A 72,089-nucleotide genomic window follows, 5' to 3' on the forward strand; every position below is an offset into this window, starting at 1 on the left:
ACAAGAGATGGACTGATTATTCCTGCTCTGTCTCAACTATTGTACCAGGGCATTTCCTTGATTGCCACAAACTCATTTAAATAAATGATCTTCATTCTTAGAAGAGTTGGCCCTCAGGATTTTTAAGATGGGTATGGTAATAGTCTAAAAGGGAGGTTCAGTTTACCATGACTTTGGAGGGAAAGGGATCATCTATAAGTTGCCGACATGTTAACTTACGTCATAAGTAGTCAAAAACGCAGATCTGGCACACTGATGAGCTGCTGTTCTTGATAGTTGGCTCCAAGTGCTATTTGGTTTACTTGTTTTACATTACTAGACTAAAAACTTATATTTAAATTGTCTGTTTTCTAAAATGAATTCTTCCTTGCAAGTAGACAAGTGAACAGGAAGAATCTTAACCAGGTAACACATGGACAGAAGATAGCCTGTAACAATCCTAAATTCCTCATTTGTGACAGACACTTTCTTGTTGAATACATGCTAGTCTGACAGTCAAGGCTGGGGGTCACTGCTCTGCTTTCTTTACCTTGTAGCATAGTTTACATTAATGTGCCTTTCCTGACAACGCAAAGGTATTATTATTTCACAGGCTCAGTACTCTCTACCACAATGTCTGTTTTGCTGACAGTGTTTTCCACTCGTGTATGTCCATTGTCTCTCCACTACACTGACCATTCCACAAAGAAGGAGCCATTGTGATATAAACTGTGAAGGGAAGATCATATGACTTTTCAAATTGTGTCTGTAAGAACTGAAAAAAAAACCACCATATTTCTGCTAAGTGTTGAATATTTCAGGCCCAATATCCATGGAATTTATATAAATACTTATTTTTAAATGTCAAGTAATAGAAAGACGATAGCCTGTATTCTTCTTGTTTTAATTTTAATACCCATGCCTATTATTTAAATCCTCATAAATGCATGGTGAAGGATTTAATGTTTTATCATAAATGAATTGGTAAATAGCTGTCGACAAAGGCTTCTAATGAGTTTTTAAAAAAAAAAACATGAGCTTGGGGACTCAGGAATAATCTCAAATTGGGCCTGTGACATTTGGTAGCTGTTGCTTCTGATGGTGTACACAGGAGTTGGTTGTCCCTCTCCTTGTGCACACTCAACGCACTAGAGCAGATGGAAGGTGTGTGTGTACTTTGCTATGTACTAACAGCTCTTACTTTTCTGCACTAGTCAGACCATTACATCTCCAGCATGATTCTGCATGGGCTCACTTAGAAAGTTTAAACTTCAGCAAAAATACCGCATAGGACGGAGCCGATCGCTCTCTTTAGGCCTGTTGCCTGCTTCCCATTAGGCCTGCTGCCTCTGTCTCATTAGGCCTACTGCCTGGTTTTCATGGGTTTCACTTCCTAAGCGTCATTAGGACTGCTGCCTTGCCTTTATTAGGAACATTACCTGATTTCTTTTAGGCCAGATGCCTCATAGCTTTTGGACCCCGGCACATGCAGCCATGCTTATCATCAAGGACAGTCCATTGGTTGTTCACTGTCTTCCCTAAATACATAATAACCAGTGCTAATGAGTTCCTTAGGCCTGTCAAGGGAAGCAGGAGCAAAGATGTTCCCCATGAAAGCATGTGTGTCATAGGCTTCACCCAGGCACCCCATCTATTAGGATTCATCAGGCCTTTGGGGTTTGAAGTTGTGGTGATATTACCTTTTCAAATCAGTCATATCACACCCAACAACCTTGCAACAGAATGAATCAATAAAAATGGATGTCATTAATTTGAATTCATTTGAATTGGAACAAAAATAATTTGAATGATGCTATTAGGTTAATTAAATATTTTATTTTCTATTATGTTTATTTATTATACATTGAAAAAGCAGTGATCTTTGTCCCAATGTCTTTTTTGTAATTACAGGGGAGAATACAGTTGAATGTTCATAATTTATTCACATGAAAAGTATAATATAGATTCAAAATTACTTCTATGTATGTATATATAAACAGCAGTATTTTATACACTTTTAAACTTTCGGTTGCTTTCCATGACTTACACAAATAGCCAGCAAGAAATAGGTTTTCATTTAGCATAAGAAAAATATTTGTATATTTGTATATTGATTTAAGTACAATTTATCAGATTTAATCCTCAAAAAATGCCTCTTTGAAGATACAAAAGGCAGAAAGTAGTTTCTACAAGTACCATGCTATCTATGTACATATATTGAGAAACAGCTTTGGTACCCTATGATCAAATTACTACACATTTATATTCTAAGTATGTTTATATTAACCTATGAATATTAATAATATTATACCGTGCAAAGCAATATTGGCACACATAAAGTGACTCAAATAAAAAAAACACATTTTCAAATTGTTTAAAAATATTGACTTTGTAATAAAATTAAATAATATCCAAACTTGTTTACTCAAATATATGGAAAATATTATTTGTTATTATCAAGGAGACATTACTATTTCCTTGATAATCTGAGGTTCTATTTTGCATGAAATTTTACATGTCCCAAGAATAAACGTTTTTTACTTCCTTAGAATTGTGCAAAATGCATTGAAATTACTATGAACTGCCATCAGGACAGTTGATAGACAAAGCAGGACAAATTCACTGTCTTAACATTTGGTTCAGAATTAATAAATAGCCTCTGACTCTTGGTGAACAGACATTTAACTAATTATTTATTTTAATTCAAGAAATATGGTAAGATGCCATTTTCTATTTTCCATTCATGTTATTAGTCAATCAGCTGTCTGGGCATGTTGAGTGTGGGATATTACATTCACCTGGTCAGATCTGGAGTCCCAGTCTCTATTTGAAGACCCCCTACATCACCCACTGGTAATTCTGCCCCTAGACCTCGAAAGCTTTGATCTTCAATGTGTGACTTTATTAGTCATTTACATCTGGGAAGCTGACAGCCAAAATCATTTTTTCTTGACAGTCTTGTTTAGACAAGCTGTTCATTAAACACTTGGCCTAGGAATTATGACAGACATACTGGTTCAAAAGACATATTTTGATGAAACGTTTTGTTGGCTGACTCATGAAGCACCAGTGGCCACATGCCTTGATTTATTCCTTGTCAAAATATTTCCTTGCCAACATGTAGTCACAGACTTCTCGGATTAAGTCATATTTAAGCACTCTAGAAAAAAATGTACTCCTCCTAAAAATCTTGTTGAGAGAATAAAAGCACTAAAATGGGAGTAGTCGCCTACTGACATTGATTATGACAGTCATATCAAAGGTCATAGTGCAAGTTTCATGCATGTGTTGATTTAAAAGAAAGAGTATGGGACTGTAAGACTCTTTCATTCACCTAAAGATAGCTTGAGGATACCAAACCACATTCTAAAGTTCTTTATCCTACATGGAAGACGCAACAAGACTCACTGGCTTTTAGGAAAATATTACCTTGACACTAGTTCTGGGTTGCTTTCTTTTTCCTACTCTGTAATGTTATGGCAGATACATTTTATTTTTGTGATTTTGATTTAAAGTAACGAGAAAAATTGCGGCATTAAAGATAAGAGGGAAGACACCCTCACAGTGTTTATTTCAAATTGTAAGGTTCTTGTTAAGACAAATCCCATTGTCTAAGAAGACTCTCTGTGGTAGCCACAAATCTTTAAACACCGGTGAAGTCCTTTGCTCCATAAATGTGTGGGTTTGTGGCATCCCATTATCAAAAGCAGAGCAAATGAAGTGATAGAAATTTCAAATAGCTGATTAATTGAGGGTCCAATATGCCCATGCTAAGTGTAAAGTGAATGCTTTTCTATTTACTTCAAAATATCTGAATTCATGATAATCTTACAAGGGTTTCAATAGTATTTCTGACTGTCAAAGAGTATTTTCGAATGTGTGTGTGTGTGTGCATGTGTGTGTGAGTGTGTGTGTGCGCATGAACGTGTGTGCATGAGTGATACATATATTTTTTAGAGACAAAAACAAGAAGTAGACAGAAGAAGAAGAAGAAGAAGAAGAAGAAGAAGAAGAAGAAGAAGAAGAAGAAGAAGAAGAAGAAGAAGAAGAAGAAGAAGAAGAAGAAGCTGCAATGCCTGCTTAGGCATCCAGAGGTGGTAAATGGGTTGCAGCTGAGCAACAGCTTTTCTCTTGAATCCTCTCAGCGTGTAGAGGAGTAATGCCAAACTTCCATTGAGATTATGCTCCTCTGATTTTGAGAGTCGGATGGTTTCATAGTTGTGACTATTGGAGAGCACTGAAATAATGATGGAAGCAAATAATTCCATTCTGATTTCCCTAAATCTCACGTATCATGTAATGAATAGAATGACTGTAGAGTAACCTTCCCATCCCTTCTAGTCCTCTCCCTAAGATTAAACTTCTATTCTTGAAACATACTTATACATCAGACCTGCCCATCAGCCCCTCTTCTATTTCATGCTATGCCCCAATGACTACATTTCCAATCACATCCTAATCAGAGACATCCCCTGATGCTTCCTGGTCATTTTACCAGCCAATAATACTGTCTCTGTGTATCGTGGGTTGCCTTTATATCCTCCAATAGGTAACTGCAAAGCACTGTTCACTGCTACTTAGTAAACTCCAGTCAAACTCCTTCTGGGAAAAGTTAGTAGAAGCAAAGAAATACTCTATGGAAACAAAATCAGTCAATACCAGCACGACCCATCTCTTCTGAAGTCCCTGCAAGCCTGCTTCCCTTCTACAACAAGAGTTAAATGATAGGTACAAGAAATTCCCACTCCATCTCTAAATTAGGACGATATGTGTTCTATAACATTCGATCTTACGAGGAGGAAGAGTTGTTATCTTGGTTTAACCTGGGAGTAGCTTCTGAATCCCCGTTTCCCTATGGGGACCTCTATTCATTTCTTTTAATGGACATCTTCTCCATGACCTATTGATGGCTTCACAACACTTTGTAGGCTTATAGCAGATTCACACTCACTCTTCCTAGCTTTCTGAATACTTCCTCAAATTTCCTTCTCAATTTCATCCAGAGCTGTTTGAAAATGTTGACAGAAGTGGCATAGACACCGTAGTCATTCAATCCAACAGTTATTTATTGACCCTTCTGCCAGACTGTGGTACAGATGCTGGGAAAACAAGTAACTGGGAAGATGGCATACTCTAAGAGAGTCACAGGCAAGTCAGCAGACACTACTGAAAAGCACAAACATAATAAGAAAAGGGATGAGCATATTACGTTTATTTACTGAGAAATGCTTTCTATTGTTTGGATGGTATGAACTGAACCCAGAAGGTCTTGCATACAAAGCCTGTGCACTTCACCAATATACACCCCCAGTTCACACAAGTAGCGTTTATTGGTCATAAACAGTTCTTTAACCAGGTGAAATTACACCTAGAATGAGATACCAGCTTGCTGAAATCTGTTTTCTAAAATGATGAAGCTTTGAATCCATAGTAAGGCCCCATCTCACCATCCAGCAAAGGGCCTCCTGCAGAAGGTTTGATCCTAAGAATGTCAGTGATGACAAGAACAAAAACAAACAAAAACATTGATTTCTTAAACTTCAGAGTGCTAAATTAATATTAAGGCTGATGAATTAGACCCTTTGACCAGTTAAAACTGAGCTTACATAAAGAAAACAAGATGAAGATTTACAAATTTGAACATAGAATAATTTACAGTTTCGGGAATTAGTGAGGTCTCTAAGTATTTGTCACCAAGAGAATATAAAGTTGCTCTACCATTCCTAATTTCATATGCAATTCAAGCCATTTTGATGGCATTTCAAGGACTCAAATGCATTTATTCTAGACAAGACACTCTTGAATCAATATCTTCCGGAATGTACGGCTTAAACATGGCCCAATAATGACTTGATTCATGGTCTTCCACGTGGCCCGTCAAAGCTCTTAACTATTGTAGGCTTCAATTACAACTTTAATATTGTCTTTTGACTGTGCTGTTTTGCTATTTTATTAAAAGAAAAAAATTCAAGGAAAATATGTCATTGAGATTGATTGTAATGGCCAGCTCTTACGATCTCAATGGAAGTATTAGAGTCCCCGCCTAAGGTGCACCGAAGAGTGCCAAGCCTCATAGCACCTCAGCTCATCCTACAAAGCACCATGGCCTGGAGTGAAAGCTGCAATTTAAAAGTCTCCCAGAGACCCATTATTTGCAAATCATTGACACAACAAACTGTAACAACCCTTGTCCTCCTTGTCAATGCATGCTTGGGGAGCTTTTCATCCCCTGAACCTTGCATGCTCAATAACTTTTCATACTAAAAATCCTTAGGAAATTTTTGAAGAAAATGAACAACTGTGCATGGTCTAGAATCTACTCTCAACATTAAAAGAAAGAAAATTAAAATTGATTAGGCAGGTTAGTGGTAGCATAGATGAGAAAGAACCCTCAAAATCTAAAGTTAGCTTTTGTGTTTCTGTATTGTTTAAAATAAAGCCAACTGGTTATTCAATTTTCTAGCAATAAAAGGCTTTGGAAACATCCCTGTTGGCACTCCTTCTCCTTCCTTCCTGCTAAGATCTTAAAAACAAACTAATGGCTTTCCTTCTAAACCTGAAGAGAGAGAAATACCACTCTGGAGTGCCAGCCTTGCTGCCAAGTTTAACCACACACAGAATCTTCACTGCTGACACTCTACTGACTTTTAAAACAGAGGATTGATAGTGTCAACAAAGAAACAGGTTGTGCTGTCAGCAGTCACTGCAGGGGTGCTGCTATTCAGAAAAGAACATGTGTATGTTTGAGCCACTTCTATTTTAATACATGTTCCAGAATCCTTGTGGACTCTTATTTTATTGCTAGAGTTGACATAATCTCTAAATGCTACACCACTGGGAAGCCTGTCCAACTTATGGAAACAACCAAAGAGAAACAAAACCATAGTCTCTAGGATGATGAGAAAGTAAAGGCATCTGAGACATGGAACCAGAATATAGGGGCATAGATAGAACAAGGAGAAGTATGCTCGGGTGCTGGGAGAGGAGATACTGGAGCTGGAAAGGTCAAGAAACATAGCCAAATACTTGTGACAAAAGCCTAGATGCATAAGAAGACTATTCCAGAATAGTATATTCTGTGTATATATGTATATATATGTGATTATAATTATAATTATCTTATATGATTAGATGATGGAGATGATGTGGATAAAAGTTATCAAAAACTTCATACTTAAATCTATTATGGTTTGATATTGTTATACACTTTTTGTTTTTGTTTTTGTTTTTTCAAGACAGGGTTTCTCTGTGGCTTTGGAGGTTGTCCTGGAACTAGCTCCTATAGACCAGACTGGTTTCAAACTCACAGAGATCGGCCTGCCTCTGCCTCCTGAGTGCTGGGATTAAAGGCGAGTGCCACCACCACCCGGTGTTGCACACCTTTGGAATGGGCTTATTCCTCCAATAGCTGCCTAAGATATTAGTCATCACTCTGTGTTTAAAAGGTCTTTAAAAAGGGGACTGGAAAGATGGCTCAGAGGTTAAGAGCACTGACTGCTCTTCCAGGGGTTCTGAGTTGAATTCCCAGAAACCGCATGGTAGCTCATAACCATCTACAATTCAATCTGGTGCCCTCTTCTGTCATGTAGGCAGAACACTGTATATGCAGTAAATGAATTTTTAAAAGATTCTCTAAAAAAACTTTAAAACTATGAGAAATGGGAACACCAGGCAGCAAAACTATATTTCTGTATTCTCCTATTTTAAAATATTTAAAACATTTTAAACTTACCTATTTTGGTATACAGGTAACAATAATTCATGTTATTATTATGGTTATTTTTTCAACTAAGTCTATTCCTACTAACTTATGAGCATATTTTTACTTATAGAGTCATAGGTGAAGATTTCGTCCATGTATATTATGTATTCTGGTCACCTGTCCCCTCACCCTCTTACATTCCTGCTGCCCCCTCACTCCCTTACTTTCCCCTTTCTTATATTCATGTCCTGTTTTATTTTGTAATCTGTTTAGTTTAATGAGGATCCTCTGTGTCATCGTTGGTTTGTGACTACCCATTGGGACCTAGTAAGATCACCACTGAGTATACAACTGAAGGCAATGACTCCCATTTCCTTGAATCTATCAGTAGGTAATAGTTCAGCAATGAGGGGATGAGGAGTAGGACAACTAAACCATTTCTACCCAGGCCTGGATGGGGGCTTGGTGAGGGGCATGGGAGGATGGGAGGGCAGGGGAATGGGAAGATTGATATGTAACAGAAGAGTACTTCCAAAATTAAAAAAAAAGTAGAAGCAGGATTTTTTCTTTTAGCTTTTGCTTCATGGGTTTGCTTTTTTTCCTGCATGTTTAGCTGTGTACCACATACATTCAGTGCCTATGGGAGCCTAAAGAGAACATGATATGCGCTATAGATGTATTGCAGATGCCATGAAGTACTCTGTGTGTACTAAGAACAAAACCAGGTCCTCTGAAAAACCAGTAAACATTCATACCCACCAAGCACTTTTCCAGACCTAAATAAATTTTTAAAAGATGCATGCGGGAAGGAAGGAAGGGAGGGGGAAGGAGAGAGGGAGGGAGGAAGGGGGTTAGGAAAGAAGGAAAGAAAGAAAGAAAAAAAGAAAGAAAGAGGGATAGGTGGGCCTTCCTGTCAGCACTTCAGAGAAAGATGCCTTCAGTTCTCATTAAATATTGCATGCATACTTCAATTTTTCATTCCTGGGTTATACCACTGGGATATGAAAAGATAAATAAAATTACTTCACATCTACAAATATGTCTTATATAGGTGATATAGCACTTCAGTTCCAAGACTGTTTTGTCTTCCAGGGCACAACTGTTAGTACCTGAATATAATTTTGTCTCTACTTCCTACAGGGAGGGAGGCTGTGCATAGCAGTGAAAAGGAAGAGCCTGGAGATCCTGCTAAATCACCATAAGGCAAGGGATAGGCTCCCCCAAATGCCCTGTGTGGACAGGACTCTGTAGTACTGAGGTCAGGAAGGCTAAGAAATGATGAAGATGATGAAGATTGGTCCGCACAATATCAAATTGTCTATAGTCACAAATGTAGATGTCTGTGTGGATCTACATGAAGTCCACATCAAAGTATTTGTTTCAGTTACTCTGAAAAAAAATAAGGCCAACCTCAATCTTGGATTATTTGACTGTTCTTTACAAAGAACCTTGCTCTTTGTTCTTTTTCATTAATTTCTGCTCATAACTTCAGCATCTCTTTGCTATCCCAGTAATTACTATGCTATTCTACAGTTCCAATTCCAAATGGACACAAAAATGTTTTAGTTTGTATTTAAGAAATGAAAAGTTATAAAATCCTTGTTTTAAAATATCCATATATTTTAATACACTCTTCACTACTTTCTGTCCAATAAAACATCATTTATATTTCCCATTTAAGCTGATAAGTTATAAATGTGTACAATTTAAATTTTCCTGAAGTGTGATTTCAAAGATGCAAATTTCTTACTAATTTCTTGCTATGCTTGACTATAATAAAGTATGATATCTAGATGACTATCATTTCCTTAATGATAGCACCATTTGTTATTTTCCTTAAGTGTTCAGAAATAGCTAAGAATGGTTCTAAAATGCAATGTTTTGTGGATATACATGTAAAGACATTTTATTAAGACTGCCAACTGGTTGTGTAAAATCCTCATACCTGTTCACAATAAACTTATTTGTACATGAAATTTGTGGGTTAGTGGATATCTTTGAATTTTCTATTTTTTCTGCTATATAGAATTCAGATGATATGATTAAGGTATGTTGAAATTTTTACTATTTAGGTTTTAATGGCTGTGTAGTATATTCCTGTCATCATCCAGTTATGAGCTCTGCAAAATCCAAATAGGTAATGTGATGGTCTTTAGAGGTTTGCTCTTTAAAAGGTATTGGACCACAGAGATACTTCTTCTTTAATGAGAGTGATGATAATGCAATTTCGTTGTCAACAGTGTTTGCAAAGCAATTTTATATCCTTTATTTTTGGTTTTTGTATAGCCTTTCTCTTTTAGATAGAAATAAAACAATAGCATATAATAGTATCCTGTTTTATTTGTATGTTTAATTCACATGTTATCCCACTTCAAAAATATTAACCTGCTTCTGAACAGATTTGTTACCTTTTGTTTCTTTTCACCTGCTTGACACCAGCATTGTTTCTCTAGTTCTCTCAGTAAAATGTGTCTCCTAACAGTTCATTGTTTCTTTAGTTCCTTGTATCTCCTAGTATTACTTTGTGTCTCTTACCTGGTTTTATCTCCTAGTACTTTGCCTCTTCTGCACATCCCATCTTCCACAATAGTGGTTCTCAACCTTCCTAATACTGTGACCCTATAATACAGTTCCTCATATTGTAGTGAACCCAGTCATAAAATCATTTCAATGTCATTTCATAACTGCAATTTTGCTACAGTTATGAATCATAATGTAAATATCTGATAATCTGGATGTCTGATATGTGACTCCAAAGGGCTGGTGACCCATGGATTGAGAATCACTGCTGTAGTATATAACTTAAATTTTGCACCTCAAAGTTTTACACAGAATGTAAAACCACGTTAACATCACAGGCAGCAGTAGGCTAGCAGGAGGCCTGACTTAACTGCTTGTCCGAAAGTTTTCCTTTGATTTCAGTTCCCAGAGTACCCAGCATTCCTACAGTGCTATAATGAACAGCCATAACTTAGCCCATTGCTTCAGATTTCAATTTGTGCTTCTTAGTCAGGCATGGTGCTTTATTGAGTTCTAGCATTTACTGCAAGCCAATTCTTACATGTGATTCTGAACTTTAAAATAAGGAGACATAGAGTTTTAGCCTCCAATTCTCGGTTTCCTTTCTACTGTATTTGTGAATATGGAAGTGTGGATCAAAAGGAATGAATTCTTTGAGCCATTTTTTTGTTTGATTGTTCGATTGCTTGTTTGTTTAACCATCCTAAGTCAGCTTGATGATCTGGTAAAACCAACTCCATTTAGTTTTATACGGAGAAGGTTAAAAGACAAAGGTTGAGGCCAAGGCGCTTCATGAAATAACTGTTCAGGAGTCACGTGGGTTCTGATAGCGGCCATGGAGGAGATGGGAACACTTGGGTAGCTATTACAGCAGTAGAGTGGTGAGCAATCGCCTCTGCGAGTGGGAAAGGAGAAGAAATAATGGGGGATACAGCAACCCTCTGCTGAAGGGAGAAATAAATCAATAGATTATTTAGAATCAAGGTGAGAATACTGTCGTAGACAGCAGAAAATAATTTTCTTTCCTTTTAAAGTAATTTTGCACGTCACACTGATGCAATGGTATATCCACTTTGAGAAAATAGCCATTGTTCCCGAACTACTGGGGTCTGTGAATCACGTTGGTATGCTTTATATTTGTAAGGTTGCTTGTGCATGGAATTTTCTTTAAAATAAATACGAACAATCTTTGACTTACTAAAAGCATCACATATTCAAACACACAGCCCCAAATTTAAATAAATATACTCTTTAAAGTTCTTAGAAAGTGGGGCTAAGAACTGGGAAGAGGAAAGCTTAAGAAAACGAGATGAAGGGTACAGAGCTCATCGATTTACAGCCTAAGATGGTCTTCTCCATTTGAGGCTTTTATTTTAGTATTGAGTTGAAATAACAGTGAAAAGGTAAATCATATTACCGAACATAAGATATTTGAAAACTTTCCCATGATTAAAACCACGTTTTTCTTCCTTAAAGAAGTGCTCACAGAAGATGGCCAACTGATCGATCGCCTCAGAGAAATCTGCTTCCTATTAATGGAACGGCTTGGCTCTGACTTGTCCTCCACATCTGCTCCCTCAGATAGGAGGGTTTCCCATTTCTGGACGATAACGCATTCAGAAGGCATGTTGAGTGACAACAGAATAGGGATGATAGAAAACTGCCACCCTTCCATGGCAGGGTGGACTCGAAGTGACAGCAGCATGGCTGTTGTAGCAGGTATTACGAAGATTATTTTTCTGTAAATGTCAAAAGAGTTCTAGCTTTCCTGGTTTGATGGTCTCTATTACAACTAGCCTATGCTGTCATTTTAGCAAGAGAGCAGCCATACTCAAAACGTAAGCAGAAAGGTAAGGCTGAGTTCTACCAAAACAAAGAGAGACAGCTGCTGTGTGGGCTGTTCTTTTTGGTTCCGTGTCTTATACTGCCTATGCAGTTTAAAGTGTTAAGTTTCTCCAAAATATCAGACATCTTGTGAATAATATGATGCAACACTTGGGGAAGGCAAAGAAGAGAGGCCAATTTAGTTCATAATTCTGGAGATTCAAGCGTCTTTTATGACATTGGTCCATCCCTGGGCTGCATCCTATCACCATGGAGACAGTGGCAAACGGAGACTTTGGAAACAAGCATGTGATGACTTTTGGAAGGGAGAAGAGAACCATTGGAGGAGACTCAGACCACACTTAAACCACAGACAGCAAATCAGTTAACCGTTACACCACTATACTAGTTATGCAGTGACACTGTCAGAAGTTTATAAACCCCAATGCTGGAAGAACATGGAGAGGAAAACCCAGACTCCTGCTTTTTAAATACTAAGTACTAACACGTGACCAAGACATAATGAACAATTATTTTCAACTCGAGAACTGGAAATGAATCATCCATATGATGGCCTTGTAGACTTTAAAAATGTTCTGTTCTCCCAGTTTATAGGTCTTAAAGTAATGTGGAAACGAGGAAAAGTCCCTAGGGAACATGAAGAAATGGAGATGACATAGGTAGAAAGTGACCACGCTGAAATTTCATCCCATGGCATACCTGTCTAGATGTCCCAAACCCACGGAATGATTGCCACCTACATTTTGTCCTTTCTAACGCTTTACTGCTAGTTGCTGAATCCAAATACTCTGACCTGAAAACAGAAGTAAGTGTCAAACATGTCAACTTTGTTACCCAAGTATCAAAGCCCGGGAAAAGTTCAGGAAATCCAGCAGAAAATTATCCCTCAAGTCTGTGACATGATCCATCACAAGGTCTGGGTTGTTTTATAATACTTTCTGGTGTCTCCAAACCCAATTACATAACACTTTGTAAGACCACAAGTGGAAAAAAGTCCCAATATATGATGTGGAGATTATATTATCTCCAGAAAAAAATAAAATGACAAATCATAGTTAAAATATATTGGGGAAAATTCCAGAAAATTTACTCTAAACTCAATTCAAGAAGCTATTTTTTTTAATTTAATAACCTCATTTAGAAAATGTAAAATTTCTTTTTATATAACTCTGTCAAATGAAAATACCATATAATGATTAGGTTTCTGCCTCACTTGGTATCACATGAATTGTTCTATTGTAAAGGGAAGTAGAACATGAATGCAGTTGATTAGATAATTTAGGTCTGACTAGTTCTAAAAGCAAAGCCAAAACCATTTTCAAAGCGACTTGGTTTCCTTTAACGATTGCCACACCACCACTGGTAGATAGCATGTCACAGAAATAAGACAAGCTTTTTTTGCTTCCACACCTACATACCTATCATATAAACAACATAAAGTGAAGTTGTCTCTAGCAGTATAGATAATACAGATGCCATGAAGCCTCTCAAACATTTTACTATTATTTGGTAATATTCCAGGTAACATGTTGTGAAAGAGTTGGTGAGTGTCCCTCCTTCTTCTCAAACAACCCATTGACAATGTCAGGGTCATGCAGCTTTTATTCAGCTGCTTTGATTTCTTCAACAAGCAGGACGAAAGTATGGAGCATAACTATTTGTTTATGTTTTAATTTTATTTAAATTAATATTATTTTACATACCAATCCCAGTTCCCTCTTCCTCTCATCCTCCTCTGCCCACCACCATCTCCCCATCCCAACCCTAATCTACTCCTCAAGGAGAGTGAAGCCTCCCATGGGAGATACCAAAATCTGTTATATCATTTGGGACAAAACCAAGACCATCCCACCTGTATCTAGGCTGAGATAGTGTCTCTCCACAGGGAATGGTCTCCAAAAATTCAGTTCATGCACTAGGGATAAATACTGGTTCCACGGCCAGAGGCCCATATATTGCCCAGGCCACCCAACTGAAACTCATGTTTAGGAGGCCTGTCTTGGTCCTATGCTGGTTCCTCAGCTGTCAGACTAGGGTCCTTGAGCTCCCACTTGCTCAGATCAACTGTTTCTGTGGGTTTTGCAACATAGTTTTGACCCCTTAACTCATCACCCCTCCCTGTGTACAACTGGATTCCAGGAATTTGGCCTCAGTACTTCAGTGCATCTCTGCTTCTACTTCTGTCGGCTATTGGATGAAGGCTCTAGAATGGCATTTAAAGCAGTCATCAATCTCATTATAGAGGAAGAGCACTTAAAGTAGCCTCTCCACTATTGCTTAGATTCTTAGGTGCTGTTGTCCTTGTGTATTCCAGGGAATTTCCCTAGTACCAGGTTTCTTGCTAACCCCATAGTGGCTGCCTTTATTAAAGTATCTCTTTCCTTCTCTTACTTACCCAACTTGACCTTCTTGTTAACAAGGGAGTTTCTCTAAAGTATTAGAAAGTCTACAACTTTTTCTTCAATTCAAACTTGCAATTTACCTTTTGAAACCAACATTTATAAGTATGATTTTATGAATACATAAACATGTAAAGACAGCAAGGAAGTTTAGTGGTCCTCCAGCATCTTCAATTTAAATATTAATAATTATTGTGGTTGCTATTAAGGTGCATTAGCTTCGTTTCTTAGCCTCAAATGAAAGTTCAGTGTTGTCACAGAAGCATGCCTCAGGCAATCACTGTCTAGAGTTCCACGAGGTCAGCTGTTTAGTTTTAGTTAAGTATATCTTCACATCTCCTTCTTAGTGGTCATTGTTTCCCTCCAGCTGGGTAGTAGACATCATCTCAAGAGGAGCAGCACTTGGCTCCTCCATGGCTGTGCAGCAGAGAGCAAGTGTCCCTGGAATGTGAAGAAGTCTTAACTTGATTACATCAAGGACTACATGTAAGCAAAAATATACATCTGTCCTCCTGAAGTTAGGTCCTAGATTAGTTTACATATATGCATATGTTATCAAATAATATATATCTATGTGAAAATATGATAAAAACAGTGATGTTGTGTAATCACATGAGATTAGTTGTGAGTATTCTCTCAGCATTGTGGCCACCAGCAATATATCTAAGGAATGTTCCTGTCGGGGGTCTGCAAACTTACTTGAACCTTGATGCTACCAGGACAGAAGACGCCATATTGGTCAGTGCGCTTGAATTCTCTTAAAGACTGTCTTCTCTTAATTTAGAATCTTTTCCATCTTTTGCCATTCCATTGAAGGCTTCTTCTTGGCATAATTGCATTTTTTTAATCTGTCTCCTGTTCATTGCTTTCAAATTGCTTTTCCTCAATCCCTCCCTGAATGTAAATTAGAGGTGCCTTCTGGGTGGTCCCACAGCAGTGTGTATTACCTACAAGGTAGCAATGACTTAAAACCGTGAAGCTGCCTATTCGTGCTCATGAGAGGAAGCATCTTACAGCTACATAGTGCACCGGGTAAGTGAAAGAGGGATGATTTTGGAAAAACTAATAAATTCCTACAATCACACCAAAATATAAAAGAAAATATTCCTTACTGTTTCGATTTTCCCTTTGCAACCCCCCTTATCTATCTTTTGGAATAGAACTCCAAAGCTTTTCCATTTTGTTTTACCTGGACTCCATCTTCTTCTTATATTTTCTCAAATAGCAAAATGTAATTTTAATATTTATTTGATTCATAAATGCATATTTATTTTTTCACTGAAATTAATGGATAAACATTTTTAACCTTATGTATTCTGTGTATATGAGTGCTCTGTCTGCATGTATGTCTGTGGCTGCTACATAGAGATGCCCAAAGAAGGTGTTGGTTAACTTAGGACTATAGTAACAGATGGTTTCAAACACCAGGTGGGTGATGGGAGTTGAGCTGCAGATCTTTCAGAGGAGCAGCCAGCATTTGATATTGGAGCTACTTCTCCAGGCCTCAAGCGGCAATGTAAAAGGGTAACTCTAGATTTCCAAACGGCAGAGAATATGAGTAGTGTAAATGACATGCGTTCTGATTTTCAGCTAAGAGGACATGATGTGGCAGAGCAAATGGGGAAATAGAGAAAATATAGTATCCTTATCACTGGAAAGACAGAATCCATTGCCTTGAACTTCCCTGATTCAGAGTCCTGGGATGATTCACAAAGGCCAGCACCCCACACGGTGCGCATTACTATCTATCCACTGTGTTATGGAGACAGAGCGGGAATTCAGTTCTTCCAGTAAGTACTTGAATTATGATTGATAAAGTGAAATTGTAACAGTGAAACTCAGAGTAAGCAGCTGGTACCGCCATCCATCTGATCAAGGAAGAGCAGCAGTGGCTGGAGGCTTGGGAAACTCCCCCTGAAGCTCGCCTTGGGAGAGAGTTACTCAGAAACAGAACAGTTAGGATAAGTGTTTCCAGGAAGGACAAAAGGACTGATGTCATTTTGTTAACAGATTTTTTTAAAGTGAAAATCCTGACTTTTAAAAACTAGCATCATTTTTATGCAATTAAAGTTTTTTCCACAATACTTTTATCATGATAACACAATACCTCCTCCGATGCAATCTGAAATAAAATGATAAAATATCATTTGTTTCTTTACTCTGGAAGCTTTGGGTGTCAGTGCTGGGATAGATCCTATATGAAATCTTTCAACTAGAGACAACAACCCTCCACCAAGATCAGGAAATCTCCAGTGAGTCATGATCCTAAAGAATTTTTGAGAGAATGGCTTATACTACTCATGTGAAAGATCATACCTGCACACAGGTCCCCTGATCAGCCCTAGAGTGGGGTCAGCAATGGCCACATCACTCATGGGGAGTCCAGCAGAGATGCCTGCCTTGGCATTGCTAATGATACTGGAAACTTTGGGATCACCATGTGTTACAGTGAACACTTGGGGATCTCTCTTTTAAGTTCTCATTCTTGTTAATTGAAGTTTTCAAAAGAGACTAAAAAATGAAGACCAACGATGAATTTAAAGAATTCAAGTGAGAAACAACAGGCAAGACAAGCTGTCAGTCATCACAGATGCTTATAAGAAGGAAAGAAAAAAGATAAAATCATGACTTTTGTTCACAGCCGCAAGGTAGAAGGGGGCTTTTGCGAAGGACGCAGGAACTCCAGATTGCCTGGGAAAGCATGATGAGACTTCCAAAAGATAGCAAAAAGTCAAGGTAAGCTTTGTTAAGTTACCCACAAATCAGGCTGACTTACTAGTTACGTAGCAGAGGCTTTGTAAGCAACTGCATTCACAGACATTTCTGGGAAGATAAGTGCCTGTCTCACTAGTAGGATAATTATTCCACCCAACTCCTTTTAAGTGAATCAGCCTTCCTGGAGGGTGGACTTTTGGTGCCCCCTCCCACCAATCCAGCTGAATTAACTCTCAAAATGAGAGACGATATTGTGTAAACTCCATTGTGTAGATGCCATTCTTTTGACCAGAAGAAAAGTTTCCTCTTAATGAGCTGCATTACAACTGTGACTGCGGTGATGGCTTGCACAACTCTGATAGTCCTTCTTCAATCATTGAGATACAAAAATCTTCTAGGAGATAATATGAAATTGAGAAACATAGAGACCTGGCTCCAAAGCTGTTTACCAGAAGGGATGAGTGTCTGAACTGGAATTGTGGTCACACCCTCATGTATAGTATAAAAGCACTGTTTCATCTAGGAGACGAGAGATAAGAATCAGAGCCAACTTCTGGTATGGACACTTTAGCTTCTAGCCAAGGTAAAGTGTTATAACTATGCACTTTCAGGGCCTGTTTTACCTAAATTGTACAGCCCATTTCTATCTCCTGTCCTCACCACTATGCTCCCTTCTGCTAGTCCAGGTCATTCCTGGACTGCAGAGTTCTTAAGACCGTATCTACCTAGCTCCTAATGACGAGACAGTACCATCAACACAGAGACACATTTGTCTCTGTTTCAGTTTAGCAGATAAATGATGCCAAATGACCTTCTCCATCCAGACCCTCCTTAGCAATCAAGGTACCATCAAAGCTTGGTCTGTCAGGACAAGTGGAAGACCTTCGGTCATCCAACTAAAAGCATCAATGACTCCTAACTCTAATACCACTAATTATATTCCTGATGTTCAAATAAGATCACTTGCCATGTAAAAGAGGCAAAGATTTTCTGCCATTTTGTGAGCATTTGAGCTGTATAATAGCAGTGAATCCCAGACTGCAGTTTGTAAGGTACATTTTAGCATCTAATAGATTCCATATATCATAGTTACCATTTCAATGGTGATAGGGATGTAGAGTAAATATCAATCTCTCTGTTCAATTAGTGTAAACAGAATTGTTTCCAGAAGGTGAACAAGTTTCCATACAGCTGTCTCACCCTGTGTCAAAAGCAAAGGCAAAAGCAAAGTCCGTAGTGACAGACTTGGCACCATTTCAGATGTGTCCCCTTTAACCTTTCAATTATGGAAGAATAACAAGAGGTTTAGGGCAAAGATATTTGTAATTAACTCAAGTAATATAAAAGTAATCCAGGCAAAGAAGAACCTGAACAAGAACCTTTTCCAACTAAACAAGTAAATGGATGATCTTCATAGCAAAGCTCACCAGGGGCGGAAGTGATGGTTCAACAATTGACAATCGCCATTGTTTCAGAGGACTGAGGATTGATTCCTACTGCCCTCATTATACGGCTATAACCTAAAGCCTGGCTCCAGGGGATCCAATGCACTTTTCTAGCCTCCATTGGTCATCTGAACATGTCACACACACATACAAACATACATACATACATACATACATACATACATACATACATACACAAAAATGATGATATAGAGTCCCAAAAATAAACTGGGCATGTAGTACATTTTTTTAATCTCAGCAATCTGAAGACAGGGAGATCTCTGAGTTCCAGACCACCCCAGGCTGTACAGCAAGACCCTTTTTGCAATGAAAAAGAAAAGAAAGTCCAACAAACATGGAGAATTAAAAAAAGTCTTAGTAGTTTGTAGAGAATCTGGAATGCATTCGGACATTTATGCTTCTACCCCAACGAAGCCTGAACACTGATTACATAGCTAAATAAGCCAGCAGCTGTAGGTGGCTGAGGACACAGGTAGGAAGCAGTGTTGAGGATGAGAGTAGGCAGTTGATATGTGCATCAATGATTATTATTTCTGAAACATAAAGCTTCCATAATGTTCCATGACCTTAAGAAACAACTTTCCTCTGGCCTTAAGAACTCAGCACAAACAGAAGAACATAGTGACATACTTTTATTACCCTGTAGTTGTGGGGACCAGAGGTCTACCTTGCTCACATAAAATAAAATGCTAAAAGGCCACATTTTAATTGCTTGTGTATTTTGTGGCCACAGTCTCCATCTCCAAATCCTGTGACATGTGGCTGAGTTCTTAGCAGTCTGCATTCCTAATTCTTCCTTCTTGTATTCTTAAGAAACAAAGCTACTTACCTCAAGCCACCTGAATCTCTAGGATGGCCACCTTATGATCAGCTGATGGTAAAACTACCATCTGTAGCCTTGTTCCCAATAAATTGCTAAATTCGTAGACGAGGCTGTGGAAGGTAGAAATCTGTGAAGCAGAAATATTTTTATACATGGCACACATGTTACCTGTTACTCTCTGTTCCATAAAACTGTGGGTTGGTTCACTCCTTCCAGCACAACACTTTATAGGCTCTTGTCTGGCACTCTGCTTGGAACTGTTCTTCTGACCCGATGTTATCCTACATCTGAGCCCAGCAGACCCCCATTTAAACACATCATATAGATCATATGATTTCATGCCTTCCTCTCTTGCATTTGCAGGAGACATAACTTTTCTGCAACCTCAAAAGAAGCCAAAGTACAACCTGCCCCAGTATGAGTTTTGTTTCATTTCCTTTCCCCATTTATCCAAAAATATCATTTATTCACGTCAATGTTACCAGCGTCACCTACATGACACGCATGCTCCAGAGATCTTCCAGAAAGACACCAGTTGTCTAGAGTTCATTTTCATCTCCGCTGTACATTACTATAAGAAATCTCATAGTAAGGAATCTGTGAAAAGGGAAGCAATGTGTTTCTACTCTCGGGAACAAATTCCTGAAACAACACAGCAGGTATGCAAAGACAGTCTTTTTCATTTCAACCCCATGTCAAGCTGAACAGCCTAACTGCAGTGTCTTGTTATCCATTTTCCAATATACAGCACATCTCAGTTGTGAGAGACAACACAGTTCATTGCTAAACGGAATAATAAATCTGGATGAGCTGTCACAGATTGCCCAGAGGACGCAGAGGAATAAGATGTAGCCGGGGAGGGGACAGAATGACAAAGGAACATGAGTAAAGAGACATCGTGGAAGTCATCAAGCAAATCGTAGAAGGGAATGCACGTGCTTATATGTATTATTTCATGGGGACCTAAGCCAAAGTATTCAGCAGGATGGGCACGTCACCAAATATTTCCTGTTTCCCTGATGGACATTGTAATATATGTTATTCAGCACATTCTTTTTAGAGAAACTCTTTTTAGCTATTTTAGAATATAGATTTTGAAATAAAACATGCTTTTTTTTGAAGGAAAAGGATGTGAGCATGAAGTTCACATTTATATATTGACAAAATATTATCATATATTTAAAACCTTAAATTAAGTCCATCTACCTGGTTTAAGATGGAAAGAGTGCAACAGAGTGAAAACCTGAAGCCAGGTTCAAAGTTCGTTACAAATTTCAATGTTCGTCAAAGTGACCCTGGGACCCTCCCGTGGAACGGGTCTGGATGACTGGGCAGGTTATATGGCTAGAAAGCTGAGGCTTCATTGCTTTTCTAGAAAGATATTTTTAGGCATGAATAAAATGAAAAATAAAAATGTACACTAAACCTTTACAGCTTTCATCCTACCCCCTGACTATGTGGAATTCACATTTGGAGTTCAAATGAATGGGTTTAAATTCGGTGTCTTATCATCTAATAGCTATTTGAACCTGGGATCTGACCCAGCCTCTGTTTCATAGAAAGGTAACAATAACAGGATCAGCCTGGCAGGATTTGGGGAGGATTAAAGACAGTAAGATAAGCAACGTAGTCAAAGAGTTCCTGACACACACTCAGGATGTTTTAAACTTTAACTGTTATTTATTGTTCCTAATTATGAAAAGAATAACTCACCCTTTATGTGACTTGCCTGCCATTTCACAGCTAGGGTGCACCAGAGAATGAATGTCTCAGACTATAATTCTTTCCATAACACTAACATCATAAAGCAGTTCATAGTAAAACTCATCCTTCCAAAACAGGCTAGGAGAAGGAACCCCTCAACTGAACATTTGAACTAAGACTCCAAGGTAAGCAATTTAGCTCTGCTCAAGTCTTCACTCATGCTGCCTGTCACCACGTAACAATGAGTGTCAGCCTCATGGTGCAAGACACTGCACCACACAGACTTCAAGACGAAAGGGTATAGTGACATGTAATCCATGCGGAAGTAGATGTTACAGCTTCCTGGGATAAAAAGCTTTGTGAGCCGCCTTCTGAAGGCATCAGATAATCAAGGGCAGGGAAGCAACATGTAACTGGACAGATCAGGGCACTAATCAGGCAGGATGGGTACATGGTCTGGGCCTCTATAGCAGGACAGACATAGCTGAAGTAGGAAACATCTAGATAGGAGAGCATTCTAATGGAAACAATGGAAGAAATGAACTGTGCAACTTGACACATCGTAATGACAGCACAAATAGTTTTAAAACTATCTGAACGTAATAAACTATATTCCAAATAATACACTCAATTATTTAAGAAAAACTGTTGTAGGCAAGACCTAAAGTATCACACAAAGCTGGATAAATGATTTCAAGGCCACTTGCTTAATGATTTACGTGGTGGAAACCCCCAAAATTGATTGGATTCAAATTGCTAAGAATAAAGATGGAGTCTGAAATGGGGTCAGAAGTTGGTGAGCGTGAAATGCTGAGTGAACTTTGGTTCATAGCAAAGACATTGGTATAGGCACCATGAATAAGAAAGAGAAGAGACAACATTAAGTAGACCCTTGAAACAACTGTTGGGGTACAGAGGGGAAGACGGGATGAATGAAGTGAAGACATAAGAAATGCAGTAAGTCCAGACAATGGGTAAAATCATTTCTGTGACAAGATCATGAGAGCAGGAACAGAAAGGATGAATGGGGAAAGGAACAACAAAAATTACTGAAAATGGTTTAATTATAGTAATGAAAGGAATGTCTCTTTAGAATAACTGGAGTTCACTTGGCTGTTTTTCATTTCCTTTTGTTAAGATTGTCTCAGGACTGGCATCTCCAGTGGTTAACTGGGCAATACCATCACTGCTATCTACAACCACCGGTACAGGAGAGCAAGGGAGGTAACAGACATTTGAACACATTCTTCACTGGGGCAGGAGTGAAAGGTGTGGCAGAGGAATGTCTTGTGTGTGTCATAAACCTCGGCAGTATTGTCTAGGAGAGAGTCTCAACCCTAGACTTGAAATAGAGGAATGAAAACGATTCAGTTTGGTGTGCTGTTTTAACTCTACAGAAACTTTCAAATGAGGGTGGCTGAACATATTCATCTCCCAATTAGCATGCTAACCAACTATACACATTGTATAAAAATGAAATGAGCAAGAACATCACTTTACACTAATGTGTAAGTAAATATAAAAATGTCCCATGCCTAAAATATATTTCCATGATTGAGATATGTCTTATCAATTCTCTTTTTTTATCAGTTGCCTCATGATCAATGATGTCCTCTTGAGCCATATTCTCAGTATCTTTAAAGAATAGTTTTAAAGTTTTCTAAATTAGATTCCATGGTATGATAAGTTAAACTTTACTCTAGTTAGAAGCACTCACTCATAATTTTTACAATTATTTGGAAGGTATATAAAATGTGTACTATTCGTTTTGGTAGAAGTGATCTTACATTGCTTTTGTTTAAATAAGATAAAATACAACTATGAGATTCACCCAAGAAAAACTACATAATTGGACCATTTTAAAACACTGATTCTACTGTTTTCTTATCTATCCAATTAGCATTGATGAAGGTTATCCCACAACCATTGTTCAAAAAAAATAATTGAAAGACCATATATTATATGACAGATGATGGAAATATTAAATTCTCATGAATCCTTATTGAAGTTTTCAGTGGTGAAAAGTGCTTGTAGTTTGAGATAAATTATAACGAAACACTGTTGTCTAAATTTTAAAAACTTGCTTCTCAAGCTAAACAATTTAACTCAAACTGGGAAACTTCCAGCTTGCTTCTTCCGACTGCTTGGCTCCTCTTTGACAGCTTTCTATCTATTGTGGCTAAGATAAAGACTTGCCCCACCTACGACATGGAGATTAGCAACCAGGTCAACTGTTCATGCAGGCAAGCACCACTGAAAATGTGAGAACTCCTATTTTAGCATCATGAAGGATTCAATGTGAAGACAACAGAACATGGCACCGCATTATAGGCTCCTCTGAGGAGAGGCATTTTCAAAAATGCCAGCTACAGTCCTTCAGCCACCAAGGCTCTTCTGACAGGGACTAGATTAAGCAAAGGAGGCTCAAACTCTTGGCCCACTTTCTCAGTTTGCAGCCGAAAAAGGAGCTTTACAATAAACATAGCACGTAACACTCACCTGAAGGGTCCAGGAGAGATTTTCTGTATTTTTATGGCATTCCCCACTTCATTGGTGTCAGTAAGCTACTGTAGGATGAGGGAGGAAAATAAGGCAGGCAGAGAGGAAGATGGGGAAGTGAATTCAAAGTAACAATATCACATTACCATTCATTCCACATTTCAAAGGTGAAAGGCAGCCAGAACTTCTTGTAGAGACTATTGGGAGAAAATAATGAAGAACTGATGTCTTATTGATGTTTTGTTTTTGATTTTTGTGCAAAGAACAAACAAGAATCTGTTTGCCTCTATGGACGCCGATGAAATCAGATCATCTGTGATTAGTTATTTACCTACACTACTCATGTGACTCTTCACAAGGAAACTTTAAGTTGCTGTGATCAAAATCCCCATTCCATAATGGAGCCTTTAAATTACAGAGGGCTTTCACAAATGGGGAAAATAGCCAATATTATAGATTCTGAAAAACAGCTCTGTCGAGCTAATGAAGAGAGAAGGAGTACCTCCTGGCTGATGCGGAACTGACAAGCCTTGCTTCAGAGATAAAAGATCAAAATGGAACTGAACTGGGGGTGGGTGTAGGGAATGGACTCCTCTAATGAATTATTTGTATGCAGCCTTAATTTTACACCGCCTAAAATTAGTTTTAAAAGGCAGCAGAACATATGAACTGTTCCCTCTCACAATGATTCGGGTTCTGTTAATGTATATTACTGGCAAGGGTGCACGTATGCAGGACCACTTGCTGAAGTCCATTCTCTCCCACACACTGTGTGGGACCCAGAACTGCAACTCAAGCCCTTGGGCTAGACCATAAACGCCTTTTCCTGACAAACAATATTGTTGGCTATGAACTCAATGGTTTCGCCAAAGCCTTAAAACATTCTACAGCTAAAGCAAAATGCACTGCAGGAGTTCACAGAGTCACGCATTGTGTCACAACGCTGCACTTGCCTCATTGTCATCATGGGTCAGGAGCTCACTCTGACAGACAGGGAGGTCTGGGAAAAGTAGACGCAACCATTTGAATTGAAGACAGTTCGCTATAGACAAGGTGGGATCTTGTGCAATTATAAGTAGATTGATTCCAGAGCACATGTGCAATATTAATTTAAAAACAGTAGAAAATACACTAGTGTAAACGCAGAAACCAGGAGCAGAAATGTAGTACTCTCCTCAGGCAGTGCTCTACCTTGTCCCCTTTTCAGGAACAGTACAGCAGCCATGAAACAGTGAGGATACAGAAGACAGTCAAGACAGCCTTTGCAGGACCAACCTCCAGAGCCACCTGCACCCAGATTCGTGGCCACTGGCACTGGGTCGTGAGCTCTGTGGCTTTCTCTGTTGTCCCCATTTTCCTCCTCTGTACAACAGAAATGATGACCAGGCAGGGCTTTCATCAGAATCACGGAGAACATACCATGTTCACTGACTCCAAGTCTGGAATCGCTTCCCTATCTTAAGAAGTAGGATGTGGGGGGTCAACGAAATACCCTGTCTAGGATTCCTGACAGGCAGAAGCTGTCACACAATGTGACTGGCTTCATTACTTTTGTACTGTTCCCTTTCCTCCTCATCTGGTGACGTCACGTACTTTCCACATATCCCACACAATGGAGATCTTCAAATGTGTGAACACCAAGTTCCAGTCTTTATCTGAATTACAGCATGTAGAATAGTCTTCCTTAGCTAAGTATCACGGGGATGGGCAATTCCTCTGCCAACTACCCTTCTAGAAGGGGGAGGGGCAATAAGCATTCTCTGTAGGGATGTGTGATCATTTCATACAAGCTACAGGTTGAGCTTATCTAGCAGGGTTGAAACAATGCTGGAAAAATATTCTCGTTGAAAACTAACAGACTGGGATTTGCAAGTATTCAATCCATTCGTTGGTTTCTAAATTTCCTTGTATGTTTTCTTTCTGAACGTGTTCTCAGTTTCTCAGTTCTACAATGGAAACACTGAGAAACTTAACACAAATAGAAGCCAGTTCTTTTGTCAGAAGTATATATGTTCCTCTATATGACACATTTATATAACATCTATAGTGTGTTATGTGATCAATCAAATGCTCATATGTGCATGTACATGGTTCATTGAGCACTGTACACTAACCAGACACTCTTCCAGGTTCTAGATTCACAAACGGAGTATTTCAAGTTCTTGGCTTTGTGTCTCTCCTGTGCCTTACTCTGTCACCATTTTCTCACCTGCACACTCAAGAGAAGTAAGTTCTTTTCTCAGAACTGTTCTGAGAGTTAAATAACCTAGTGTTAGAAAGCGCTTCTCACAGTGGCCAGTGGGGAGTATGGATTGAATTATGGTGCTTGTTCTCACAGGGCATTGCATAGTGTTAATGACACAAGGTCTGGATTGATTAATGAGCTAATATTCCAGGTCTGCCACCTGAGAACAGAGAGACCACCTGTACAATACAGAAATAATACCGACTTCATTTCAACCATGAGGATCTAGTGCTATGATATTACTTTAGCACACAGAGTCCAGTACACTTTAAATCCTATAAAAGCAGTTGCCAATTCAACTTAGCAAACTTGTACTTCCATCCATATCAAGTACTACCAGGGGTGTCCAGCTTTTGACAACCCAACCTGGCACCACCATCTACAAATGTATTGTACCAACAATATTCACAGCCATCCCAAGCCCCATAGGTTAAATATGCCGATGCCTAGGATCAAGAAATATCAGACTCTGGTATTGGAAATGACAGGGAGAATTTTTCAAAGAGGCAGGAGGACAACTGGGAATCAAGATTTTTTTTTTCTGTAACATGATGAAAAGTGTTGGCCCAAACACATGGAGAAATTCAGGGGTGGGCTGTTCTCCAGCAAAGATGGCCAAACGTTACTGATGAAAATGTTTGCCTATGCACGGCTTAGGCTAAAATTGGAATTTCAGTGGCAACCTACAGAAACTTACACAAGATCTGTCAGGAGGCCATACTTCATCAGGTACAGTTTTCCAGGGTGTTTTTTGAGAACCACGGCTTTTAAATCCTATGCAGCTGAGTGTTTTCTGAGGGAAGTCTTGGGTATGTGATGAGGGAATAAAGACTCGCCATAGAACAGAAGAAGCAAATGAAACATTGCTCACAGCTTATCACACACTTCTCCTGAATGTCACACTCCTCTTTTGTGAACCATAGAAACCTCTGCGACCACGGACCTCTGAAATTCTCTGGGTCTGTGACTTAGAAATACCAGAGTAATTAGGTGGGGACAACGACAGAGCCCATGTGCTCCCCCGCCCTTTTTCTCCCTACTAACAAGAATCAACTTAATAGGGGAAAATGAGCAAATTTTTGAATTATCACCTAGAAAAAAAAACTCTAGGGTTAAAAGCTGTATTTGTAAATGGGTATTTTTTAAGTTCTTTTCTAACTGCTATTGTCTGTGAGTATGATGTCTGATTCACCAAGGTTTAATTTGCTTTGGGGGTCTTAGAAAAATAAACTGCACAGCAGTACCATTAGATTCCTCAAATTCCATTTGATGTAACACTCATTATCAAAAGGTTAATGCCAGAAACAAAGCAAGCTCCACGTGCCATCACGGTGTGTTTGAGTGATGGGAGGAGAGCTGGCAGTCTAGCTGGAGACAACTTTGGTGGAAAAACTCTGGAAAAAGGAAACAGCCCCAAATTACAGAGGCTGTTCGTGAACCTCCTTTGGTATCTTTTTACTTTGCCATCACACAGTGTGTTTTTATTCACTTACAAGAGAACAGGAAAATTTTCTAAAAATCTGTTCATGGTATGTCTTTCCATATATTAAAAGCTTTTGTTCACCTCTGCTTGCAAATGAGCCACTTTAAAATCACGTAGCACACATTTCTGCACATGTATTTGAGACAATTATGAAAAACAAGTCCCTTGGTATGCCATTACAATGCATCTTCCTATTGTGTAAGATAAACAGGAATGTCAGAAGGGTACAGAGTTTGGTCTGAAATGATAAGTGCACAGTGAACCCTCTTCCCCCACCTAATCTCTTCCATTATTTCATTAATATTTGTTTAGATACTGCTGGCAGCGCATGCCCTGTGCAACGTCTGCTTGTTGAATGGGGTCTTCATTGCATCACAATGATCCAGTGATCGCTGCAACAAAGAAAATTATGAGAAGATAGCTTCTAAAGCTCTCATTTCTTATCTGGCTGTTATTTTCTAACAGTGAATATGCGTTCAGAAAATAGAAATGAAAGAGACATTAGGAGCGAGTCCCACCATCATCTCCCAGGTGTGTGCGTCACAGACTATGAGAAGGGGACATCACTTTCATACGGGATAGTGAAACAACTGCTTACGTGATCAATAAAAGAACATTACCTTAAATCATAGCATGAATTCCCAACATCATACATAAAAATCAATAAAACACACAAAGAACAGGGCTGAAAATTTCCGCTAAAACATTGCCTGCTGCTTTGGAAAATAATATTTAGTAGGTTGGGTTTTTGTTGTTGTTGTTTTACTAATTATGATCTCAGTGGCAGTTTATTCTGCAGTAAATCTGTTGGTGTGAGATTAAACCTGTTATTGAGCAGAGTTTTGAATCTACTGCGAGGCACTCATCACTGCTGGAGAGTGAACATTGCTGTTATCTCATTTAAAAGTTGGCCAGCAAAGCAGCCCATTTGTTTAAAATGCAATTAAGCTGGTGTCTTGAAGAGAAATTAGCAAGGAGTAGTTCATTTTGGAGGCATAAGAGGTCTGTTCATAGACACATTAATCCTGCGTTTTGGGACGTTGGTGCAATTTGGGACTGTCTTTTGAAAGGCTGTTCTGGAACACACAAGCACAAGAGGGGAAGTCTGGGTGAGGATAGGGGGACGGGTCTGTTCTTGATCAAGATGAACCCTGTCCAGCTGCCTGCGTCCCAGCCCTTCAGCACAGCCTCGAGTTTTCTGAGAACCAACGGAAAAGATTAAGAAGTACATTGAAGGAATGCAGCAGTGGAGCTGAATCAAAAGGTCAGCCATTTTTCATGGAGCTGTACCCACCGTATAACCTGCTTTTGGAAGAAAATGTATAGTAATTTCACTGCTGGATAATTGTTTAAAAAAAACACTTAGTATTGAAAGAGTTTTAATTTCACGATGCAATGATTACTATGAAAACAATGGGTGAATATTTGTCATGGAATTTCCCAAAGCATCAGTTACATGAGGCATGAAAGGTGTTTTTTTTTTTTCCTTTCTAATGAACGGGTGTATTTCTGGATCCATTTAGGAATGCTACTTCTAATTACTTACACACACACACACACACACACACACACACACACACTCATGGATATGTAACATTCTACAAAAACAAAGATTGCATTTTGCAAAGAGCAAAAAGAAGCTTCACAATGTGAAATATATCCTCAGGTAGGGATGGCAATAAACTACACTGTAAGATTGCAAAGGGAAGTAGAGGTTGCAGAAAATGACCTCTGTGCTGCCAGCAAGAAACAATGGAAATTATGGTAATGGTTGCACAGAAACAACAGATTTCCTTTTGATGTCCTTAGAACCATGTGCATATCCTCGCTTCTGACTTTTCCTGAAGCCACTGTCCTTATGGAAATTGGTGTGCTGCAGAAATTAAACATGTCCTATTTCTCCTTTCTCCGTATGTCTGTCCTCCCGAAGGCAGTGGAATGAAGAGCTCATTGGACAGCTTCCATTCTCTAAATGCAGAGGAAACCTAGCTGTAACACGACAGCACTGCACAGCTCCGAGTTGACACAGAGATGCATGGCTTTCAGATTAACTCTTAAGAGCCTGAATTATTATTTTATATCATTTTTGCTTCAAACCTATGGGAAAACACCCTTTCATAGCTTGTCCCGTTTCCAATGTAACTAATTCAGATTCACTCTTGCTACTGAAAGAGGTTTGTCACCATCCACTTAAGTTTCTCATTTAAATTGGAAAGCAGACACTCACACACACACACACACACACACACACACACACACACACACACACACACACACCAGGAAGCAGAAACAGCTTACATTTCCAAGGGACTGGGTAAAAGTGCTCTGGGCAAATTTAATAGCATTCTACTCAAGAGGCCAACTTTGTAACCCTTTCAACAATATTTCATTCAAATTATCAACTAACAAGTATGTAGCTCCTTGAAGCCAGAAATACACTATATCCGTCATTGTCAACTTCACTCTAGCCAGGACTCCAAGATCATGTTCAACACAATGAATGACGTTTTTGAACTACGTAGAGAGTAGGGTCCTCTTCACTCTCCAACCACTTCCAGTTTTAAGTAATGACCATTTGTAATTGTCACTAGCCACTTTAGAATTCTGCTCCCCTACATGTCCTTATGTTCTTTCTACACAGCTTTGGAAAGCTACTGTTTCTGGGCTGTGACCTGATACCTCCCTGTTCTTTTCTTCAATAGTATGAGAAGCAAAGAGGCTTGTTGTCCCTTCCCCCTTAGATTCGGTCTCAATATAATAGAAACCTCAAGGGAGGCTTTATTTTTCTCCTTAATTCAAACTTTTATTATTAATCTTCTACAGTATTGGAAGTATAGGTTTAAAACATACATTATGTCTTTGACTGGGAGTTTGGTTTTTTCCTTTATTTTTATCTGAAACGACAATAGAATGAGGGCTGGAGAGCTGACTTCGTGGTTAAGAACATTTGTTCTTCCAGAGTACCTTGGTTCAAGTCTCAGTAACCACATGGTGACCCACAATTATCTGTAATTCTGTTCCAGGGAATTCAATGGCCTCCTCCAGCCTTAGTAGGCACTATTTTACCAGACATTATGTACTAGTAAAACACATACATGTACAATAAAAATAAATAAATATTTGCAAAATTCATAGATAGTTGCTAATCTCTCTCAATTTTGTTTTCTTTCCCACAGGCTACACTTTCCCTTCCCCTTCTACTCCTCATGATCTCCTTCCCTTTGTCTACCCTCTCTATAGCTCGTCCTCTCCTTCTCCTGTCCCTCCCTTATCCTTCTCTCTGTCTCTCTTTTGGTACATTGCTATTAAGTCGGTAACCATATTCTTGGCTAGTCATGATCTTTACATCCTCAAAGTATTAATACAGACATATCGTAATACTTAAGTAGTTTCAAATTTTTTAGTGCTTAATTCAGTTTGTTTTCAGAAGTTCAAAGTTTTCAATTACTACATGGTTCAAACTGCATGTCTTCCCACTTAAATTTAGTTAACATAAAGATGTCAAAATATTCACAAACATTATCTTCCCTTTCCTCATGGTTAGAATTTCTGTGTTTAACTTTTATTTCACTTTGGAGCTTATTTTCACGGATGTCTTGACATCACTCTGAACAAGCAAACAATAGCTCCAACTCCGTGTTAGATGGTCCCCTTCATTCCTCTCAGGTGCGCTATGCCAACTTTCCTGTCCAGTTTGTTCCTGGAGACATCCAGGAGCCAGTGATTTGGATGGCATAGAGATTTGTGACATTTGGAAGACAAGGGGACATATGCTGTAAACATTTGTTTCTGTGGGGTTTGCTATAGGATATTGAACTGCCCCAAATACTTAATATATATGATGAAATGGAAATGGGCTATGCCATGCAATAAAGTATCATTAAGGATGAAGCAGAGGGAACAGCCAGAAAATGTGATGTCCAAACATTTGTTAAGTGATGTGTTTTCAGTCTGTGTTTTAGAATGATTGCTTTCAGAAGTACAGTTAACAGATATTCCACAAAAAAGCCGGGCGGTGGTGTGTGGGAACACCAGACCTTGAGCAGAGACCCACTTCCCCTTCTGCCTGGGAGTAGGCAGCTGTAAGACAATGTTTAGTAAAAACATGTTTACTAAAAACAATACAATAAGTTCCTGGCCACTTCCCCTTCTGCCTGGGAGTAGGCAGCTGTAAGACAATGTTTAGTAAAAACATGTTTACTAAAAATGATACAATAAGTTCCTGGGAAAGGCCTTCCCACGGAAACTGCCCTGACCTCGACCTTGTCCAGAGACTAACCGCACCTTCAAAAACCCACACACATCCACCTCTGGGTCAGAGCAGAACCAGCCAGGGTAGAGGAGAGAGCAGAAGCTTCTCTGGTGGGAGCCTTTCTTAGGAAGTTTTTCTTAAACCTTTTTGGAGCCTGTTTAAAGTTTTCTTTATATCATTAAACGAGTCTCTGTGTTGTCAATACCCGACACCCTCCACACGTTCTCGGACACAGGCCGCGCAGCAGACATGACAATTGGAGGTCCCACCGAGATCGTGAAAGCGAGGTAAGTGGACGGGGTTAAGAAACTATGGGAAATAGTTCCGGGAAGCTAGAATCATTACAGTATCAACTAAAAAAGTTACTTAAAGAACATGGGACTGCAGTCAAGTCTAAAACTCTAGAAGGCTTTCTAAAATCGATCGAACGAGCCAGTCCATGGTTCATTACTGGAGGAAGCTTAAATATTCCAGATTGGGAGGAGGTTCGCCGTGATCTTCATAGACTTTTACGAAAAGAGGGATCTGAGTCCTTGTCCCCTACGACATTCTCCTTATGGAGATTAGTGAGGGGAGCACTTTTGACAGATAAGGTTCGTCACCGCCAGGTAGTTCAGGACACAAAAGAGGCTTTTTTAGAGTTACAAGAGACTGAGACTCAAGCCTCCTTGAGTTCAGGGGCAGAGAGTGATGATGAAGAGACCATGACTGAAACTAGAGGCTCCATTGTTAGTGAGGATGAGGAGGAGTCTCTTAGTAACAACAAAAAAACGGGTAGACATCTCCGGGCGCAACCCAAAAAGAAGGACTCCGGTCAGAATCGGTTATATCCTTCTCTATCAGACCCAGAAAATGGAAGTAGCTCAGACTCAGACTCGTCACAGTCTGAAAAGGAACGGTTACTTGCTGAGATCGCGGCCCTTAAAAAAGAACTAAAAAAGATTCTAATTAAGGAAAGACAGGACAGGGAGAGAAACCCTTCCCCATACTCTGAAAAAAGGGACTCCTCCTATGAGATAACCCAGTCCTTCTCAGACCTGGAGGGAAGACCCAGAGGAGGGGTCCAATGCTGCCCGGTGGTGGCCCCAGTAATGGAAGTTCCAGATCCGAACAATTCTGGACAGGTCATTCGACATCATAACCCTTTAAATTTTAAGGATATAAAACAACTTAAAGAGGCAACTTTAAATTATGGAGCACAGGCTCCCTTTATACTTTCCTTAATGGAATCTTTTGCGTCTCTTAATTTGACACCTGGCAATTGGCAGCAGCTTTGCAGAGCAGCTCTGTTGGGGGGAGATTATTTGATTTGGAGAGGTGAGTTTCAGGAAAGATGCAGCCAGACAGCCCAAAGGAATGCACAGGCCGGAAAGCCCCAGAGAAATGTGGAGATGCTTACCGGGAGTGGTCAATACGCCACCATTCAGCAACAAATGCAATATGACATCACAGTCTATGCCCAAGTGGCAGCAGCGGCCCAAGGGGCTTGGAAAGCATTGCCTTCCAAGGAAGGAGGGGATCATCTGTCCAAAATCCTTCAAGGACCTTCTGAACCTTTTCAAGACTTCGTAGACCGTCTCAGTCAGGTAGCAGAAAGAATATTTGGGGGCATTGGGCCTGCGATGCCAGTCATAAACCAGATGGCATTTAAAAATGCAAATAAATATTGTAAGGAAGCCCTTCGCACCTATCACAATAAAAGTCAAAATGACTATATCCGGATCTGTAGGGACATTGATGGAAACTTCATCCAGGGCCAAGTGTTAGCTGCTGCTATTCGGCCCCAAGTGGGGAAAGAAAGACCTACTCTGGGAGGGAGAAAAACATGTTTTAGCTGCGGTAGGGAGGGACACTTCCATAGAGAGTGCCCTCAAAATACTACTACAGGTCTCAAGAGACCTGGTTTATGCCCCCGTTGTCAAAGGGGATATCATTGGGCCAATAACTGCTACTCCAAAACTGACAGGGAGGGAAGTTTCCTTTCTGCTAATAATAATCAGGGAAACGGGAGGAGGGCCCCGCCCCAGGGCCCCAAAACCAATGTGAACGGGGCAATGACCCCTGCTCTGGGCAGTGGCAGGACTCATTTTCTCCCCCAGAGCAACCCCTTCATATCTCAGACCTCCTTAGAGCCACCTCAGGGAGTGCAGGATTGGACCTCGCTCCCTCTGCCCGGGCAATCCTAACACCGGAAATGGGGATCCAGGCCCTCCATACTGGGGTGCATGGGCCATTGCCCCCAGGCACGGTCGGACTACTTTTGGGACGGTCCAGTACTATTCTTCGAGGCATCCAGGTACACCCCGGTGTTATAGACCAGGATAATGAGGGGGAGATTAAAATAATGACATCAGTGGGCAGTGGGGTTGTTGCCATCCCTACAGGAGAATGGATTGCTCCTTCTCCCTACAGCTCCTTGTGAGGCTAGAAAAATTAAAGAGAAAAGGGGCAACCAAGGTTTTGAAAGTGCCGGCCCGGCAGCATTTTGGGTAGCCACTATGGAGAACCGCCCCCAGCTTACATTAAAGATAGAAGGCAAGTCCTTTAGGGGCGTCTTAGATTCTGGGGCAGATTTCTCTGTCCTCTCAGATAAATTCTGGCCCCCCGCCTGGCCGAAAGAGGAAGAAACAGTGACCCTCCAGGGAATAGGACAGGCTGTGCCCCAAAAAAGCCTCAGAATCTTAAAGTGGCAAGACTCTGAAGGCCACACAGGGCTTTTCCAGCCATATGTTTTGCCTGGCCTCCCTATTAACCTCTGGGGATGGGACCTCATGCAAGAAATGGGAGTGGTCCTCACCACTCAGGCACCCAAGTACAAAAGCAGGGGCCCCCAGATGATGCAAGGGAGGGGCTGGAGCCCGGGGAGGGAACTAGGTAAACTAGAACAGGGAGAGGTTTGCCCTGTGGCATCCCTCCCTTTGGAGACCAGGGCCCCAGGGGATAGGAAGGGTTTTGGTCATTTTTGAGGGAAATTGAGAGATCTAAAAGGCTGGCCAGTAAGGCTATGCGGATGTGTTAAAAAGGGGTACCAAGCTAGGGGTACCAGATTAAATCTCCAGGCCTTCGCCTGACACCAAGGTCAGGAAAGAAAGGGAAACCTGGGAGATCACCCTCAGTTGGAGGATGGATTAAAAGTGAGTAAATTAAAAATTGGTAACAGTTAATAAAGGAGGTACTGGTATTAAGTAAAAAAAAAAAAGACAAAGGTATATGAAATAAAAAATTTTGTTTACATTTAAGTTCTATTTTGTGAGTCATCTCTAAAAACTTTTGGCCAAAAGCCTGGCCTCTCTACCTTACATCTACAGAGTTACAAGGAGTAGGTACGGCTATACCCCATGACTGTAGCTCAAATGGAGAAATGATAAAAACATATAGGACTTTTTAACCTTTTTAGGTCAAGGATTGGCTGGAGTTGTTCTTTTACATAGATTTCAATTAAGAAAGCTTCATTACAACAGACTAATCATGACCTAGGAAAAAAGGATAACTAAAAGATATATATATGTTCTAAATGTATGGTGTGGCCACACCGGTATGTATAAAATGTAATTGCGAATGTGTAAGTGTAAACTGCTTATATGATTAAAAGGATACTTAAATCCCTTCAAAAAATAGTTCAAAAGCTACCTAGATTACTTTATATATAGCCAAAAGAAACATCCAGCCAGTCTGTTAATGTTTTAACAAAAAAATTTAAGATACAAATGAGGCCTTGTCAGCTAGTGAGAGCTCTACAGGTTAGATTGAAAAAGACTACTCACAGACTTCCAATAATTTTCAAAAGTTATTTGGACACAATATAGTTTACAATCTTTGAGTGATTTTCAAAAGTTTTTGGAAAATATTTAATGGATATGTCCTTTTTAATGGGCATCTACAAATAATCTAAGTAGTAATCCCAATTTACCTAGATAGTCAACCAAGGAGGGTAGACAAATCCTTCTACTGTTATGGTCCAGCTTCAACAGTTCAAAAAAAAAACTCTTTTTTTAAATAAAAAAGGGGGAATAATGTCCCCAGTCCCCACATGACTCATCAAATAATACACTCCTCATTTAAAAATTTTATAATGTGAATGCCAGTGAGCTTCAGACAGATTCTGGCATGATGGAACTTGAGCAACCATTGCTCAGGTCAAATGGAGACATCCATACACTAGACAGTGGAGAAGACCCTAATTTGGGGTCGAGGGCATGTTTGTGTTTTCTTGCAGAAAAAGAATAAAGCTTCGACAACTGTCAGACCATTTAGTGAAATACATGGAACAGAAAAAAACTAGACCTGAGACCATGGGAGCCTACCTAAGCCAGTTTGAGTGAGATCTCCTAAATCAGTGTTCCTGATTCTTGATGTCATCGAATCTAGAGCCCAAGAAAGAAAGAAAACAGTCGGTTCGAGATTTCCAGTTTCTCAACAGACCTGCTACATCAACCTTCCGGACCCATGAGTTTTCATCGTGAAGCCAACAGAGAAAAAAGGACCCATTTAAAGCATTTGGACATTGGTATGGACTATGATGAGTGACAAAAGCCTCTTTTCAGTATTTAAACAGGACATGGTCACTTAAAATATCAGACTTGATGGTTCCTATTTCTGGAATCACGACTAGGCCAGTGTATTTTTCTGGAGAAATACAACTTGTCCTAATACGACAAATATTGTTCATATTTTTCATAATGCTACATGTGTAACATCAATGATTGTACCTAATGTATCTGTACAAGTGCACTTTCTAAATGCTTTCCTAAACAGATCTTAAAACGATTAGAAACTTTATCAAATTGTAAATGTAAATCACATGCGGGTTACCCTTATAACAGATGAAGGCTGGTAGAATGTTATGGCCCAGATCTGGTGATGGGTATGATGATGGAGAGGCGCTATGTCAATGGGGGTCATGGAAATGGTGGCAGTGGCGGTACGCATTCTGGCTTTATGCCGAGCTCAAACGTGCCTTGTTCCAGAGACAAGAGATCCGTAACCAAGTATTGCTTAGCTTAGCCCATGGCAATCCCGATAGCCATGAAGGTTGGTTACAGATGATTTAAGGTTGGGGTATCTCCGATGATGGGCAACCTGTGGGGAAGACCCCTCCCACCTAAAACAGGGGTTCAAGGTCCCCCAAAGACTGGAAAGGGAGGGTGACCCTACTTAACCTAAGCCAGGAGTGCCTCATTTAAAAATAAAAAGGGGTAAATTGTGGGAACACCAGACCTTGAGCAGAGACCCACTTCCCCTTCTGCCTGGGAGTAGGCAGCTATAAGACAATGTTTAGTAAAAACATGTTTACTAAAAACAATACAATAAGTTCCTGGCCACTTCCCCTTCTGCCTGGGAGTAGGCAGCTGTAAGACAATGTTTAGTAAAAACATGTTTACTAAAAATGATACAATAAGTTCCTGGGAAAGGCCTTCCCACGGAAACTGCCCTGACCTCGACCTTGTCCAGAGACTAACCGCACCTTCAAAAACCCACACACATCCACCTCTGGGTCAGAGCAGAACCAGCCAGGGTAGAGGAGAGAGCAGAAGCTTCTCTGGTGGGAGCCTTTCTTAGGAAGTTTTTCTTAAACCTTTTTGGAGCCTGTTTAAAGTTTTCTTTATATCATTAAACGAGTCTCTGTGTTGTCAATACCCGACACCCTCCACACGTTCTCGGACACAGGCCGCGCAACAGACATGACAGTGGTGGCGCACAACCTTTATAATTCCAGTACTCGGGAGGCAGAAGCAGGCAGATTTCTGTGAGTTCGAGGCCAGTCTGGTCTACAAAGTGAGTTCCAGGACAGCCTCCAAAAAATACAGAGAAACCCTGTCTCAAAAAAAAATATCAAAATAGGGAGTGCTGATTATGATATATTTAACAAAGACCTGTACCTGAAAGTAAGAAAAAGGTAGAGGACTCCAGATGAAGAAAAATAAAGGTAGGATGAATATATTGAGAAAGACACACAAACAGAAAATGTGTGATATGCCTCTGCTCAATGGAGAAATGTGAACACCACCTGCCACAAATGAGTCAAAAAATAAGATGGATGGCAAGTGTGTTCTGAGATTGAGGAGGGTCCTGAGAATCCGCGAATCTCACCAGCTGAGGAACACAAATTATCGTAATCCTTTTTTGGAAGCTGAAAGAAGACATCTACTTACTGCACTGTCCAACACAGAATTTATCCTAGGAGCCAGAAATTAGACTCCATGGCAAATGCTCAATAGCTTTGCATCTTCTTCATCACCAAATGTCACATGCTAACACAACCAGAGATCTTCATATTAGCCTTATGTTAAAAGCAACCCAGATGCCTATCTGCGTCCCAATAATTACTCACCACAGTGTAGTGAAGAATTAGAATAGCACATCATGGATGGGTGTAGAGATACAGTCTCTTCTATGGCTGGCACCCCTACAATAAAAGAGGGCTTACGAAGAGAGAAGCATAGCAAATCTATCTACATGGCACGGAAGCCTTCCGATATTAAGTCCCAAGGACTAAAGGAGGCTTTCTATTTTTGTGTTTAGAGTCATCAACACATGTCACCACACAGCAATTGGTACCCAGGGTCTGACAGGAATGAGAGAGGGAGGAAAGAAGGGCAGCAAAGCCTAAGGGGACACTCAGATTCGCTAAAGCATGCTTCCTGTAGGAAAGGAGCAAGCCGTCTCTGGAAAGAGGATATCATGGCCTTCTATCAAATGAACTAGGTCAAGAAATTCTCTCATGGCCAACTAATACTTACAGAGATAGAGAATATGGAGCAACACTCCTACTTCTATGGTCCAACTTGGAGAAGAGGAAATTCTGGATTCTCTGAAACTCAGAGGAAGAAGATGAAAGGCCAAGGGCAGACTTCAGGGACTTTCAAATGCCCTTTAGCTTAGAACATACATGTTTCAAAGTCACATCCCATTGGGATGCTGAGGTTTACCAACCTTACATACAGACAACAAATTGTGCTTCTACATGGCAAATGTCAGGAGTTTGCATTTTTTAAACTTCTCATCATGCTGGTGATGATGTTCTGAAGATGCTATAAGACTCTTTGGACACCCACAATGGTAACAGACATCAAGAGCTGCCACAACCACATGGATGGCGCTCTTAGTTTGCTTTCTCTTGCTAAACTATGACCCAAAGCAACTTGGAGACCTAAGAGTTTATTTGGCTTATATATCACCATCAGAGTTGATTGCTAAAGAAAGTCCAGTGCAAGAGACTGCAGATGTAAACTTAAGCAGAGATCATGGGGGGGTGATGCATACCTCTTTCCTCCCCTTGGCTTTCAATTTTCTTTCACATATACTTCCGGAACACCTGCCCAAGAATAGCACCAACAATAGTGAACTATCCTCTTCCACATGAATCATTAATCAAGAAACTGCCCCACAGATGATCCTACAGGCAAACCTGATGGGGGCACTGTCTGATTTGAGACACCTTCTTCTTGGATGACCAAAGCATGTGTCAAGATGACAAAAAAAATGATGAACACAATGATTCCTAGAAATTCTGGGCTGAACAGAAGCTACACACTAACATAAAGGGGAAAACTAGGAAAAAAGAAATTGTTGGTATTACAATTCACAGTACTGGTTTTACTTGGGAAATGTTCATCACAAGCAATGATCCTCAATTTTTCTTATACATATATAATATATATTTTATGTACATGTTACAGATACATATGGATGACATGAGTACAAGACCTAAACAACTAAAGCGAGAAAAAAAATGTAACATAGGGGGTGGGCATCAACTCTCGATGTTGGCTGAGGACATATTGACGGTTTATAGCTGCAAGAAGAGAGAGAATCAGTGATCTTTAAGAGTGCTTTGCCTTGTATGCTGACCAGTAAATAGCACAGAGTTTATAGGAAGTACAAATTGGCTTCACATGTTTAAGAAAGAAAAAAAGGACAAAGTTGGTTGGAAGAGAAGAAAAGAAGATATTGAAGATGTGAGGGAGGGGTGAGCATAGTTAACATATTTTACAACTGAAAAGGTGATTAAACATTAAATTAAAGGTAAGTGCTGACCAAGAAACTGAGGCAGGTGGCTATCTGACTTTGACTACAGAGATCTGGACTGTGGAGTGAGGTCCAGGATAGCCAGGGCTACACAGAGAAAGCCTGTCTCAAAATATCTCCCATTCCCAAAAAGGAAACTTAAATTGAAACAGGAGAAGTCTAAGTATTAATCACAAGACTAGTGAGAGGGTTCAACAGATGAAGTACTATACCATGGCCATGGCTTCAGTAAAGCGATGCCACAACGTATCCCGACTCCACAAGTGGATTTTAACATTCCAACTCTACCTATATCTAACACACACAGACAGATGGACGGACAGACAGACAGACAGACAGAGATTAAAATAAATAAATACTACATCCAACACCTCCCAGGTTAAATCAAATGACTATAACATTGAAGAATGACACATCCGTATACATGTTCCCACAACCAAAAGTCAGAATTTAATCTTCAACCTAGGAATTCAACCATCTGAATAAAGGGAAGCATACAATTAATAATGATTGTGGCTGGGCGGTGGTGGCGCATGCCTTTAGTCCCAGCACTCGGGAGGCAGAGGCAGGCGGATCTCTGTGAGTTCGAGGCCAGGCTGGACTGACAGCCTCCAAAACAATACAGAGAAACCCTGTCTCGTAAAAACAAAAAAAAATTAATAATGATTGTGCCTATCATTTTTTATGCTGAGTCTCAGAAATCCACTCTCACGACTCACCCAAACTAGACATGAGTATGAGGTGTAGGGTTGGTCTCTTCTCCTGCTGCGCTTTTATACAAATACCTGAGGGAAACCATTTAAGGTAGAGAAGGATGATGTCAGTGTTCAGAGGTGTCAGCCCCTTGCTGTGAACCTGTGGTAAAGAACTTGCTGCCAGATGCAGACAGTGAAGGGAGATGCTCACCTTCTGATCGCCAGGAAGCAAACACATCAGGAGTCGAGAGACAAAGGCATGATTTCAAAACAACTCATTCATCCGTGAGCTCACTATGGGTTTATCCAACGTTACCATGGCTACCCTCATGATGTAATTACCTATTTTTATTTAATTTTTAAGGAAGAAAATTAGATCTTCAACATCCATTAATTTGTTGTGGATTTCACATCATGCGTCCTGATCCCATTTATCTCCCTATCGTGAGTCATTGGTCAACTCGGAGGTCTTTGACTTCTGCTAAACCACCAAGAGTTCCTCTTAAATATCCTGCTGTTGTCCTGTATCCCAGGGATCCTGCAGTTTTTGATTTGTCGGTCTGTCACATTTCAACACTTCACAGATGGGGTGGATGGTGGGACAGACCAACTCATACCCATGTTTCTGGGCCTGGGTAGTAACTGGGGTGGTCACCCTGTCATCCTTCCCTCACTTTTGGAGCTCTCAACCACTGCCTGGAGCAGTGAACAGATCCAGTTCTCCTGTTCTGTTTCTCATTAGAAAACAACAGGTTTCTAAGAGGTAATAATAATATATATAACAAAGTAAAACTACAGTAAGATAAAACAAAAACCCTCAGATAAAAGATGGGCAGGACAAATCAAATACAAGAAAAAACAGCCAAGAGAAGGCATAAGAATCAGGGAGCCACTCAGACTTGGGAACCCCATTAAAAAAACTCAACTGGAAGCTATATTATACATGCAGAGGACATAGTACGTACCAGTGTGTGCTGCTTCAGTCTGTACGAGCTTTATTCGTGTTGACTGAGAAGTCCTTGTATTTTGGTGTCCTCCCTCTGTCTCCTCTTTGGAAGAGGTTCCCTGGACTCTAATGGGAGATATTTGATAGAGACATCCCATCGAGGACTGCAAAGTATCTGGCGTGGGTCTCTGTATTTGATCCCATCTGTCACAGGAGGAAGATTCTCTGTTGACCACTAAACAAGGTACTGACCTATGACTATAGCAGAATATCATGAGGAACTCTTTTTTATCAATGTGTTGTCTCCTTTTTTTTTTTTTAGAGCAGTAAGTACTATTTGGTTTTTCCCATAAGTTTCTCTGGTTATTGATCACTGAGCTAGCATTGGGTAAAGGTTCTATCTTGTGCAGCAGGTCTCAAATCAAATAAACCATTGGTTGGTTTTCCCTACAAGCTTCATGTGATCATTCCCATAGCTTATTCTGGAGGCAGGACACCATTGTAAATCAATGGTATTGTAGCTGGATTGCTATTTTAGCTTTCTCTTTTGGTAGCATGTAAAATACTTCCCTATAACAAAAGCATGAAATGAAGGCACTATGTAAGAAGCAACTCTATGTTCAATGAGTTGTGTAGGGGTTTGTCTTCAACCATGAGGCTTTGTTGTCAATTTATGGAGAGCTACCCATTGTCTTAGCGAAAGCCTGGGTAGTTTGGACATTCGCATGGGACCCCTTTGGCCAAAACCTCAATTGGATTTAACCCAATCCCAGTATGGAAAGCTTCATTTGGTGACATGAAAATGATTTGGCAATTAGTTTTAGATCACCTTAATCAGTGTGTGTATTTTCGTAAGTTTATACTCCATTTGGTCTCCTTACAGCCCCCCAAAAAACTCTTAAATTTAGCTGCTTCTCCCCATATTCCCTCTTTCAGTCCACTCTCCACCTCTCTTCTCTAATTAGTCCTCCCATTCCATCACCTCTCCATCCATCAGTATCTATGCATTCTACTCCTCTTCCTAATTAGTTCTATTTACACCTGCTGGTCAGTTACTCTATACCTATTCCCTTTGGTTCTATGGATTGTAGTTTGATTATCAATTACTTAAAAGCTGACAGCAATATATAAGTCAATGTATAGCATATTTGTCTTTGTTGGTCCAGATTGCCTTAGTAAGAACAACTTTTTTTCTAGTTGCATCCATTTACCTGAAAATTTCATGATGTCAATTTTTTAAAACCTCCGAGTAATAGTGAATTGTAAATGTACCATATTTTCTTTATCCGTTCTTGAATTTAGGGACACCTAGGATATTTCCAATTTCTGGCAATTATGAAACTGATGTCAGTGAACATGGTTAACCAAGTCTCTTTCTAGTAGGGTGAACATCGTTTGGGTATATGTCCAAGAGTGATACACATCTGGATCTTAAGGTAGACTGATTCCCATCTCCCTGAGGACCTGCCACACTGACTTCCATAGTGCCTATAGACGTTTCCACTCCCACATAAAAGGAATGAGTGAACTCCTTACTCTATGTCTTCAACAGCATCAGCTGTCACTTATTCTGTTGATCTTAGCCATTCTGACAGGTTTCAGATGAAATCTCAAAGTAGGTTTGACTTTTGATTATGCATTTTCCCCTAATGGCTAAGTATGTTAAACATTTAAGTATTTCTCAGCCATTTGAGTTTTCTGTATGGAGAATTCTCTGTTTATATCTGTATCCAATTTTTAACTGTGTTATTGGTTTTCTTGATATATACTTTCCTGATTTCTCTATATATTTTGGATATTAGCTCTATTGGATGTGGAATTGGTAAAAATGTTTTCCCATTCTGTAGGCTGAAGCTTTGCCCAAATGATGTCCTTTTCCTTAAAAGGAACTTTCCAATTTCATGAGCTCACATTAATTAATTATTATTCTTAGTGCCTGTACTAATGGCTTTCTGTTTCAAAAATCTTTTCCTGTGCAAATGAATTCAAGGCTATTTCCCACTCATCTGTCAGGTCTAGTATATCTAGTTTTATGCTGAGTTCTTTGAAGGGCTTGGATTAGGGCATGAATCTGTATTCCTCTGCATACAACCACTCACTTTGACCAACACCACATGTTGAAAATGCTGTGTTTCTCCGATGTGTATTTCTGAACTTGTTACCAAAAATCAGATGTCCATAGGTGTGTAGATTGGTTTTTTGGGTCTTCAATTAGATTCCATTGATCAATATCTGTTTTTATGTCCATACTAAGCTGTTTTAATTGTCATGGCTTTGTAGTACAACTTGAAACAGATATTGTATTATGCAGGAGAGTTTTAGCTACTGTGGATTTTGGGGTGTTTCCATATGAAGCTGAACACTGTCCTTTCAAGATCTATACTGAATCATGTTGAAATTTTAACATATTGCTTTGAATCTGTAGCTTTTATTTAGTGGGATGGCCATTATTACTATGTTAAACTTACTGATCCATAAACATGGGAGGTCATTTCATTTTCTAACTATCTTCAATAACCTGAATTTCATATCACACAAGTCTTTCACTTGCTTGCTCAGAGTTATCACAAGATATTTTATACTTGAGGATTACAAAGGGTGTTGTTTCCCTGACTTTTACTCAGTCTGCCATTTCTTTATATGAGGGTTACTGATATTTTTTTTGGTAATTTTGTAGCCAACATATTTATCACCTGTGGAGTTTCTTGCTGAGATTCTCCAGCAAGAAACTACTTATATCTACTCTCATATCATCTGCAGATGATTTGCTCATCTTCAAATTGTATTCGCATGATCTCCATCAGTTCTCTATTGTGCCAGCTACTATTACAACTAATGAAGTGCACAGGAATGGATAGTGGACAAATTTGTCCAACTGCTGATTTTTATTGGAATGGATTTGAATTTCTCTCCATTTGAGTTGATGATGACTATGGGCTTGCCGCAATATCACTAGTATGCCTGGTCACTCTAGGACTTTTATCGTGAAGTGGTGTTGGATTGCATCAAAGAACATTTCTGAATCTAATGAGACGACCGTGCTGTTCTTTCTGTCAGTTGGTTTACATAATGGATTATATGCACCAATTTATGTATGGTGAATCACCCCCTCATCTATAAGGTGAACCGTACCTGATCACAGTGGTTATGTGTTTTGTTGTGTTCTTGAATTCAGTTAGCAAGTATTTTAGCAAGAATTTTTTAACCTATGTTCATAAGGGAAATTGGTTTATAATTTTCTTTCATTGTTGGGCCTTTATGTGGTTTGGCTACCAGGGTAATTGTGTCCTCATAAAATGATCTCAACAATGTCTTTTGTTTCTATTTTGTAGAATAATTAGAGGAGCACTGGCAAGAACTCTACTTTGAAATTCATGTGGAATTCTGTGCTAAAAATCATGTCAATGGGCATTTTTGGTTGGCAGACTTTTAATGATGCTTCCATTTCACTCAGTGCTATAGTTCTTACCAAATTGCTTCTCTGGCCTTGACTTAAATTGGCTAAGTGCTATGTGTTGAGAAAATTAGCTGTTTGTTATGTACTTTCTAAATTTGTATAATACTGCAGATCTATGGATGGAAATGGGATACTGGATCTCTAGGATCAGAAGTAAATTCTGTATAAATCCTATATGCTTTAATTGTACAGCTATCCTATTAGTTCACAGGTAGTTGGAGGTGGATATCATGTCTGTACTATATTAAGGACTTTCCAAGGGAGTTGAGTGGTAGGGTCTGTGTATTCTACTGGATATGGGAACAGAGTGTGTGGTATAAGGGTTCATCAGCAGATGATATACGGCAGATAGGTGAAGGGAGCTGGGGGAATGGATCTCAAGGATCTGGGGTATTGGCGAAGTCTTGTTGGCAGGCTATCTGCTTCAATGACAGCAAAGTCCTATGGGTTCCAAGTAGTTCCTGACTTGTGACCAGGAACACTCAATGATTCAGTAGAGGGAGGTAAGGGATCATGATCTGTGAGATCCAGCCTATCTGCTTCTATGGCCTAGGGGTTCCCAGGGAGTTCATACTGGATTTGGAGGCTGGGACTTATCAATGACTTGGAACAGGAAGGTGAGGGGGGAACATCTGTTTGGGCTCCTGGTAATAGAGAGGAGTGGAGGTATAAGGGGCAGAAGTAATATCAGGTTCTAAGGCAGACCCATGTATGTAACTGGGGACTTGGGTATCGAGGATCAAATTCAAATGTTTATATCTGAATTCATCCTAGGGGCTTCACTGGCATGAGCGGTCAGTGTGTTCCCAGGGCTGATACAATTCAATGAGTTGGAGGAGATAGTTAAGGTTTGAAGACCTGAGGGATGCACTGGATATGATTCAGGAGTGGAGGGGCAATAAGGACTCAGCAGCAGGTGGTCTACTACACGTGTGAATTCAACTGGGAGACTGGATCAACTGGGAGACTGGATCAACTGGGAGACTGGATCAACTGGGAGACTGGATCAACTGGGGAGACTGGATCAACTGGGAAGAGACTGGATCAACTGGGAGACTGGATCAACTGGGAGACTGGATCAACTGGGAAGAGACTGGATCAACTGGGAGACTGGATCAACTGGGAGACTGGATCAACTGGGAGACTGGATCAACTGGGAGGAGACTGGATCTCGAGGATTGGATGGGAGACCTATGGCAGTCTATCTGCTTCAATGGCAGCAGTGGGTTATGTGATTCCCAAGGAGTGCCAAGTAGAGTCTGGGATCTTGGGCAATGAATGTGTTGGAAAACAGTGTTGAGCATGCAGATATGTGGGATCCCCCAGAGCTGGGCATGGAATGTTGGTCACAGAGGGAAGCTGTAGCAGGTTTTCTACTGCAAACCGTGGCTGAAACTGGAAACACTGATCTCAAGGATCAGAGATAGAGGTGAAGACCAGTATTCATCATTCTTGCTTCCCTGGCAGAAGTGACCTATGTGTTCCCAGGGATTTCCTAGTTGGTTTGGGGGCTGGCCCCAGTCATTGAGTCTGAGGCCAGAGGTGGGGGATGAAGAACTCTGGAATCTATTGTAGATGTGAGTGGGGTATGGGGGTGAAGAGAATCAGTAGCAGATGTTCTACTGCACATCTGTACAAGAAACTGGGGAACTTGATATCAAGAGTCCAAGGTATTGGTGAAGCTCTGTAGGTAGGCTATCTGCTTCAATGGCAGCAAGGGCCTATGGGTTTCAGGTAGTTCCTGTTAGACTTGTGGGTGGGACAACTCAATGATTCAATAGAGAGAGATGAGAGACCATGATCTGTGAGATACAGGAGCAGGGCAGTGGTTTGAGGGAGGCTGCAGCAGGTGATATACTGCAGATCTGAGGATGGAACTGGGCGACTGGATCTCTAGATCCGAAGTAAACTTGGAATTCTGCATCCAGCCTAAATGCTTTAATTGCATGACTATTCTATGTGTTCATAGGTAATTAATGTGGGCAATTTGTAATGGAGTTGAGGGATCTCCTGGAGATGGGAGAAGGGTACAGGGTTTAGAGGGAGGGAATCAGGATGGTGTTGAAGTTAGAGGGATGCTGCAGTAGGTGGTCTGTTGCAGGGCTGTGGATGAATCTGGGAGATTTTATGTGGATACTGAGGGAGAACTGCAATTAGCTGTCTGCATCCCTGGCATGGCACCTGGTGAGCTCTATGCTGCAACTTTATGATAACTGTTTAGTAGGCACTCAAAATCAGCAAGATGATATCTATCAAGACAAGCAAACAACCAAAAAATTCCAAGCAACCAAAACAAACCTTCCTGCTTTTCAATCTTCCTTGCAGAAATAGTCATCATAGCCTATCATTAAACCAAAGGAACACTTGAAGTTTGCATATTTTTAAACCATCTAGCAATGGAATTCTGTTTAAAAGAATCAGTCTAGGCTCTTATGAGCAGAGCAGCAATGAACATAGATAAGATAGTATCTCTGTAGTAGAAGATAGACTCCACTGGGTATACCCTTGAAGGTGATGTATTTGGATTCTTGGTAGTTTGAATTTCAGGTTTTTGAGGAAATCACACAATGATTTTCATAATGGTTCTGTGTACACTAAAGTCCTTTAAAAAAACACCATGCAAAACTACTGTGCACATTTCAAATGTACACATATATGAAAGGAATTTAAATGGAGTCACCATATACGGGGGAAGAATGCCCCAACTTAACATCTATGTCAACAACATAACCTCCATTACAAGGAATGAGTTACATCTTATTGACTCATGGGGCCAAAGGCGATCTCAAAATCATTCACAAACATCACTGAATACATGTGACACTCCACAACGTGACTGTAAGTCTCTATTGCTAAACACTTGACTGTTGTACATCATCAAACATAGGGGAAAAAAACTCAAACTAGGGCTCAACTATGAGCTTCATCCCTACCAACAAGCACTCATGGTTACTTTGCTCACTACTAGGGCAGAAAGGTAGTCATCAATATCATATACCTACAAACCCTGAGACCTACAAGAGAACCTTACCTGCAAGATAGACTACTGCGGTGATGGCACATATATTATGGAAATAGCCAAAAACATTTTCATGAGATTGAAGGCTCACCTGACCCTGCTAATGTGCCTAAGAACATGAGTACCTGATCACTTCACAGGTCACATACTGTGGGGGCAAATGGCACCCTTCTTATTTTACTAAAGGAAGATAACAGTCAAATGACTCAAAATGGCATACTAAATATCCTTAGATCGGGGCCTCACTCAGTCCTTATTAGAGAGGCTTTTTCTTGTAGTAGATTATAAATAACAGAGAATGAGGAAGAAGAAGGGGTGGACAAGCAGGAGGCGCTCACTTAAAAGAGAAAGCTTGCACATGCCTACAGAGTCCTCACACAGCCCCTTAACGCAGGACAGAGCTAGCCATGGCATAGCCACCCAACACAGGGCCCTTGGAGCTAAGTCTCCGCCTGAATGCGCGTGTGCATACCCTGGCTGCTGTCAGGGTGTCGGGTTAACATAATGTCTCGATACCAACAACAGGTCAAGATTCAGGTGCTTTGCATTGTGCTAAAGTTATCTGACCATTTTAAAAGTGTTAATGCTTTCAGCCAAATTATTTCTGATATGAGTATACTCCTAATGTGTCTAAAATTTATGGTTTCACAAACTCAAAGTATTCACAAACTCCAAGGGAGCTGAATTTGGACCCACCCAAACAGGCCAGACTCACTCCAGATAAATATTATCCAACCTTTCCCTGGTCCTGGGACTCCCTTTCCTCATCTTGGGACCCCCTTAGGAGTCCCTCTCTCATCTTGCAATCCTCCTCCCCTCAAGTACCAGGAACTAAATTGCCAGGTCAAAGAGGAGCCAGAGAGTTCCATACAGAATGGACTGCAGTAAAACGAACAGCTATCCCTGGACGTGCCAGCACCCCTGTTTTCTCAGGTCCCCCAAAGACGATTGAAACCTCCCCCCAGGTCAGCTGGAAGGAGTCTTGACAATTTGGTGCCCCATATTCCTGCCCTACCTGAAACCCCATTTAATCTCCCACCTTTTTTCATAAAAAGAGGTGAGACTGTTTGTATCCAGGCATTATGCTGACCCTGCCCCCTGACAAGCGGCAGGGTGTGCGCACCAGCATTCAGGCAGAGACTTAGACAGCTCAAAGGGCCCTGTGTTGCGTGGCTACGCCATGAGTTACATGGCCGGATAAGGACTCATGGGCAAGCTTCCCTCTCTTCCATCTCTGTTCCCGGGATAGCCAACATGTACCCTTCCCTTTGTTGCCTTTTCCCCAACAAATTACAAATGATTTGTTTAGTTTTGTGGTTCCTGTACATCACACACAGCTGCAGCAAAGTAACAACACCCTGAAACTGGGATAATACAGCCAAAAAGCAGAAGGAGTAGTTGGCTTTTTTCTATTATAGAGGGCTCCCCACAGCTCCAAATTAAATACGCAGAGACGTATCCTTACTTACAAACTCCCGGCCTTAGCTTGACTTGTTTCTAGTCAGATTTTCTAATTTGAATTGCCCTGTTTCTCTTTAACAAAGTTTCGCCTCTGGACTTCTTACCTTTCTTTATTTTATGTCTTTCTTTTCTTCTTACTCTATGAGTGGCTGGCCCGTAGGGTCGTCCTCGTTATCTCCTCCTCTCAAGCCAAGAGTTCCCCCTTCCATTTATACTCTCTGCCTGGCAGCCCCGCCTCTTCCTCTTCTGCCTAGCTATTGGCTGTTTACTTTTTTATCAGACGAATCAGGCAAGGAGAAACAAATGTAGCACCTCTTTTCATAATTAAACAAATGCAGCTTAAACAGACGTTAACACAGCTAAAGTAACATTCTAACAGCATAAACAAATGTAACACTCCTTTGCCCAGTTAAAATAATATTCCCCAACAAAGAGCATTTGCTAAGAAATAAATGCAGGCTGTAGTCTCACTCATTGTTAGCTCATGTTTTTCAATTCCAGCTATTTCGGGCCTCTTTTCTTTGGTGCTTGAAAGGTACTAGTGTGCTTTTCACCTCAAGTGTCTGGCCACGCCTCTCTCTCTGGCTTTCCTTCGTTTCTTTCTCATTCATCCTGTAGGGTGTACTCTAAGTGAGAGCCTGTTAGACTGTCTTCCTGACAAACTCTAATGTATCCGGCACAATGCCTTAACTTTTTTATTTTCTTTTTCTTTTTTTCACGGAACTTAACACACCTGTAAATCCACATGAATGGATTATCTTGAGACTCAGAGTCTCGTGCTTATACCTCCTAATTAGCCGCCGGTTATTTGAGAGTCTGACTTGCAGACCAATGGCACTCTAACCTCTACCAAGTTATCGCCACATCATGGCCATGTGGAAGCAACAGTAAATAGACAACTGACAGAAATGCATTTTGACAGAGCAGCCACTAATTGAAATTCTTTGCTATCATCATCCTGAATTCCAACCCTAAATGTGCTTGGTGGTTCCTCTTGACTTTTAACTGAAAGGAAGTTCAGATGCTATTACTGCTAATATGACAGGGAATAAGATTGGGAAGAAAGTCTGCATATACTATAGGGCAAGCCTGTTAGCACACTGTTCACAGGTCCATCCTTGTGAGGACCAAGTAAGACATGGATGCAGAAAGGGCCCAGCTGACCCTAATTCTCACTGCCTATCCATTCCTTAAAGGTAGAGGCATTACTGTCAGCTGTGTTCCCACCAGAGACCCTGCTAGGTTCCAATTGATAACCCAAACGCAGTCACAAGGCCTCTGTGGTCAAACTAAATGTGTCACAAAGCAAACCCAAATGTCATGAATCTGGGAGAGGGACTGGAAGGGATGAGTATGGCTTGATAGGGATGAGAAGGAGACAAGAGGGGGGATTGGTGAGGAAAGAAGAATCAGATTACATGGATACATATATGAAAATGTCGAGCAAAGTCAACAAATAATGGATTTTTTAAACAAATATTGATTTCCTATGTGATGGAAACGTAAGGGTTATGTTCATTTCTAGATCTCCTAACCAAATCTATGGAGTAGGAGTCACTGAAATTAAAATGGAGAAGCACGGGTTCAAGGAGTTAGAATGTGCAGCAACAATTCCCACATGTGCTGCCACACTCCCAGGATCCTTCATTGTATGACAAAACCTCAAATTTCCCAGGAAGAAAATGCCATAAGTAAACGTCAAATAGTTACTCCTAGAAGGACAACAACTTACAGAAGCTAGGGCCATGTAAGTTGTGAGTGGCGAGTGACCATTGCTTCCCAGGGACTTTAGTTCTTTCACTGAAGGCCCCTTTTGAGGGCCAGGGATCTTCTGCAAGTAATTAACAAGAGGTGCGATTCCATCAAAGACCACTCAGGAACTGCAAGATCAGAGCAGGGAGTAGTGAAGTCTTGAGGATGCTGCTCTCCAAGCCTCTTAGTTTCTCTTTTTTCTCCCAGGTGGCATGCTATGGGCAGTCGAATCCCAGGAAGCCAACTTTTACCACAGTACTTCCCATTGGGTGATATATGCTAACTGTGGATTGTCAATTCCACTAATTAAGCCATATTCTGGTGTGTTCCCATGGAAGTAGAAAACATTCTGCTAAGTGTTGTTTCCAAGTCATTCAACTCTCACAGGACAACCTTATTTCCCTTTTCTCTAAGCACTCAGGAGTTCTCATTGCAAAATCCTGAGGGCTTACAATGACACAGAAACAGATTACCACTATCGGCTCTGAGGCAATGGCAATGTGTATAGCTCACTAAGTACTAGAGGGAGACTTCTTAGACATGCCTCTTTATGGTAACATTTTCCTTCTTTAGTGGGAAACCTGCACAGTAGCTTCCTCATCCATTGCCAGCAAAGGCTGGCCGCAAAGCCAGGGTTTAGCCAAGCAGGCAGGGGTAGGGATTAGAACTTAGAACAGTTGTTGGACCTCTCCACACACCTTTATGTTCTTCCACAGAAGGGAACTCACTGTTCCCTTAAGATTGGAAGTAGAAGCTGACAAAGGATGGGGGGAGGAGGGAGGGAGAGAGAGAGAGACAGAGAGACAGAGAGACAGAGGCACAGAGACAGAGACAGAGGCACAGAGACAGAAACAGAGTGTCCCTCTTAGCCTCAGACTCACAAGCCATTGCCTCATCTCCTGTCCAGCAGCTGCCCTAGATGAACATAAGTTCCCAACACGACATTATATTCCTTCCTAGCTAAGGGACTGACAATATTGAGACCTCTTCCTGTGTGCTAATGGAGGGATTAACTGATCTGCTAGATCTGGCCTAGGCAAAGGCTCTCCCCATTCCTCCTGGTTCATCTCTAATCCACTCCTCTTTCACATCAATGCTATCACAAATGGGCTGGGAAAGCCACAAAGAGACCCCATTTCTGTCCTTGCAGAGGGGCTGCAGCAGACCAGGGCATTTCAAAGCCTTTACGTGGTGCCTTCTGAGTCGAACTGAATAGCTCTCTGCTGAAATTGCCAATGGATAAAAGCTCTCTTTAGAAATGGCTCTTCGATGAAAAGTTTTGGAATTCTTAGGATTATACCCCTTCAGCCCTATCCCATTATGCCCCCTCTCTGCCTTTGAACTCCAGGGAAGGGTGGAGGTAAAGCCACCCTGGAAGGGAAGGGGCTGGGTATGTTCATGCTGGGGGGAGGGAAGTGACAGCATACTACCTTTGCAAAAGTCTACTCCTTTGTTTTGTTTTGTTTTGTTTTTCCTAATATCTATGAAAAGGCGGCATCTCCCTGGGAGAAGGAAGAGACCCAGAATGGCAGCTTCACCCCGCTGCTGGAGAAGTCTCAGGTGTCACAGGCCACAGTCACTCAGGGAGCACTCCTAGTTAGAAGATCAGCATTATCAATTACATGACCCACACTCCTCCTGATGAAGCAAGCTTCAACATTTTTTTCTCCTGGTTGGGGCTGGAAGCTCATTGAGCTCCATTTTCTTCCGCTGTTTTTTGTAAGCATGTCCTACCATTGAATCTCGAGAGATTTGAACAGTCCTTAATCTGGAAATTGACACGCTACTGCAAGGAAATTCACTGCCAATGTCATGAACTTCTCCACCTCTCATTGCTCCTCTGTGACAACCCCAAGGACTGGACAGCTAGCTACCTTAGTTTCAGATTTTCTGTTGGAGTGGCTTGTATTGATCTCATTTGTCATCTAGTTTTCATTATATTCTAGCCAAGAAAGGCTCTAATAGCTTGGAGAATGATCTCCAGAACTTTTGATTGTCAGTTAGCATATTCAGACCAACTCGCAGCCTAGAAACTACAGACAGAGGTGCAAACACAGCAAAAAAAGATGCAAACATTTCTCCCAATTGATAATCTTACACACATCTTTGTTTTCTGCAAGATATACTCCTGTCCTACACACACACACATACACACACACACACACACACACACACACACACACACACACATACACACACACCACCCTTCATCCCTTTTCAGTTCCTGTCTTCAGTCTTGTTTTGGTTTTTATTCTGAAACGGGACCTCATTATGTAGCCTAGTCTGGCCTCAAACTCACAATGTTCTTCCTTGGCCCTGGCCTCAGTCTCTGTCCTGAGTGGGATCCTAAGAGCTGGGGAAGGACTTGGAGAAGAGGAAGGGGGTACAGGGAAACTGTGATCAGGCTGGGAAAAATTAAAGCAATAATAGTTAAGCTTTCCCAGAATGTATTTCTTTTTCTGTACTGAAGCCCAATTTTCAATTCAAACTGACAAAATAAACAAGAGATAGCCATAGTTTACAAAAAGAAAAACAAATGTCATTGGTCTACTGGGGATGTAATCACCTAAGATGTTGTGAACTTCCCAACTCTCCTGCCTTATTGGTTCTCAAAATAACCCCCATAGAGGATTCAGTAAACCACATTTAAAATAAAAATTGGAATTCAATCTACTCAAGAACAACATAAAATTGTTTGGATAAAGTAATAAATTTATCTTTCATTCACAGGTTAAGTATTAGCAAAGCTTTTGAGCCTGGGATAGAAGAGTTTATAAAACTAATTTAATTTCATCTCCACTGTTCATAGGGGCTTTTTGTCTAAAAACTAACCATGAGTTCTGAAGGAAGAGGGTAATGGGGAGTGTTTACGAAGGGAGACACAATGTATATTTCCTGTGAAGAGCCTATACTTTGAGATGTTCCAGGGAGCATATTAGGCAATGTGTTCTTAGGTGTGATACACCAAATCCACAATTATATGCTACATATTTGCAGAGAAGAGAGTGATGCCCTCAATGAATGTACTGTTTGACATGGGCATGGGCATATAGCCATTGTCAAGGATGCCAGTGCCTTAGACCCATGGGAAATGCAAAGGCTTGCCCAACCTAGACTCAGGTAAATAGCATAGCCTTCTTCTGGTCCATGTTGAAGTACATGAAGAAAATGTCCAATGTAGCTTTCTGCCTGCTGGATGGATACAGCCTGAAGACTCCATCTAAAGAGACTTCCTACTGAGACTGGCTGCACTTGCCTCCTTGTTCAATTGTATGCAATGACTCTCTTCAATCACATCGTTTAAGAAACTGAGCTTCCAGAGAGCTGTAGCTTCTCCATCAGAGAGGTCATACCACCCAATACCAACTTTTCTGTGTCCACGGGTGTCTTAGTCACATTCGTCCTGCCATGAATAAACACTATGACCAAGGCAACTTAGGAAAAAAAGCATTTCATCGAGCCTCAAACTTCCCGGGACTAGACTCCATAACTATCACATTGGGAAGCGTAGTGGTAGGCAGGCATGGCTCTACAGTAGTTGTTGAGGGCTCCCGTCTGCTCAACAAACACAGGCAGAGACAGCAAGCTAAGTGGGAATGGAGTGGGTTTTTGAGACTTCAAAGCCAACACCTCACGACTCACCTCTGTTCTAGAATGCTATTTTACTAGGCAAAGATGTGTTACATTTGACTGTGCTGTGGACTGTTACTTTAACTGTGCAAAGGTGTGTTCCTTTTGTGTCTGCTGCATCTGTTGAATGATGGAAGGATGTGGTACCATTTGTTTATATGCTGCATTTGTTTAATTATGTAAAGATGTTTCCATTTGTTTTACCTTGCCTGTCTTAGACACCTGATGGTCTAATAAAATGCTTAATAGCCAGTAGCTAGACAGGAGAAAGGTTAGCCAGGGCTCCCAGGCAGAGAGAATACATGGGAGGAAAAAAGTCTAGGCTCCAGAGACAGAAAAACAGAACAAGGAGGAGAGAATGAGGGAGAAACCTGAGGCCAGAAGCCAGGCAGTTGCCAGACAGCCAGACATAGAGACAGCAAGCAAGAAAGAAAAGGTTAAAAAGAAAAATGTAAAGAAAGTCCGAGGCAACAGTTAAATAAAGAGAAACCATCTAAATTAAAAGAGCTAACCATGCCAGGCATTGGTGGTGCACTCCTTTAATCCCAGAACACGGGAGGCAGAGGCAGGTGGATCTCTATGAGTTCGAGGCCAGCCTGGTCTACAGAGGGAGTTTCAAGACAACCTCCAAAACAATACAGAGAAATCATCCTGTCTCGAAAAACAAAAAACAAGAAACAACAACAAAAAAAAAACAAATAAAAAAGCTGATAAGGACGAGCATCCAAAACTAATAGTTAAGTTCCTGTGTCATGATTTGGGAACTGGTTGGTGGCCCCAAAGAAAAAGCCTGGCACACCCCTCTTTCACCAAGGCCACACTTCCTACCCCACCCCCAAACAGGTCTACCAACTGGGGACTAGGAATTCAGATATATGAGCCAATGGAGGACATTCCCATTGGAACCCCGCCGCGCCGTCTTTTCCTCATTACCTCATGGCCCCTAGTCAGGCTTCTAGGACACAAGCCATGTAATGATGCAGCAGTTCTCTCAGAACCTTTTAAAATTCTTTCCATGATGCTTTGCCAAAACAACCCAGGCATATCCACCTTTTATTGTAAGCCATCATTTTTATCCAAACTTCGAGAACTATCCAAACAGTACATTAGCACTGGCTGCAGTGGTCCTTGCCAGGACATTAAATGCAGAGTAACAGAAACTGGCCTCCATATTAATATATCTCCCATGTCCAGATTTACAATCTACCCATGAGGCCCGAACCCTAATATCATTGTCACACATATCATTCTGGTACCATTCAGCATGTTAGGCGTTTTAATGCAAAAGTCCTGTTCCTAGAGCATGGATTGATCTTTTCCGGTGGGGAAAGGGAGGCTTTGTCTTTGGCAATTGATCCAAAGATCAGGCGTTGGTATATGGTGGGTCTGGAGTGAACCTGAGCATCATCTTGCAAGGCAATGGTGTCAAGTGCAGCTGAAGAGTGGCCTCTAGGAGAGAGGAAGTTATGACCCTGCAGCTGGTAAGGCATGCATGCCAATGCAGACATAAGCGTTCATGATTTCCAATCGGAGGGACATGAATTCAAATTTACTTCACCTGGTGACTGTCCTATTTCTGCACTCAACTCCTGGCTGTGTCACTCAGAATACCTTACTGCCTCTAGAGGTACAACTGTGCTATTTTTGCTTTCAATGCCTAGGCTGATAACTCATTAACTAGACCTTGCCCCTGTCTTCCTTCACAGCCTTGGTGGTTATTGCAGAAAACTGATTTCTCTATAACTTTGATAAGATCTGTTCCACTATAGCTCCAAAACCGATTTTAGCACATGTCAGAATCTTGCTAATTCTGGACAATCACAATCCTGATAGTCCCACTAGTCTGCTCATCAATGGCAATCAGACAGCTTTTTTCCCATGTGCAGCAAGAAAAAAAAAAAAAAAAAAAAAAAAAAAAACCAGGACTTGAATAACAGACGAATTTGCTTCCCTGAGTGACTTCAGTGTCTGTAGTTTGCATTGTATCCTTTGGAAGTAAGTTCAAGTCCGGGTGGTTTATTTGCAACAGGGAAGTCAGAAAGCACAGCTAGGTAGTGGAAGAGTCCACAGAGAGGACAGAGGGCCCAATTAAAAACGGAATATTGAAGGTTCCAAGCTCCACCTCCCTGAGCAACGCTCAGACTCTGGTGTGTGACTGACTTGTCTCACCTCAAGCTTGAGCAAGCAGTTATCCTCGGCCATATCCTCAGTACCCAGCAGGCAATGGTCTTGAGTGGCATTCCTAGGGTGGTGCATGAGTTCTCTTACACCCTGTGGCATGAGTCATTAATCCCTGTACATGCAGAGACACAAAAAAGGAAATGTACTCTAGGAAAGCCCCTAAGCAAAGAGTGGGCGTATAGTTTCCTACAACTGGGAACTGGCACCCAGTCAACAGAGGAATAGTTTCCCGGAGCATAGGATAGATAACTGAGCTTCCCTGCTTGTGTGACCTTTGTAGTATAACATCTCACGAGGTCATCCCAGTCTGACATCACACTGTCTTCAACTGTCAAGCGTTCTGCCGATGGTGCTCCCTTTTGATCAGATACTCCTCCACTTCTTTTACACACGTGGTTCCCGTATCTGTAGTCAAAACCGCCGCCTCTCCTGGGCGCATAGTTGAGGGTTCTCAATCAATGAGCTGCAGATCCTATCCTCAGATCTTCCCTTTCCAAGTTTAGAATTCAGTTCAAACCGTTATCAAGAGCTTCTGGTGCGACCAGCGTCTTGTCGTGTACAAGAGCCGGAGAGCCAGACACTTCTGGATGGAAACCGGTTAAATGGGGGTCACTTTTGAGATGAATATTAACAGAATGGAAGTGATTTAAAGTAGAGATGCTTTAGTGAGGGAAACGATAATAACTAGGCTGTCTTCTAAATAAGGCTGCACATAGTTTCTAAGTGCATAGTTTTTAGAACGACAGAAACATTAGCTAGGTTGGTGGGAACTAGGTTTTGTAGGACCTTCAAGTTTCTAAACTGAAGTCTGGACTGTATAGTATGTAAAAAATACTTTAATTAGGTGAAGGACTTACAAATCTCAATGTTTTACATATGTCTGATATTGATTTGAAAGAGTTGAACAACTGTGTATATTGAGATATTATTTCCATGGTTCTTGCAACTATAATATTTTCACAATCCTTAAAAATTATGATATTAATGTATACTTGTTTCTCCATTCTTAGAGCATGAGACGGGAAACACTATCTTACTGAACATAAACTCAGGATTGGGTCATACTTGGCAATCCCAAGAGCTCTCGCTAAAGGCAATGATACAACAAGGGAAAAACAGAACTTGACTACTCACTTATAATCATTATTTCTTACTAATTATTCCATTTAAAGTTTAACGACTTGATGTTTTCTTAAACTAGGGTTTCTCCCTTGAAAATATGAAGACCATAGTCATATAATTAGTATTTTTGAGAAAAGTAAATGCATGGATTCTTAGTGCACTGCAAAATTTTAGATTGTAAGACCTTGATGAGAGAAGTGCATGAGGCGCCTGTGATAGCCTCACTGTCTCTAGACGGGGAACTTAAGAGAATGGCTGCAATCAAAGTTCACAAAACTAAACCAGTCTGTGGGACCTTTTGTTGGGATGCTTTGCATGATTTCTTGTACTTCCTCAAATTGACTGCTAACGTTTCGTTTTTGATACATAAACGTTTCAGTGAGTTCAGTCCATATACAGAACTTCATAGGTATTGACAGGTGCTTCTGTTTATTCAGTAAACCTTTGCCGTGTGCTGTGTTTGACATTGATCCAGGCTCCTAAGACAGCAAAGGCGTGTCTCACAAGCGTGTATAAACATGCAGCAACCTGTGTGACAGTTACTTTAGAACTCCGAGACTTTACAGCGCACCACATTTTAGAAGCCAACATCCAAATCGAACAAGGATGTAGGGCTCTTGACTATCCTGCTTTTCAAAAAGTGTGCAGCCTGGAGTGAGGGAACTATAATGATGCTTTATCTGCCAGTGAGTTCAGGGGGAAAGATAGACAAAGGGGCCAAGAATGATGAATGAGATGACATTAAGAGTTCTGGCGGAAAACACAGGTCACACTCCACACAGAAATGGAGATTCATCCAGGTGCATAAAAGTGTGGAGTCTCCATTCCCAGGAACTCCCTGTGTCTGTTCTATTGCAGAGCTTTCAACTTCCAAGAAAACAAAAATTAAATTCTCAGTCTGCAAGGAGCTTATGAAATTAATTATGACGATGTGCATGGAAAAGTGTCAACAGAACAGAAAACACACCTCCATTGTAGGTCCATAAAAGACTTTACAATAGGAAATATTCTGGTATTCCAGGGACTGGGGGTGCAAGCTTTTATATGAGGAATGAATTTGCAAAGATAAATTTACATATATTTGATTTTTTTTAAAGTTTTGTTTCAATGCTTTCCCGTAATTCTCTGGCCATTTCCAAGAGGACTACTTCCACATGGGGATTTGAGAGTAGGATATGAAAATGTTTGGCATAATGATCCCGCAGGATCTGCTTTGCAATTAAATGAAGATAAACCTTTGAATAAAGCTTTCTATTGAAGAAATAAAGGAAGTGCAAATGCGACATTCAAGTTGCTCTCAGTGATTTGCAGAATGAACTCTAATCGCAGATCATCCACAGTGACATCTACATGCAGATTTGGAGACTGTCTCCTGCATCGATCCTCACAGCTTCTCAAGCTGAGTCTCCACGTTGTTCCTTGTTCATTCTCCTGCTAGAAAGATAGATCAACTCATCTTGAACAATGGAGGAGGCAGCAGTTCAAAGCAATAACATAAAAAAGAAAAGCACAAGAAACAGAAATTGAAATCCAAAGATGAATGTTTATAATATAGTGCAGGGCAGGGGGTAGGTAATCCAGGCAGACTCTCCTTCAGGGCAATGAGAGTAACTTTATTAAAGTCTTTAAAAAGTCTTTGGGGTCTTTAGCACAAAGGCATCACCAGAGGCTTCAATATGTGACACATCATGATGCTAAAATTGAGTCTTACACCAGTAGACTAGGACTTATTAAAAACCAAGGCACTGAGGCAGGAGAGATAACTTACTCAATATGAGAGCTGAGGTTGTCCATGGGCCTCTACAGGTACACGGGCACATGTACACACACACACACACACACACACACACACACACACACACACACACACACACACACACACACACACACACACACACACATATTCACCCACTCACACATGAGCACAAACACATACACAGACAAAATAAAAATACAAACAAAAAAAACCAAGATATCAGGTCAACTACACTACTTTCTGAAGCTGTCAAGTACATAAAGTCCTTTTTATTGCAAGAGAAGAAGTAGGGACAAGCCTCCAGTGTACTCTATGGCTGTAGACAATGTGAATTCTGAAAGTGCTTTATGAGAATTTATTTTTTATAATTCAATATGGGTGATCAAAACCTTACTATTCTGTGAGTGTCCAAGCATCCTATCCATACGGTTTTCAAGACAAGCAAAAATGGCTCAAGGTTTAAGGATAGTCTCCAGCCCTCAGATCAAATACCCCATGAGACCTTTAATGTTATTACAAAGCAAAGGAGTAGAAGTTTATAAGTTCCCATCTGAAACACCCCAATACAGTGAAGTGCGTGCCAGCTGATTTATCCCTTCCGGAAGAATGAAAGGTTGTGTTGGACCTGGTGAGATTTTAGCCTGTCATCCTTGAGAATCTCCCAGAGCTTCAAACCTGAAGTTTGATGTGTCACCTACTGGTTTAAAGGGACCTGCATATTAGTACTTGAGTGTCTGACATGGTGGGTGGGGACATCAGACATCAGAGAGAGCAATTTAGTCAGCAAGACACTGCACCCTCTGTTCTCACGAGGACTGTCAAAGGCATGGAGGAAAAGTGTGACACATGGCTGGAATTCTACCATGAGCCTCGGCTTTAGAAAACTTCATTCATGGACGAGAGTGTCTCCCCTTATTAGAGTAAATTTTCAAGGTGGACACTGACTTGTAACGACACTAGTTTGATACTGCCAAATATGGGACTGAGTCACAGGGCAGTGATCTGGTTTATCTTGGTTTAGAATGCTGTTCCATAGAGGCAGGGATGTGGGCAGATGCTTCATATTCCTGGAAACAGTGAATCTTATGAGGGACCTGCTACAATGAACATGTTGCTGTTGTGACCTTTCTCAAACGACGTTTTCACCCTCTCTACATGGTCTCTGCACCACCAGGAGGCCAAGTCCCAGGCATCGAAGAAGACTGACTTCACTTTCTGGCCGCGACGTCTATAGAAAGTCTCATTTAGACAGCTTTCTCACTCTTTATGATTTTTGTTACTTTCCTTTCGGGAAAGAACTAGGAGGGGCAAGACAGAGGAGAGGGAAAGATAAACATGGTGAATGTATAATTGACAGAATCTGGCAGGAGTTGTTGTTTTGACCTATAATAAAAATCTCAATATAAATATTTTTAGTAAGCAGTCGTATCATTTTTACTAACATACACTTTCAGCTGCTACTTTCTGGCCAAATGGTTATATTTGTTTTAGAGTTAGTACAATTTATTTTTTTTAAGTAGTCAAAGTGCTCTGTAGTGAGACATCCACCCCGCCCTCACCTGTAGCACCGTTTGGGAGTGGTCGCGGGTGAGGACATGATGGAGGAGAGAAATAGATCAGGGATTTGGGACCCCAGAGCTCTCACTTGCTTCTGGGCCGGTCACAGAAGAGCAGTCTGTGTGGATCCTTAGAGTGGGAGCCAGTGGCGGCCATCTGTTTCTTCTGTAAGTGACTTCTCCCCGAAATAAATTATATTTAATATTAGTACTTAGTCCCATGAATCATTATCTGTTCCTCCACAGTGATCAACTTTAAAAACATATTTTCTTCAAAATTCTCTTGCGTTTTTGTTCCCTCTCTTCTTGCCTTCCTCGTCCCTCATTATCATCAGACTGTGTTCTTAAAAAGCCCACTTTTAAAACAAGAATCTTACACCCAACCTCAGAACCACAGTGGTCAAGAGTTGTCACCTTTTTTTTTTATGACCCACCGTCTCTATTTGCTTTTCTTTACTCGACCTCTCTCTACACAGAAGAACCTGCGTCAGTCTGGAGTTCTTATTGCAAACGTTCCACCAGAGTCACATTTCACTCCAGATTCCTTAGGATAGAGGTTCTCACTGGTCTCCACTGAGCCAATAAGCTGTGTGGGGTGCAGCGTGCCCCTCCCTGTCTGGGATGGGAAGTTACCATGGGAAAGGTGGGAAGGTTCTGCTACACATACTCACTAGAAAGAGGACTGTGTGACAGGAGACAGAGAGATCAACTCTGGAGCATGTCGTGTCTCTGTCAACAGGAGACAGCTCCACACTGCAGCCCGCACAGTCCAGCAGTCCTTTCCAAGACCAAGCCTCCAGTGAACCCGCTACCATTGGCCTCGCTAATGCAATGAATTTCAGAATGCAGAATTGGAGTTTATTGAGAGAATTTTTTAAATGCAGACTGAAGCATGAACACTGCCCTTGGTGGAGAATCACTCAGAAAGTACACACCAGACATGGGCTTATGGGGAAAATTTCCGCTGTCTCCATAAAAGCCGTTTATGCCACTACAGTAGCTTCTGAAGTTATGCTGTTTAAAGCTGATAAGGAACTTTTTTTTTCTTTTTACTTTTAAATTTTATTTTATCTTATTTTAAGTTGGGTGTGTAAAATCATGGGATGATTTCTCACGTTCCCTGAACAGGAATATAGATTGATAAAACCATACAGCACAAGTGCCCAAGGAATCCTCACTACATGTTTTGACTCTACACATGATGTTTAGCATCTAGTTTGTAAGAATCTTTAAAACATGCAGATTTATAGCGGGGTAAAGAAGGGAGGGGGAGATTCAAACTCAAAGGTCGTACAGCTAAGCCCTAAGCAAGACTCAACACTGCTTTAACGTTGTTATTTGAGATCTCTGTGCAAAGGGGATATTGTCTCTAGGAAGGACTTTACTAGCATTCTCTTGGCTCACCTGTAAGAGATTTTAACCAGACTCTGGAGTGAGGGGTCCTCCCCACCCACATCCTTTAATTTTCTTGCCTGCCTCATCTTCAGGCTCCGGTAGGTTGGGAGAGCGTATTGTGTGGTACTTGGGAAATGGAGGCACCAGAAAGTAAGGGTAAACACAAAACCAAAGAGAACCAGTCTTGCACCCAGGAAGCTTGCACTGGACACGTCCAGGACGCCAGCACTGCAGTATTTTAAGCAGTTCCTTGCAGCATTTCGTTTTAATGACAAACTGAATCCCCAAGCAAATGAAAAAAATATATATTGTTCTGACATACAATGATAGGTAATAAGGAAAAGACAATGAGGGTCCCTAAGCATGCTTCCCTAAGTACAAGTGGTGTGAGAGGCACTATGTGAATAGAATTTTTGGTTTTTTTGTTTGTTTGTTTTTGTTTTGTTTTGCTTTGCAGTTCTGGTATTTGCCATATGCATTAGTAGGAAAAGTTGTTTTCATGAAAGGCATCCCTGGTTTCCTGATGGCTTCATCCTCTAGCATTTAAGAAGAAAGATGAGCCATGGACTTGTGAATTTGCTGAGAAGCTGAACGTAGTGTTCTTCCGTCATCCTCGCTGGAGATGAGGGTACGTTTACATCGAGCATTCCACGACTCCGAGTTCAACGCCTCACACAGTCTCCAGCACATGTCTTATTCTCACTCATTCTTCTGGCAGCTTCCGGTGATAACAGCTAAAGGCAACGGCAGCAGTTAAAAGAAAGGGCCTGAGCCGAAATGTTTAAGGTGAAAGGGGACAATCTGAAATAAATTTTACGTTTGTGGAGACAAAGCCAATCTGTTCAGTGGTCACTGCGTGTGGGGACATTAGGCGAACCACTTCCTGAATGTTAGCTAGTTTAGTCTCTAAAGCTTTTCTAATAGTTGATGGAGGGAGAAATTTTAGATACCTGTGCCGCTGACCACGCCCACTTTGGGCGTGGCTAGAGGCTCACAGATGTGGAAATAAGCTCTCGCCTGCACAGCCTTTTATTTACACATCCTTATGCGCCTCTAGCCATGCCCAGAGTGGGCGTGGTTAGCGGCACAGGCATCTAAAATCTCTCCCTACAAACTGATGATATTTAGACATTTTTGCACAAGGCAAAGGGAGGAGTGAGGCTTTTTCCAAGGTCACACAGGCTATAAAGGGCAGATAGGGTTTAACTGCCACTATGTAGCTAACTCCTGGTCCTTGTCCCTTCCCGCTTCTGCATGTCGTTTGTTATTTTTTATCATTAAATATTTTTAAATTGTGTGCATGCAGATGCATGAACAAAACCCAAGGAAGCCAGATGAAGGTATCAGACCCCCTGGACAGGAGTGACTAGGTGTTGAGTATGCCATTTCTAAGATGTCAAGGGTTGGACTCATCCCTGAGCACCTCGATCTATAAAACATACACTAAATACACACATTTATCAGACCTTCACTTCCTTCTTTTAAATAAATATCTAATGCATCCATGTTTGTCTGAATGTTTCGAGACAGGGTCTCAGTGTGTAGCTTCAACTGGCTTGGAACCAGCTATGTGGATCAAGCTAGTCTCAGACTTGAGATCCACCTGCCTCTGCCTCCCAAGTGCTGCGATTAAAGGTGTGTGGCACCGTGCCTAGCTTTGGAGGCCTGTCTGTGATATTCCTTCACTTTCATGATCTTTTACCTTTAGAAACATTGACTAAAACAAGTATCAATACAAAAACAGTTCTATAAATTCAGAATCATTTGGACCAAAGATATAATACAAACTTAATTCTTAAAAAAATGCAAGAGGAAAAAATAATCTACAATTCCCAAAGTTCTCACAAGTTTTAGAATAAAAGTCAGAAGTACATTATGATAGCAGGTTAATAATAACACAATTTGAAGCCTCTTTAAGACTGAGTGGCATTTATTTTAACAAAAGTATTTCGTATATGACTGGGAGATTCTTTTATCGTAAAACACTATACTAACTAAAATTGTTCCAAGAAAAAATCACTACAATAATGGTAGAAAAAATCTAGTTATTACAAATAACATAAAATTGTTCTTTATTTTGGCAAGAGTTTCAAAATCATCAATTATTTTTCAAATATGCTTAAAATTGTAAAACTCTCTTGGAAGAGGTTTATCTGTATTATTACATAATTTCTGCAGTGGAAAGCTACCCTTCCCCATCCACTAAGCTTTAATAAAACAGGCAAATATACATCTCAATGGCAGATTAAGGCTTTTTTGTAGCTAAGCCTAATTAAAATGGCAACATTCCAGTGGTTTCTTTACCAGGGAGCAAGGACATCTGTAAGGGATAAAAAGATACCAGCATTTTGATGTGTTTGCTTCCAGTGTTTAAATGTGGCAACAGAAAACAGGGCTGCTGCTGGCGAAGCCACAACCAACATTTGAACTAGCTGCTTAGAAAGAGTTCAGGAAATCAAGATGGTTAAATGCATTTTGACTGTAGGTTGTTGGGTATGCTGCTTTGGCATTTTTCTGAAGCACAGACATTTTGCAAATTGGAGCCTAGCATTTTGTCATCCCCACTTGAAACTGCTTTGCATAAGAGAAGTCGTACAGGCAAAAAGCTGGTTCAACTTCAATAAACCCAGTATTTCCATCTGGTGGGGAACACGGAATACTTGTTTTTCTTCTTTCTTTCTTGTATGAACTGAATTCACCTGTGAGGTCAATTTGGACCGTGTTGTTGAAGAACGGCATTTCTTGTTACTGCATATTTGTTTTAGCCATCTGGGCAAGAAGAGCAAAAGACTACAGCCTACACGGCTGATTTAAAAAAGAAAATGGTCTGGAGCCTGGGAACTCTCGTGTCAAGGTCTGCAAAGGCTGGTGCCTGATGAGGACCAGCCTGATTCTAGAGATGGTATTTCAGTACTTGCATCTTCCAGAGTGGACCAATAATGCTGTCTTGAGTATCAAAGACCAGCCTGATTCTAGGGATGGTATTTCAGTACTTGCATCTTCCAGAGTGGACCAATAATGCTATCCTGAGTATCAAAGACCAGCCTGATTCTAGGGATGGTATTTCAGTACTTGCATCTTCCAGAGTGGACCAATAATGCTGTCCTGAGTATCAAAGGAAGCCAAATGATCAAAAAGATCATTTATTCATTTGTTTACTTGATTGGGCAGAGGTTTGCCTCAACCCATCTTATAGTGCAGTTCAGTTCCAACCCAGTCATTTTTGAGGAACACTTAGACCACAGCGATTATCACTAAGTCAAACATATTTCAAGGCTCACTTTATTTCCTGGCTGTGCTTTACACACAGTGACATTCGTGTTCTGTGCATTAAGCTTGCAGCCCATATTTCAAAACAGAGCTGTAGCCGGGAAGGAAATGTGGCCTTGCTGGCCACCAAGAGGAAGTTTGTGTGTCTTGGTTATGCTGAGTTGTGTGAATCCCTGGATACCACTTCTCCAACAACGGCTGAAAAACGTTTTGTGACTCCAAAGCATGCTACCTTCTAGTTCATTCCGTAACTGTCTTAACACCTAGAAGAGAGGAAGCAAGGCTGGCTGCATCACATTAAAGAGCTGAAGTTTCCTTAGCCATGTTTTCACCCTGCACCGCTGACCTTCCAGAATTACACCAAGTTGAAAATTTAAAATAGACCTTGATTTTTCCCTTTCCATTGTACTTTGTGTCCTCATGGGATTCATCAACAAGCAAGCAAACAGTGAGTTCCAAGTCTACAAACAAGTACCACACATAAAGCAGGGCTTCTAATATTGTCAGCTTGGTTGGGGCACACATTGAGATTGGGAATTGTGACTTCATTTTCACATGTTACTTTATAAAGAATGAGGGTTTGGGGAGTCAGGTGACTCAGTCAACTCGGTGCATAAATTTTCTTTCAATTGAATGCCTTTAAAGTGCTAAAGGTTTTACAGCCATCAAAGAAATCCGTAGGCACTACAGAGGCAAGTGGAATTCTCCTTGGCAACAAATATTACCGATGAACTCACTGTACTTAGCAGAAATATTTCAAAGTAACAGACTTTGTTTTCTTTCTCAGGTTACATCTTTCTCCTGTCTTGTGACACACAGGGAACAGAAGTCACAAGCGTGTGATTATTAAAAGGTCTTTCATATAAACTGTGTGGAAAGCTAGGAAAATTCAGCTTTCATGTGTTGATAATGTTCTCAGCATAGTCATGTTTCTGTTCTTGTAAGCAACGTCTACTCTGGCTACCAAACTTTATACATATATATATACATATATATATTACATATTTCTTATATATTTTATATTCACATCTTGAAAGAAAAGTTGTTGAGTAAAATACTTAGTATCTGCCATTTGATTTGTAGGAACACATAGTATTTTGTTGTATCTTTAATGGTTAAAAATAGTATGAATTGCTTTTTTAGTTACAGATGTGATTTTGTTAAGAAAACTCTACAGAGGAAACACATTATTTATCAACATTTACTAATTTCAGGAAAGCATTTTTGGTATCTGGCCAAGTAGTAGTAGAAACATGTATCATCAATTTGATGCAAATATTTAAAATTTAGAAATTTCAAATTCAAAATTATGGCCACAATTTTTTAAAAATTGAAGCTAGTTTTTCCCTTGCTTTACATTCATGTACAGCTTCACCGCTTTGTATGTGAAATTAGAACACATTAGAGTTTTTGGCGTTGGTAATAATATGACAAAGTGTGATCATTTGTTGGCTTGGGAATCAAAAACTTCTCCAGATGCATCAGTGAGGGGTTTTATGTAAAGAAGTCAGGTTATATCAATGTACTGGACTTACTTTGCCTCCTCCATTAAACACTAAGTCTAAGGGGGGAGGGGGTGGGGGATGAAGCTATCCTTAGCTGAATATGGCACCCGAGGTTTGAGTGGATATGTGAGACCCTGTCTAAAACTAATAATAAAGGAGGCAGAAACCTCATGAACTAACCAGTGACAACACAGAGAAGACTGCAAGAGACTGATAGTCTGTCCTCTCTTGTCGGAAGAGCTCTCAAACGGCTCTGGCTTTCGCTTTTGCTTTTGCCCTAGTGTCTTGGGTGTCATGGTCCTCCTCTGACATGTGTGATATATGTTGTGTTACTTACTTGTCATGTGTTGTTTAAGTTTTGCTGAAAGCAGACTCTGGAAATGAGGAGGCCCTCCCTCGACTCAAACGACCATGTTTATGTCAAGTATCCTCCAGAAACCCCTGTCCTATGTCAGGCTAGCCCCTAACCCTGTGACAGGGACAAAGACAAATGGCAAACCAGCTCAAGAATCAAAGCAGCACGCTCTTGAAAACAGGAGAAGACACGACCCAAACAAGTTACTATTGGCTATCCCACGACATCAAAAGATTCCCGAAGTGGGAGAAGAAGCCTAAAGCTCTCCCAGGAGACCCGGCCCTGTTCACAGCTTCATGCAGGCCAGGAAGCAGGACAGTTTGCTGCGCCGGCTGGATTGCATCATTGTGAATGTCTGACTCCTTCTTCTGCTCCTCCACTGCCTCTATCCAGCTGTACGTGGCATCTGTGTTTTGCTGTTACTTACTGCCTGCCTAACAAACGCACGCCTCTCTTTAGTCTTTCTCCAGACTTCCCCCAGCAGATATGAACCTGGAATTCTGCTTGCTAGGGCTTTGGGGGCAAGGTAGTCCTCAGACCCCAGTCCTCAGTTGGGTAGTAGGCGGAGGAGAGGACAATAAACAATCGAACACAAGCATTACAGGAGAAGTTGGTTTGTGACACGCTAATGCTTCCTAGTATCTATCAGTAAAACTAAGCCTGCATTTTGAAGGTAAGACCTTTCACCTTTAAACTGAATTTTTGTGCTAATTGATTGCGCAATAAGCATTTATTTTGTGCACCTAGTAAATGGCCAAGCACAATTACGGATACCTGGGGATAAAGCGGTGGCCTTTGCAGTGTGAAAGTCTTACGGGACTTAAAAGGGCAGCAAGTTTACTGAGGCCGGTGCCTGAGTCAGCTGTGGAAGCTCATGGGACAGAGAACACCTTGGATGCCCAGAGACAGTTGGTGTAGAACTGGGAGCATGAACTTGTCAGAGGAAAGTACAAACACCACAATCCCAGAAGAAAAGCGGGTGGGAAGGACCAGTAAGGTCCAGGAGTTTAACATCGCTTTAAGGGTAATGATAAGGTGGTCAAAAGAGTTTTAAACACGCTCCAAGCTGTCTATATTTTTAAATAAAAGGAGGTTCAGTTTGTACTTCTGTAATAGAAGATCATAGTTAAATGCTTCCTTATTTTCTTATATTACTATTTTCACTGGTGATGTAATCTAGGTTACATTTACAGATTTGGTTTTCGTTATCTGTCTATGTATGTGTCTGTGAGTGTATGCCATTTGTTTTCAGGTACATGAATGGGCCAGAAGAGGGTATCGTATTGCTGGAACTATTGCAGATGCATGTAAGCTACTGACCTGGGTGGCTTCTCGGACGCAAACCGAGGTCCTCTGTTAGAGTAGCGAGTGCTTTTAACCACTGAGCCATCTCTACGGCCCCTATGCTAACTTAAATGACTTGTACTGGCCATGTTAGGGATGGATCACCTGAACCAATCTGTGAGGAAAAACTCCTGGACTCCAGGACGAAGGGAAATGATGAGCACTGTGGCTGGAGGTCCCACCGGCTGAATCTCTGCCAGCGTTGTGCTGGTGATTTGTTTGCTGGACTGGTGGTATCTTGTGTTCCATCATAGGTGAAAGCTCCAAGTCGGACGATTAAACTGTGTGCTTAAAGAAACCGTACCCGACCAGACTGGTCTTCACCATGCCCTGCCCTCCAGCGTTTAGCAATGGCATCCAACTCTACTCTGTTGCCATTTAGCCTCTCTGCTCAGAGCAGCCTGTGGGTTCCCAGAGAATGCCTGCTGGAGTTCGGGGCAGGGATAAAGCAATGAGTTGGAGAAGGGAAGTTAGACATGGAAGATCTGTATGATCCACTTGAGGTGGGGGGTAGCTCAGCAGGTGCTCTGTTGCAGAGCTAGCTGTGAGACTGGAGGATGGGGTTTGGAGGGGAGGTGGATAGTGAAGATGGGCAGCTAGTAGCCTGTGGGTTCGAATTTATGAAGTGATGCTTTGGTTCAATGTCAACGTTTTGGATCCAAGGTTACTCGACCTATAAATTGAAAGGCGTTTCTCTACTAAATTATACATAGTATTGTCTGGTGTCAGTAATTGCTGGTCTTTCGTTTTAGACCAGGGCTTTTCCATGAGTCTTTATCTTCCTCATCCCTTCCTTCCTATCTTTGCTTCTGAAATCACTGAGACTTCTGTATTTACTGCTCTATAATTTAACAATGACATATAAAATATTTAATTTGCACTTTACTAATTATTTATTGCCAAGTCACACTCCCTTTTGGTCAACATTCTCTGAAGCTATGTTATTTCCATTTTGGGATAATTTCATTAAATATTTATGTAGATACTAAACATTTTGTTTTTCATCAAATTCTGATATTCTAAACATTGGAAATAGGAATTACTGGGCAAAATAATCATATCTCTACTTTCTACCCCTTTAAAAAACTTGTGTAGTATCACTGCATTTATTTTCTTTGCTACACTTTAACAACTTTATTAAATTTTTTGGAAAATTAGCCATCACAATTTTTATTTATCAGTCCTTTTTTATCATTATCTTCATATATCTCATGTATATATGTAATAGCTTGGTATTTTTGGGTTATACTAGACATTTTTTAAAATTTCCTTTTTGAGGGAATTTCCACAGGAAAAAATACTATTTCTGTTGGGCCATTTTTCCCCATTTTTCCTTGTTTTTACTTACATCTCTCTCTCTCTCTCTCTCTCTCTCTTTATAAGTTTTCTTCAAATGACGGGTTCTTCTATTCAATAAAGATATACTTGACTTGGTGACTTAAATTCAACCCTCAAAACTGCTGTCATGGGAAGAGAAGCTGACTTATGCAACTTGTTCTCTGTCTTTCAGACTCCCCAGGTATGATTTTGAAAATATTTTTGTTTTTAGCTGACACATAAACACAGTATGACATTTTAACATATGCATATACTGTACCATAATTACCCGTGACCCTGGACATTGAGCCTTCCTGTAGGAAAATTCTATATGTAATTTTGGAAGTTGTTTAAGATTTTATTATACAAGATCCTATAAACTGCCTGATTTAAGCATGGACTTAACTATTAAAATACTTAAATAATAATACATTGAAAAACATCTCCTGACAGGAGTGATTTGCCAAACAAAAGTAGTAATTAGAATTGGGTTCCTAAGAACAACAGAATTACTCATATCTTGCAACACTTTAAAAAATTACCCCCAAATGTCCCCTCACACTTCATTTGCCCAATAAACCAGTCCATACACAGGCCCATTCCTAAGCTGAGAGAGGTACAGTGTGCTCTGAGTGTCGGCAGAGAGGGCACATGGGGTTCCCACCTCCTCACAAAACTGCCTGAGGAAGAGAGGTAGGATCTGAAAACACACACACCAAAAACAAACAAACAACAAACAAAGCATCAAAAGAGACACTGGGGAAAAATGAATAGAACTATCCATTTATCTTCAACCTATTTATAGCAACTAATTAATTAATGGTGATATATTCAGGCTATCCTATCATAAATAGTATTTAGTTGACTCCACAGGCAACAACCATGATAATGGAAACATTTATGTTAAAGACAGTGACCTTAGATGCAGGACAGGAAGATCAAGAGGAATCTGGACATCCCTGCATCTAAACTTGCATTTGCAACGTAGAGGAACACCGCTATGTGACTGCTTGGTGGCAGGACTGAGAAGACACTGGGTGCCCTTGGCAAACGTTGCCTTAAGATGCTGTACTTAATATCTCTGCTTCTGTTGTTCAAGTTGATGTGGCTCAATCTAGCTGCAAACCTAGGAGCCTAGGTGATACAAATTCAAGGGATGATGGGGAGATATCTCATCCCTTTTAGAATTGTTTTCTCTTCACAGGTATAACCAATTCTGCTGCTTTGGGCTGTTAGAGATATTGTATTCGTCTTTGCTTTGCTTCTGCTTCAGGGGACACAGGCTGTTTAATCTATATTTAGATTTACAGTATGATTAATTTCACACATAGTATATGATTTATTCTGCTTTCTATCACATTTTTTGTTAAAATTATTCCCAAACTTACACTTCTAATTTTAGCCATAAAAAATAAACTTACATAAACAAATACCTAAAATCATGAGATTTTTAAAGCTCCCATTGTGGGTTTTATACATATTACACAATCCTAAATATTTTTAAAGTATATCTCCTGATACTTTTGCTGCCATTTGGGGTTTTAATAAGCTTGTTTGAAATTCAGGCTTAACTCCTACCCATTAAAAAAATAATAACATAAAAGCCTCCAAATACAAGACGTTCCTCTTATTGGATACTTCAATGTTGCTGCTAATGGCTCATGAAAT

The 72,089-nt window shown here is 40.6% G+C and overlaps 1 long non-coding RNA gene across 1 annotated transcript; it reads right to left on the bottom strand.

Moving 5' to 3' along the window:
- Positions 1-14,665: 14,665 nt before the first annotated feature.
- Positions 14,666-49,426, bottom strand: LOC110339555. Its single transcript, XR_005879145.1, has 4 exons — positions 49,343-49,426; positions 41,321-41,505; positions 19,456-19,576; positions 14,666-14,886 (listed from the first exon to the last, which is right to left on the bottom strand). It is a non-coding gene; the product is annotated as an uncharacterized LOC110339555 (long non-coding RNA).
- Between the last annotated feature and the right edge of the window lie 22,663 nt (positions 49,427-72,089).

The sequence above is a fragment of the Mesocricetus auratus genome, unplaced genomic scaffold, assembly GCF_017639785.1.
Source record: "Mesocricetus auratus isolate SY011 unplaced genomic scaffold, BCM_Maur_2.0 Super-Scaffold_100009, whole genome shotgun sequence".
Taxonomy (NCBI): domain Eukaryota; kingdom Metazoa; phylum Chordata; class Mammalia; order Rodentia; family Cricetidae; genus Mesocricetus; species Mesocricetus auratus.